This window comes from Salvelinus alpinus, chromosome 2 (genome assembly GCF_045679555.1).
Source record: "Salvelinus alpinus chromosome 2, SLU_Salpinus.1, whole genome shotgun sequence".
Classification (NCBI taxonomy): domain Eukaryota; kingdom Metazoa; phylum Chordata; class Actinopteri; order Salmoniformes; family Salmonidae; genus Salvelinus; species Salvelinus alpinus.
The window spans coordinates 53,608,544-53,680,632 of record NC_092087.1 but is presented as its reverse complement, the minus strand read 5'-3'; the positions used below and the strand labels follow the sequence as shown (position 1 = coordinate 53,680,632).

The window sequence follows — 72,089 nt, the reverse complement described above, 5'->3', positions numbered from 1 at the left end:
TCCCTGGTGAGTGAACAATGAAACCGAGTAGGTCTCGTCAACAACACTTCACACTCACGAAGCAGCATTCTAACCAATGGCTCTACTAAAACCAGGGTATAAGAGACACTACTTCAAGTCTTAGGCAGGGTGATATTACCACAAGATGCTCGCTCTGGTGTTCGGCTTACCAGCCAGAGATACTAAATCTAGTACTCACAGAATTCTGACCTTCTACGCAGCAACCTCAGAGGACAGGCAGAGTCCAATTGTGTGATTCATGTCACGAAAGGATGACTTCACAACAATGGTCTGGATGTATCAGAGTATCTATACTGAACAAAATTATAAACACAACAGCTAGTGTTGGTCCCATGTTTCATGAGCTGAAATAAAAGATCCCAGAAATGTTCCATACGCACAAAAAGCGTATTTTTCTCAAATGTTGTGTTGACATTTGTTTACATCCCTGTTAGTAAGTATTTCTAATTCGCCAAGATAATCCATCCACCTGACAGGTGTGGCATATCAAGAAGCTGATTAAACAGCATGACCAATATACAGGTGCACCTTGTTCTGGGGACAATAAAAGGCCACTCTAAAATGTGCAGTTTTGTCACACAACACCATGCCACAGATGACTCAAGTTTTGAGAGAGCTGTTGCCAGAGAATTTAATGTTCATGTCTCTACCATAATCCACCTCCAACATCGTTTTAGAGAATTTTGCAGTACGTCCAACCGGCCTCACAACCACAGACCATGTGTAACCAAGCCAGCCCAGGACCTCCACATCCGGCTTCTTCACCTACGGGATTGTCTGAGTGTTAGGGTGTGTTGAGGATTATTTCTGTCTGTAATAAAAAACCTTTTGTGGGGACAAACTCTTTCTGATTTGCTTGGCCTTGGCTCCCCAGTGGTCGTGAAATCCATAAATTAGGGCCTAATGAATTAATTTCAATTGACTGATTTCCTTCTATGAACTGTAACTCCGTAAAATCTTTGCAATTCTTGCATGTTTCATTTATATTTTTGTTCAGTATATTTTTTGTTGGCATAATTAGAAAAATAAGAAATAACAAGCTTTCAGTTCAAGGTGTCTCAATTTCCTTTGCAAAAGGTACCATACTTGCATAGTTCTAGAAACCTTAAACAACAGGCTTTCAGTTCAAGGTATCTGCATGTGTCAGTTAGTAAAGCAAGCTAACCCTCCCTGCCTGACCAGTGAGAATTTTTACGCTTACTCGTTTTAACCAATGACAATAACGGCATTGCTAAGATGCTAACATGCTAAGCTGCACAGCTAGCAAATGCTAAAACCAACATGGAGAGCTAGCAGCTCGTGCTCAACACAAAATGTGAACATTCCATTGTAGAAAGATAACATTCTTAACGAACAGAATTTCGACTCAAAGTTTCAATTAAGTTCACAGGAAACATATTTGACTACTTTTTTACTAGACAGCGATATTTACACACTATCAATCAACAAATTTGAAGAGCAGAAATTCACCTACCTCTACCAATGCGAGCAGAAGGACAGAAAAAGTAGCCCACAACTGGTGAGGCAACAGGTTCATGGAGATGGAGTGAACCATTCCATAGTTTTAACTTATTTTCTAAATTGTCTTTTATTTTCTTATACCAACTCTGTTAAACTCAGATTACAGATACATATTTACATTGTGTTGATTATTTATTAATTCAATCTCACACAATTTTTTTTGTTGCATTTTGTGTGGCTTAATTCGTGTGAAAAGCCACATTTTTGTGCGGCTTAATTAATAGGAAAATATATTTTGGGGGGGCAAACTTCAGAACAATATTTTGAAAGTTATTAGAGCAATGCATGATGGGCAGTGGTGTTCTACACGGCCCTTATTTTGTGTCACACATTTACTTATATAATAATAAAAAAAACATGTTAAATAGTACCCGCAAAACACCAGTCTCAGCAAAACACCAGTTAACAACTAGACATTGTTAATGTTGTAAATGACTATTGTAGCTGGAAACGGCAGATTTTTTATGGAATATCTACAGAGGCCCATTATCAGCAACCAGCAAACACCAGTCTCAAGGTCAACAGTGAAAAGGCGACTCCGGGATGCTGGCCTTCTAGGCAGAGTTGCAAAGAAAAAGCCAAATCTCAGACTGGCCAATAAAATGAAAAGATTAAGATGGGCAAAAGAACACAGACACTGGACAGAGGAACTCCGCCTGGAAAGCCAGCATCCTGAAGTTTTCCCCCCAGAAATGTACTTAGCTATGAATGAAGTGGTACAAAAATGTGGGTCTTTCCAACGATTTAAGTAGCATTTTTTTTGTATTTTCACATGAATTAAGCCACACAAAAACACACAAAATCTGCTAAAATACTTTTTGTACATATCTGCACGAATTTAGTGTGAGATTGTGTTGAAATACTGCACAAATATAGTCGTGGTAAAATAATAACGCAATACCACAGCAGATAATTAATTCAAAACCAAAATCCATTCGAAATACCTAATTGGCCTAGTTCACTCTGCTGATTTATATATATATTTTTTAATTTACCTTTATGAAACTAGGAAAGAAAGTTAAGAACAAATTCTTATTTATAATGACTGACTACCCTGGCCAAAACCTTGCCTAAGCTGGGCGATGCTGGGCCAATTGTGTACCGCCCTATGGGACGCTGGTTGTGATACAGCCCAGGATCGAACCAAGGTCTATAGTGACACCTCTAGCACTGTGATGCAGTGCATTAGACTGCTGCGCCACTCGGGAGCCCTTCCACTGAATCAAGTGGAAGTATTCATACACCTGGTATATCAAAATAAAATCTCTCTTATTCATAACCTAGGGAAACATTACCTTGCTGTAAGTGTTAACAAAATGGCTGCCCACCAATATTCATTATCTTTCTATGATGATTAGGCTATTATAAAGATTATTGCCTTGTACGCCTTGTATATACAAATGTTCACCTTCATGTTTAGGTAATTCTCTGTTCACAAATACAAGCACAGTAAATACACACTAGTGGTCTTGAACAGAAGCCAGTTACATAATTCTCAAACGTTCACACAACCTTTTTGAATTTTTCTCCAACTATATTGTTCCAAAACAATATCAAGCTCCAAAGGTAGCTTTGTAGTTCAATAAAAATATAAAAGGTACATCTATTTGCATTTGTCTTTTATTTAAGAGTATCCTATTGGGACCATGGTCAGTGAATTGAAATTAACACAATAAAACTTTAAATTGAAGTCCTCTCCCTAACCTGCTCTAGCCTATGGTCCGAAAGTCTGAAGCTAGGCATTTTCTATAGAGCTTGTGTCTCCCATAAATGTTCTCTGTACTTACCCATTAGAGACTGTGTCCTGTGGTCTCACTGTGACTTGGAAGGCCACCACTAGAAATTGACTTTTTATTACACTCATACATCACAGGCCCATAGTTTAGAGTCAAGACAACAAAGGCGATTTCCCCCTTTGCTTTCCTCCAATGGTGAAGGAGGGAAAATAACAATTGATGGAAAGATGGCCATTGCCAAAAGTGCCGCTGCTGTTTTAGGCCAGTCGTATTCATGCTAGATGCCGGCTACGGTAGAAAATGTAAACAAGAGTCTTCCTTCATCTGAAGGTACCCTTGGACAATACTGTTTTGCATTTAGATTATTTCATGATGACATATTTGTTTGTGATAATATGTAACTTTCAAAATTAAACAACACAAATTAATTTGAAAACCTGTTTGTACCCTAAAGCTCCATCTCGCTACACGACCATCTAAGCTAATCAAAGGAAAATGTGCGTGGGGGAATTACTAGCACAATCTTCATTGTGTCTCATAGGAAGGTTACTGTGGGCCTTGCTGCTTTAAATTACAGGCTTCAGAGTGCCATGGCAACCGAGCACTTTGCGGCCAAGCATCAGTCCATGTTGAACGAACATAATGTTCATGGTTTTATTTCTACCCGGGTTCATGGAATTTGGTATACCTTTGTGCATTCTCTCATCCATCTTTCTAATGGTATTCTATTTCGTTCTCAAGCAGGTCCCACGTGGGCTCTTCGTTTTATTTTTACTAAAGTCTTTGAAATGAACTATTAGTTGTTCTTGCGAGTCCTTGGTAGCTTTTAATAAAATAGCATTGAACATGTAGAGAACATACTGTCTTGTTTTGCTGTAGGGCACCCCAATTAAATCAAATCAATGTTTATTGGTCACGTACACAGTTTTGCACGTTATCGCATGTGCAGGGAAATACTTGTTTATAGCTCCAATGCAGCAATTGTAACGGCTGTTGGTGGAAGAAGGAGTGGACCAAAACGCCCCGTGGTAAGTGTCCATGTTAATATTTATTTTAACTCCGAACACTAAAACAAAATAACAAACATAGCCCAACACGAAACAGTTCTGTCTGGTGCAGACACAGAGACAGAAAACACTACCCACAAACACAGGTGGGAATAGGCTACCTAAGTATGGTTCTCAATCAGAGACAACGATTGACAGCTGCCTCTGATTGGGAACCATACCAGGCCAAACACAGAAATACAAAACATAGAACAAAACATAGAATGCCCACCCCAACTCACGCCCTGACCAAACCAAAATAGAGACAGAAAAAAGGAACTAAGGTCAGAACGTGACAGCAATATCTAGCAATACATTAACAATGCACACATAATCCAAAAGTTTTTAAAAAAGAACAAGAAATTAAGACATATTAGATTGAGCAATATCAGAACAAGCAATGTCAGAGCCCAGAATATAAATATATATGGGCAGTATATGAATAGAAAAGATGAGTACAGCAGAAGCTATATAGGATGATCCATGACTAGAATACAGTATATGGAGTGCTGTCGGAAAGTAATCAGACCCCTTGACTTTTTCCACATATTTATTCTAAAATTGATGAGGATTTGTATTTATTTATTCAATCTACAAACAATACTCCATAATGACAAAAACAGGTTTTTATACACTGTTGCAAATGTATTCAAAATAAAAAATGGACCTTATTTACATAAATATTCAGACCCTTTGCTATGAGACTTGAAATTGAGCTCAGCTACATCTTGCTTCCATTGATCATCCTTGATGTTTCTACAACTTGATTGGAATCCACCTGTGGTAAATTCAATTAATTGGACATGATTTTGAAAGGCTAAGGTCCCACAGTTGACAGTGCTTGTCAGAGCAAAAACCATGCCATGAGGTCGAAGGAATTGTCCGTAGAGCTCCGAGACAGGATTGTGTCGAGGCACAGATCTGGAGAAGGGTACCAAAAAATGTCTGCACCATTGAAGGTCCCAAAAACACAGTGGTCTCCATCAATCTAAAACGGAAGAAGTTTGGAACCACCAAGACTCTTCCTAGAGCTGACCGCCTGGCCAAACTGAGCAATCGGGGTAGAAGGGCTGTGGTCAATCTGACAGAGCTCCAGAGTTCCTCTGTGGAGATGGGAGAACCTTCCAGAAGGACAACCATCTCTGCAGCACTCCACCAATCAGGCCATGAGAAACAAGATTCTCTGATCTTATGAAACAAAGATTGAACTCTTTGACCTGAATGCCAAGCGTCACATTTGGAGGAAACCTGGCACCATTCCTACGGTGAAGCATGGTGGTGGCAGCCTCATGCTGTGGGGAGGTTTTTCAGCGGCCGGGACTGAGAGACTAGTCAGGATCGAGGGAAAGATGAACGGAGCAAAGTACAGAGAGATCTTTGATGAAAATCTGCTCCAGAGTGCTCAGGCCCTCAGACTGGAGTGAGGTTCACCTTCTAACAGGACAACGACCCTAAGCCCACAGCCAAGACAACGCAGGAGAGGCTTTGGGACAAGTCTCTGAAAGTCCTTGAGTGGCCCAGCCAGAGCCCATACTTGAACTCGATCTAACATCTCTGGAGAGACCTGAAAATAGCTGTGCAGCAACATCCTCATCCAACCTGACAGAGCTTGAGAGGATCTGTAGAGAATGGTAGAAGCTCCCAAAGTACAGGTGTGCCAAGCTTGTAATGTCATACCCAAGAAGACTCAAGGCTGTAATCTCTTCCAAAGGTGCTTCAACAGAGTACTGAGTTAAGGGTCTGAATACTTATGTAAATGTGATATTTCCGTTAATTTAAAATAAATGTTTTTGCTTTGTTATTATGGGGTATTGTGTGTAGATTGATGAGGAGGGAAAAAACTATTTAATCCATTTTAGAATAAGGCTGTAATGTAACAAAATATGGGTCTGAATACTTTCCAAATGCACTGTACATATGAAGTGGGTAAAACAATATGTAAACATTGTTAAAGTGACCAGTGTTCAATGACTATGTACGTAGGGCAGCAGTGTCTAAAGTGCAGGGTAGAGTACTGGGTGGTAGCCGGCTAGTGACTGTGTCTAAAGTTCAAGGCAGGGTACTATGCGGAGGCCGGCTAGTGATGACTGTTTAACATTCTGATGGCCTGGAGATAGAAGCTGTTTATCAGTCTTTCAGTCCCAGCTTTGATGCCCCTGTACTCTCTCTGCCTTCTACATGGCTGTGGGGAGAACAGGCCGTGACTTGGGTGACTGAGGTCCTTTATGATCTTCTTGGCCTTCCTGTAGATGTCCTGGAGGTTAGGCAGTGTGCCACCGATGATGCGTTGGGCTGACCGCACCACCCTCTGGAGAGCCCTACGGTCACGGGTGGTGCTGTTGCCGTCCGTACCAGGTGGTGATACAGCCAGACAGAATGCTCTCGATGGTGCATCTGTAGACGTTTGTGACGGTCTTAGAGCCAAGCTCTAAATTTCTTTAGCTTCCAGATGTATTTCTCCTTTAAAAGGCAGAGTGCTTGCTTGATTGATTCAAAGCTGTCCTGCTTTTTCTTTTCTTCTCTGCAAGTTGGTCCCCTGTTGTTTCCTTGAGTGTTGCTGTGCTGAGGCTTGTGTTGTGACTCGTCTACAGTAGCCAAGCAGAGCTCATTTGGAGGCGGCTACTCTAACTTCAATGCAAAATGACCAGTGTTTTCATTCCCCTTACAGTAGTGTGAGGAAGAGCTAGCGTAATGAGCTATTGATTCCGTTGGGCTGTGAGAAAATCCTTTGTAGTGATTGAAAAAACTGACCTTACACTTAACCTGAGCCACCACTCCCGATCAATAGACATTACACCTTCCACAAACCCTGACACACAAATCGATAGTGGTGTATTATCAGGCCGTTGGCGAACACAGGAGATGCATGGGGAATAGGGAGGGACCCCATCACTTAGTGCCTGTGTTAGATGGTAATGAGGATGCCTCAATTTAGGTTGGATGGAGAGGGGGAGGTAGTGTCACCTCTCTTCAAAGCCAGCTGATGGAAGGTTTGGGTGACACCAACCACATTTCCAGTTTTTATGCAAGTAAAGTCATACCATATACAAATAATTACGACAGCTGTGGTGGAAACAGGATGTTTCGGTACAATTTTATAAATGCCAACAGGTAATTTGTTCGTTCGACATGGTGGGATCTTTATGTGTCTGTAAAATGTATTATGCAAGAAATGGCGGTGGAAACGCCTTTATGTGCAAATTTTGGTGTGTGGTCCTCCCACTATGACTCGGGAAACCATACATTTTAAATTAGGCTACAGATGAAATAAGTTATGGTGAACTTCACAGGCTGGTGAAAGTGATGCTTGATGCTCCTTTCCAATAAATGTTGAGGGTCTTATTCTGGTGAAATGACGATCGATGCTTGTTTGGCATTTTGACAAATAAAAACATTCACATTCCCCTTCATAATCTCATCATGTGGACTAGCCTTCCCACAGAGCCTAACCACACGGTATCTGTGAGCTATTGGCTACAGCATGTGTCTAGACCAGAGCAGGCACATTTGTTAACGCAACATCAGCAGAGTTAAAAATGCGACGGAAACACATTCAACAATTGATTTTTATTCGGTACATGAAAACTTAAACAAAAAAGTACATTTTGAGTGCACTTTGTCATCACACGCTGATTTTTCTCTGCAACAAGTCCGTTTGGTGGAAACACCACTGGTGGGACAATGCACATATATTTCTTTATGAGGATTTCAGAAAGTTTGCATGAATTGGATGGAAACCCAATTTCTGTCATAGAAATGATGCTATGTTGATCTTTACTGATCATGACAAGCATCCAACTTGTAACGTCTGAATTTAGACTGAACTTTTGACTATTATGTTTGTCATAACAGGGTTACATGTATTTCAGTCCGCATTGGGTTATGTCTGGGGGCTTGAAGTGACATATTTTCTAAATTCAGCAGCGGTGGAGATGAGGATTAGTTCAGTTTCATTTTTCATTATTAGGCCCTGAATCAATTTTGACTGGCCCTACTTGGGAAACAATAAATGGCACATTATACAGTATATACAGCAAAAAGTGACATAGATGACCTTGCATGATAGAAATAAGTAAAAGCAATACAATCGACACTTGATTAGTTTACCATCCCTATGAATGTGCTGGTCCTTTCCCAAACAGGCATTTTCCTAGACACCTACGGAATCCCTAAACTGAGAGCATGACAGATGAATCTCCCCACCAGTTTAGGCCCTCAAAGACAGGTCTGATAAAAACCAGGGATGGCACACTTACATGGTTATCACAGGCCTGTTGCCTTATCATGACAGGTGACAGAGTGGGGACGATCACCTGGATGTCCGCTCTCATCCCCCCTACGTACGTTTTCAGGAAGTTACGGTTTTATCCAGGTGTTACTTTGTTGTTTTAGGTCTATTAGGTTGTTATAGGGATGTTAACAGTGAACTGTTAATCGATTTGACCGGTCATACTTATTGGTTTACAGGTTAATTTGCATAATTTTGTGGAATTAAATTGTCCCGTGTTTTTCATTAGATCATCATGTATCTTATTTATCAAATGTGCATAGCATTGAGAGCCTAGTTTGAGTGGAATAATATCACTAGTCTGGCAGAGAGTTGCAGCTCCTTGAACAATGCTCCTTGACCTGAATAATATCACCTGTCTGACAGCAAACGTTGCAGGTACTTGAACAACACTCCTTGAGCTTTGGGCCAGTAACCTAACGGTTTCTGGTTTGAATACCCGAGCCTACAAGGGGAAAAATCTGCCGAGGAAGGCACTTGAACCCCGATTTGCTCCAGGCATCGTTCTACTCTGACTGACCCTGCTATAAGCCCAATCAATGCGCAACAATTATAAATGCAATGCATGTTGAAAACAGAGTTTTTATGGCCACAATTAAATGGAGGAAAATCCCTGCTTTCTATTGCTACAATTTCTATTTCTCACCTCCTAGTTGAAGTGCGTCCTCTATTCGAATGCATACAGTAGGCAACTGTAGGCAGGCTATCAGCACGTCGCCCATCACTTTGCAATATGAGCTGGAAGTAGTGTGCATTTTGAGAACATATACTTAATTATTTGAAACTTGAACGTTTTACTTCATATTATGAGGCATGTCTTACCTTGCTTCAAAGTAGCCTAGACAAAATCCGACCATAGAAACATTGAGGAAATTATTTTATAGGCCGTGGCTGTGAATACGGAGTTTTCGCCGCCACCCCGCCCCTCCGGAAAATGATTTCACAAAGCTAAGGATCTTTACACACACATGATAAAACGGTCGGTGAACGTCTCTGGAATCGCTGAGCCGGAGGAGTGGTATTAATCCTACTGTATTGGGTCATAAATATACCTCAGTGGCTGTATTCCTTGCGGCCAGCAGGTCAAACGAACAACTAACATGAAATTCACAGATTGGGGTCATGACTCTCGAGTTGTTCAAAAAATTAAATCGCTGTTTTGACTGCCTCAAATCAAATCACATTTTATTTGTCACATGCTTCCTAAACAACAGGTGTAGACTAACAGTGAAATGCTTATTTAAGTGCCATTAACAACAATGCAGTGTCTTGCTTGTGTTTAATATGCTTGCCTAAATAGCTGCATGTAACTCAGCAGGTAAGAAGAACATGAAATCGCAAGACTGCCTGTTTGTGTCGTGCTTATGTTTGCAATACTGTTATAACAGACAACAACGTTTGTACAGACATGTCAATCATGTCTTGTGTACAACATTTAAATAGCTGCATGTAGACTTTGCCTCCGGCCAAACACTACGCCACACCCACAGACGTTAGTTTCTTTCTCCACAATTGATCTGGATCTGAGTACCTCCCCAACTATTTATAGAATGCATACATATTCTAACAGTTCTGATTGGTCCCAGAAACCGATGGGTTGGGCCAGAGCCAAAAGACACGTGAGTAAAGTGGCATCTTGAAAACTTGTCATTGACTTTGATACTCTGATTTGTTGGAGATAATCCAATAGCTAATGACTTTTTTTGTACCACACCCCTCATTTTTGCATCACCACAAACAACTTCAAATATGGCAGTCTCAGACTGAAGTATGTAACAAAAATTGCATGTTACATTATCAGTTGGCCATACAGCAAAAATACATTTAACCTCTTTGGCACTGTTCATGTTTGACATTTAATGTCCACCGTTTCGGACGTTGAATATGAAAAAAAACACATTGTTGTCAAAAAAAGGCACTCACACATCTGAGCTATCTTTGTTGCAGGTGCATGGTAACAGTTGGATAAGATTAGAAAAAATGTAAAAACCCACTCGCTGCTCTTGCTAGTATCCCTGCTCTTTATTAAACTTCAATAAAGAGCCGTGATTTAGCTTAGTTAAATTGAAAATTATCAAATGAGGTAAAAGGTCAGAAAGAACCAGAAATATAATATACAATCTATAACTAAATATAAAATTATTTTAGAATATGTATGTTATTTCCTCCTATCTATTATCTATGTTTAGATAATTTAACATGCGTAACAGATGCATTTAAGAACCTGTGTTTTTCACAACTAACCAACTGGGGATGCAAATTTCAGTCAATTTTGCTGTCGACTCTAGGGACCTCATTAACCGGTTAACAAACTGTAATTTGGTTTCCAAAGAGTAAAAAGACGTGACCAACATAAAATGCTATAAATCCATACAAGGAACATACATTTGAAACATGAAACAATAGCAAGAATATCTTCTGACAGCCAAAGGGGCTATATTGTTGAACATGCAACTGCCAATGTAAAACAGCATTCGCGGGAAAACACTGTTCTAAACAGCGCACCTGATGCGAGCGGTTCCATGTGTGACGTGTGACAGAGATTAGAATTTTTGTTATAAACTTTAAAAAAGGATAATCTAAAGATGGAACTACAAGGACAAGTTGCTAATATGACTAGGATTGTGCCTTTGGCTTCTGGACAATGAAAGAAAGTTGATATGAAAACCAATAGCACAGGAAAGAAATGCTGGTTTCAATGGCATACAAGGAAGTCTTGATAGTGGCTGCTGTTCTGGATTTTCTAGAACCCGATTTGACGTAGCTAAAGATACATAGATTTGTTGGAACTAGAAACAGTAGCATTTCACTGCACCTACGATAACATCTGCAAAAGTGTGTACACGACCAATAAACTTGGATTTGATATCTGCGCATGTGCAGGATTTTTTTTAAACATAGCTGCCTCCCAATGCCCACTCCTATACCTATTGCATTCCTCAGTTGGCAATTTGTAAGCACGATTTCATGTTATTGTTTCAGGAGGGGAGTTAGGCTACATTTTCCTGATTACTCAAACTAAATTATTCTGCTGCTCTTTGTTTGTGAAATCCACCGTAATGTTTGTGACTGGTTATGCAATGAAAGAAACGCTTATTGTTGAGTTCTGGTCGTCTTTCTTAGGTCAAAGTGGACAACTCTTGGAAGTTACAGCTACTGTACTATATCTTTCTGCGTAGAGCTGGGCACACCACATTTGTCATTATAGTGTATAATCAATCCACATCCACAACCATAGCTAAATAATAGCCTTGTCGGACAGTACTCCTGTGCAGCAGTTGTACTGTTTCTCTTCCCCTCTCAGACTATGACCCTTAAAATAGAGTGATTTATGGAGATGAAACATTGTCAACAGAAAGTATTTTTATGTTATTTATTTAACCCTTATTTTACCAGACAAGTTGCTGGGAACACATTCTCACTTACAGCAACGACCTGGGGAATAATGACGGGGGAGAGGAGGGGGGGATGAATGAGCCAATTGTAAGCTGGGGATGATTAGTTGACCATGATGGTATGAGAGCCAGATTGGGAATTTAGCCAGGACAACGCGGTTAACACCCCTACTCTTACAATAAGTGCCATGGGATCTTTAGTGACCACAGAGAGTCAGGACACCCGTTTAACGTAACATTCGAAAGACGGCACCCTATACAAGGCAATCATTGCCCTGGGGCATTGGGATATTTTTTTTAAACCAGAGCAAAGGGTGCCTCCTACTGGCCCTCCAACACCACTTCCAGCAACACCTGGTCTCAATAACAACTTTGAAACATTGTGATCAGAAAGTAGCAATAACAACTGATTTGAGGATTTTTGTCATAACAGAATAAAATACAAATATAAGAATAGGTAGCCCCTTAACTGACACACTATGCCAGCATTTTGAATGAGAAAATAGCTTGACAAATCAATTTATGACTATGTATTTAACAATTTCCTTAATGCTAGGATACATTTACCAATGGCGACAGTTGTTGTACCTCAAGTCAACAAATAAAATGCTCTCGTCCCTCACCTTCTCTTTGTAAGGGACCCTTACAAAAAAATGCTCTCGTCCCTCTTTGTAAGGGAAAATATTCTTCCTACCGTACTTTAAGGAAACAGAAAGAGAGGCAAAGACTGCTTTAAACAGCTCAAGCCACGTGCAGTGACTAAACAACGACACGCCGTCGTTGTTGTTTATTCTTTACATTTCCCCACTGAGCGCTTGCGTGGATGTAACCCCCAAAGTGTTTGGTGCGTGTGTCCCGTGGCAATATTTCAGAGTGTTTGACTGATGGCGCATTGAGGCGGGACAGATGGACGTGCAGTGACAGATTGCCTGTGCCAGGGCCTGACACAAAGCCATTCAGCCCATGGAAATGATAGATGCTGAAGCTAATTTTAAACACCATTAACTAAATTAACGCCGTCAGAGCCGCCGTTTGCTAACTGGGACACAGTTGGTGGGTTAAGATAACACCTGCGGTCACCTCTGCCCGCCTGTGTCTCACAGCCCATCCACATACATTCAATAATGTTAGTATACCATGATCGGTATCCATCATTAAGCATATGTAGTGTTCCGAGACAGACGTTTAGGACGCATTAGGACATAATCGTTTTGGTGTTGGCGACACATTCTTTGTTTGGACAGCTAGCCTCCTATATACTGTATCAGGTTTAATTGCTCCAGCTCTAATGGTGCATGGTATAGAGCAGGTGTTTCTCAATCCCTTCCTGGGGCATAGGTCAGCCTACAGCTCTTCCTCTTACTGAAACAACACGTCTTCAAAATCAAAACTTTTCCATCCCATTCTCGCCACCACTGCAGGTTTGACAGAGTTGATGGTACGCCAACAGCAACCAACGATCTGGGTGCTTGATCCCACTTAACCATAAACGGAGTATGAATTGTTACAATGTCTCTGCACAAAAAAACGCACCCCTTCACGGGTCTATTATGGGCTAAATCTGAGAAGGAGACAGAGAGGGGAAGATACGTATCTTTCTGCTCGACTCTTTCATCACACCATGGATGATAAGAGTTTGAGCCTTTTCACACTATTGAGCAGAGCTAGGGCAAACCGACCAGAGCTGTACTGTGCTGGGCTGGCTGTTTTGACAATAGGTAGAATGTAAAACTATGAAACAGTTATAGCTAATGAATTGAAGTACCATTGATCCTGAGTTTCAGTCTGCTTTTCCAAAACTTTCTGAGTCGGGTATTGATGCTCTCTCTCTCTCTCTCTCTCTCTCTGCCTTGGGACTCTATGCAAACCAGTTATCCAATGCCTCATTATCCCACAAATCAATGGGCTCTCAGATGTTGATTGGTGTCTGTGACTTTGTTATCCATTCCATGAAAATCCCCATTGGCTTCTGAGGTTGGTCCATGCATGCTAATCTATGATAGAGGAATAGCAAACTGGATGGAAGTACATTGCAGACTATCAGCTTTGAACAGGACCTTATACTTTGCTACTTCTTGATAACATTTGATACAAAGCAGCTTGTATCAAACAAAACTGCAGATGGTGATTGAGTTAGTGTCTTTAGGATGTACTTTTTGACACAGCATATAAAGTCCTTATTAAAGGGTACTTATAGTCGAGTTGTTCAGTAGCATAACCTGGATATTACATTGACTTGGAAGTGTAACTACATTCAACCTTGTGTTAAGGTCACACACAGGCTGCTGATGTTTATTGATGTTGCTAATTTAGTTTCCGTGATGAAGGGACAACCTCCTGTGCTCTGTAGGCAGCTGACAGAGAGGCGGCACTGCATGACAAATGACTGAGACAAAATGTCTGGCAGCTCTGTAATTACTCTCATCTTCCGCTGATTAAAAACAAATATGGCTACTTTAAAGCTAACTTGGGGGCTGATGTTACTCATACGCTTGAGTAAATATTATTACAACCCTGGGTAACCTTAAAGATGCACTCCGGGATCTTAAGCACAATCGATTTTTTAACATAGTGCACACATTGCCAAATTCATATATTCTAGGAATTGCAAAATTCGTAACATATCACACGAATTGGTTGACTTAGTACACAACTTGAGAGTGCATCTGTAAAATGAAATGATAAAAACACAATGGTTTTAAATGGGCATAGCAATAATATACAATATACACCATCACCATAAAGCATAATAATGTACACCATCACCACAACGCATGATAATATACACTATCACCATAAAGAATAATAATATACACCATCACCATAAAGCATAATAATATACACCATCACCATAAAGCATAATAATATACACCATCACCATAAAACATAATAATATACACCATCACCATAAAACATAGTAATATACACCATCACCATAAAACATAATAATATACACCATCTCCATAAAGCATAATAATATACACCATCACCATAAAACATAATAATATACACCATCTCCATAAAGCATAATAATATACACCATCACCATAAAACATAGTAATATACACCATCACCATAAAACATAATAATATACACCATCACCATAAAACATAGTAATATACACCATCACCATAAAACATAATAATATACACCATCTCCATAAAGCATAATACTATACACCATCACCATAAAACATAATAATATACACCATCTCCATAAAGCATAATAATATACACCATCACCATAAAGCATAATAATGTCACGACTTCGACCGAGGCAGGCTCTCCTTCCCGTGCGGGTGGCGTTCGGCGGTCGTCGTCACCGGCCTATTAGCTGCCACTGATCTTTTTCTCCCCCTCCCTATGTGGTTATTGGGTGCACCTGTGGTGTATTAGGGTTAATTAGTTGGGCTTATTAGTCAGCCGGCCCGCACGTTTCTTTGTGCGGGATTGTTTGCTTGTAAGTAGTGGTGTTGATTGTGTGCTACGTGTTTTCTGGACTATGTTCCTTTTCCCCGTGTCTGGGGTTGGTTAGATAGTACACCCAGTGTGTTAACAGGGTGGACTAGATGGTCCGTGTTCATTAAAGAACATTTTGTATTTGGCACCTGCTGTTTCCTGCGTGTTGACTCCACACTCCGACACCCAGGCCTTACAAATAATATACACCATCACCATAAATCATAATAATATACACCATCACCACAAAACATAATAATGTACACCATCACCACAAAGCATAATAATATACACCATCACCATAAAACATAATAATATACACCATCACCACAAAGCATAGTAATATACACCATCACCATAAAACATAATAATATACACCATCTCCATAAAGCATAATAATATACACCATCACCATAAAGCATAATAATATACACCATCACCATAAAGCATAATAATATACACCATCACCACAAAACATAATAATGTACACCATCACCACAAAGCATAATAATATACACCATCACCACAAAGCATAATAATATACACCATCACCATAAAGCATAATAATATACACCATCACCATAAAGCATAGTAATATACACCATCACCATAAAGCATAATAATATACACCATCACCATAAAACATAATAATATACACCATCACCATAAAACATAATAATATACACCATCACCATAAAACATAATAATATACACCATCACCATAAAACATAATAATATACACCATCACCATAAAGCATAATAATATACACCATCACCACAAAGCATAATAATATACACCATCACCATAAAACATAGTAAAATACACCATCACCATAAAACATAGTAAAATACACCATCTCCATAAAGCATAGTAATATACACCATCACCATAAAACATAATAATATACACCATCACAATAAAACATAATACTATACACCATCACCATAAAGCATAATACTATACACCATCACCATAAAACATAATAATATACACCATCTCCATAAAACATAATAATATACACCATCACCATTAAGCATAATACTATACACCATCTCCATAAAGCATAGTAATATACACCATCTCCATAAAGCATAGTAATATACACCATCACCATAAAACATAATAATATACACCATCACCATAAAACATAGTAATATACACCATCACCATAAAACATAATAATATACACCATCACCATAAAGCATAATACTATACACCATCACCATAAAACATAATAATATACACCATCACCATAAAGCATAGTAATATACACCATCACCATAAAACATAATAATATACACCATCACCATAAAGCATAATACTATACACCATCTCCATAAAGCATAGTAATATACACCATCACCATAAAACATAATAATATACACCATCACCATAAAGCATAGTAATATACACCATCACCATAAAACATAATAATATACACCATCACCATAAAGCATAATACTATACACCATCTCCATAAAGCATAGTAATATACACCATCACCATAAAACATAATAATATACACCATCACCATAAAGCATAATACTATACACCATCACCATAAAGCATAGTAATATACACCATCAACATAAAGCATAGACTCAAAATGTTACTGAGGCATTACCACCTACATGAGTATGCCCATGTATTTTATTGTACAAACAATTTTGTGTACATGACTTTGAGGGAGGTCACAGAACAATAACAAGGAGAAATGCATTCAGGAAATCAATGGCTCCATTGACACCGGCAGTATTATGCTACTGTGAATCTGTGGCATTTCATACATCACAGCAATCGATCATGCTGTCTCGAAATAGTGGTGGGTGGCTCGGTGGATGTTGAAGGAGCTCTCACTTCCTCCATAACCAATACATTTTCTATTGCAAAACAGCACTTTCAATGTATTTGTTTGAACTGTGTTTAAATACAGCCCCTGGGACAAAAAAGTAATTTATGATTGAATGTGATATTGCCTCCTCATATATTTTTACGATCAATAGCCAAGTCGTATCAAGTGCTTTGCTATTTGTTTGCAGGTTGGCATTTATTGGGATGAATCACGTACTGGAGGCAGATCTGCAGGGTGATCACTAGCTGGCAAAGCCAATAAGTCACAAAATCTGATTTTTAACCTAACCATAACCTTAAATAAAACGCTAATCACACTGCTAACCTTATGCCTAACTCTAACCCAAAATGAAGACCAGACAGCTAATTATTGTTTATCTTATTTTTTTTTATATACAGTAACAGTTAAAAGTTTGGACATACCTACTCATTCAAGGGTTCTTTATTTTTATATTTCCTACATCAAATCAAATCAAATGTATTTATAAAGCCCTTCTTACATCAGCTGATATCTCAAAGTGCTGTACAGAATCCCAGCCTAAAACCCCAAACAGCAAGCAATGCAGGTGTAGAAGCACGGTGGCTAGGAAAAACTCCCTAGAAAGGCCAAAACCTAGGAAGAAACCTAGAGAAGAACCAGATTAAGAGGGGTGGCCAGTCTTCTTCTGGCTGTGCCGGGTGGAGATTATAACAGAACATGGCCAAGATGTTCAAATGTTCATAGATGACCAGCAGGGTCAAATAATAATAATCACAGTAATTGTCGAGGGTGCAACAGGTCAGCACCTCAGGAGTAAATGTCAGTTGGCTTTTCATAGCCGATCATTGAGAGTATCTCTACCGCTCCTGCTGTCTCTAGAGAGTTGAAAACAGCAGGTCTGGGACAGGTAGCACGTCCGGTAAACAGGTCAGGGTTCCATAGCCGCAGGCAGAACAGTTGAAACTGGAGCAGCAGCACGGCCAGGTGGACTGGGGACAGCAAGGAGTCGTCATGCCAGGTAGTCTTGAGGCATGGTCCTAGGGCTCAGGTCCTCCGAGAGAGAGAAAGAAAGAGAGAGAGAGAATTAGAGAGAGCATACTTAAATTCACACAGGACACCGGATAAGACAGGAGAAATACTCCAGATATAACAGACTGACCCTAGCCCCCCGACACATAAACTACTGCAGCATAAATACTGAAGGCTGAGACAGGAGGGGTCAGGAGACACTGTGGTCCCATCCGATGATACCCCCGGACAGGTCCAAACAGGCAGGATATAACCCAACCCACTTTGCCAAAGCACAGCCCCCACACCACTAGAGATATATCTTCAACCACCAACTTACCATCCTGAGACAAGGTCGAGTATAGCACACAAAGATCTCCGCCACGGCACAACCCAAGGGGGGCGCCAAACCAGACAGGAAGACCACGTCAGTAACTCAACCCACTCAAGTGACGCACCCCTCCTAGGGACGGCATGGAAGAACACCAGTAAGCCAGTGACTCAGCCCCTGTAATAGGGTTAGAGGCAGAGAATCCCAGTGGAGAGAAGGGAACCGGCCAGGCAAAGACAGCAAGGGCGGTTCGTTGCTCCAGTGCCTTTCCGTTGACCTTTACACTCCTGGGCCAGACTACACTCAATCATAGGACCTACTGAAGAGATGAGTCTTCAATAAAGACTTAACTTCTTATGGCTGCAGGGCAGTATTGAGTAGCTTGGATGAAAGGTGCACAGAGGTTCCCATAGTAAACTGCCTGCTCTTCAGTCCCAGTTGCTAATATATGCATATTATTATTCATATTGGATAGAAAACACTCTGAAGTTTCTAAAACTGTTTGAATTATGTCTGTGAGTATAACAGAACTCATATGGCAGGCAGAAACCTGAGAAGTTCCACTTTCTGTTTGAATTTTTTCTGAAGTGGCAGATATTCCCAACTAGTGAATGTAACGCGCCAATGTAAACTCAGATTTTTTGTTATAAATATGAACTTTATCAAACAAAACATGCATGTATTGTGTAACATGAAGTCCTATGAGTGTCATCTGATGAAGATAATCAAAGGTTAGTTATTCATTTTATCTCTATTTCTGCTTTCTGTGAAAGCTATCTTTCGCTGGAAAAATGGCTGTGCTTATTGTGGTTTGGTGGTGACCTAACATAATCGTTTGTAGTGCTTTCGCTTAAAAGCATATTTGAAATCGGACACTTTGGTGGGATTAACAACAAGATTACCTTTAAAATGATATAAAACACATGTATGTTTGAGTAATTTTAATTATGAGATTTCTGTTGTTTGAATTTGGCACCCTGCACTTTCACTGGCTGTTGTCATATCGATCCCGGTAGCGGGATACAGCCATAAGAATTAAAGGTTGAGACCGAGTCTGCGTCTCTCACATGGGTAGGCAGAGTATTCCATAAAATTCTAGGGACAATTAGGAGGCCTGCGTCTTGTTACCGTAGCGCACGTGTAGGTATGTATGTCAGGACCAAATCGTAAAGATAGGTAGGAGCAAGCTCATGTAATGCTTTGTAGGTTAGCAGTAAAACCTTGAAATCAGCCCTTGCCTTAACAGGAAGCCAGTATAGGGAGGCTAGCACTGGAGTAATATGATCAAATGTTTTGGTTCTAGTCAGGATTCTAGCAGCCGTATTTAGCACTAACTGAAGTTTATTTAGTGCTTTATCCGGGTGGCCGGAAAGTAGAGCATTGCAGTAGTCTAACCTACAAATAACAAAAGCATGGATTCATTTTTCTGCATAATTTTTGGACAGAAAATTTCGGATTTTTGCAATGTTATGTAGATGGAAAAAAGCTGTCCTTGAAACAGTCTTGATATGTTCGTCAAAAGAGAGATCATGGTCAAGAATAACGCCGAACTTGTCACGCCCTGAACATAGTAAGCTGTTTTTTCTCTGTGTTGGTTGGGGCGTGATGGTGACTTGGGTGGGTTATCTAGGTGTATTTTTATGTCTATGGTGGCCTGATATGGTTCCCAATCAGAGGCAGCTGTTTATCGTTGTCTCTGATTGGGGATCATATTTAGGCAGCCATTTCCCTTTTGTGTTTGTGGGATCTTGTCAATGTTTAGTTGCCTGTCTGCACTATTTGTATAGCCTCTCGTTTCGTCCGTTGATTTTGTTGTTTTTGTTAAGTGTTCATTCATTAAAAGAGAATGTACGTATACCACGCTGCGACTTGGTCTCTCTCATACGACGATCGTGACAGACGTCCTTCACAGGTTACTACATGATTCCATATGTGTTATTTCATAGTTTTGATGTCTTCACTATTATTCTACAATGTAGAAAATTGTAAAAAATAAAGAAAAACCATGCAATGAGTAAGTGTGTAAAAACTTTTGACTGGTTCTGTAGCTAATTTTACATTTACGGCTGGCCAATCTAGTTGAAACCACTCAGATCTGCCTCCAGGACAAGATTCATCCCAATAACCGTCAACCTGCTATTTGTGTAGCCACAGACTCACAATGAATACAAATTGATTTGTTTGGTAGACAGCAAACTATGTCTGTCTGCACTCCATTCAAACCACCACAAACTGCATTTTCCCATTCTCTAACTTCAGATGGGCTTCTAACATCCAGCCCGGTTTCAGTTCTGAAAACAGGTATGACAGAATATTAGTACTATGTAGCCTCCACGGTAATTACACTGTACCTGCTTATGTCACTAACTTAAGTAAACACATAGGTATTAGTGACACCTTGGAAAGTGGGATGTTCGGGTTTCTTTGAGTTTGCTTACTCTTTCTTGTAGTTATTTGGATCAAAGTTTAAAAATAAATAAATATAAACTCAGCAAAAAAAGAAATGTCCCTTTTTCAGGATCCTGTCTTTCAAAGATAATTAATAAAAATCCAAATAACTTCACAGATCTTCATTGTAAAGGGTTTAAACACTGTTTCCCATGCTTGTTCAATGAACCATAAACAATTAATGAACACGCACCTGTGGAACGATCGTTAAGACGGTCGTTAACAGCTTACAGACGGTAGGCCATTAAGGTCACAGTTAAGAAAACGTAGGACACTAAAGAGGCCTTTCTACTGACTCTGAAAAACACCAAAAGAAAGATGCCCAGGGTCCCTGCTCATCTGTGTGAATGTGCCTTAGGCATGCTGCAAGGAGGCATGAAGACTGCAGATGTGGCCAGGGCAATAAATTGCAATGTCCGTACTGTGAGATGCCTAATAGGCTGACCACACCTCTCACTTCGCGTGCGCGAGCGTTGCAAAATAAATGTAGAAATCTAGGTTATTCAATTATTGCACCCACACTGCTCGCGCACGTCAACGAGCGTCTGCGTTCGCTACATTTTCAGATATTACACATTTCTAATTTTGGCAGAAAGTCGGTACCATTTGAAGTTAGTGTACTGTTAGCTAGCTAGCAACAGCAAGCTAGATAAATAGGACAAATTAGCTAGCAAGCTAACTAGCTAAATTTCCATAAATGTTTAATACTTTTCGACCTGTTTCCAAATGAATGTAATTGGTTCAGAGTTTGTTTTGATCTTTTAATCTGCGTGTCGTGATCACGTTTGGTGTAAAATACAAAATACATTTATGGGACAAAATACATTTATGCACGATGGCGCACGATGGCACACACTCGCAGCCGGTTTGGGTTCCGTGTAAGACAGTGCTACAGGGAGACAGGACGGACAGCTGATCGTCCTCGCAGTGGCAGACCACATGTAACAACCCCTCCACAGGATAGGTACATCCGAACATCACACCTGCGGGACAGGTACAGATGGCAACAACAACTGCCTGAGTTACACCAGGAACGCACAATTCCTCCATCAGTGCTCCGACTGTCTGCGATAGGCTGAGAGATGCTGGACTGAGGACTTGTAGGCCTGTTGTAAGGCAGGTCCTCACTGGACATCACTGGCAACAACGTCGCCAGACAGGACTGGCAGAAAGTGCTCTTCACTGACGAGTCATGGTTTTGTCTCACCAGGGGTGATGGTCAAATTTGCATTTATCGTCAAAGGAATGAGCGTTACACCGAGGCCTGTACTCTGAAGTGGGATCGATTTGGAGGTGGAGGGTCCGTCATGGTCTGGGGCGGTATGTCACAGCATCATCGGACTGAGCTTGTTGTCATTGCAGACAATCTCAATGCTGTGCGTTACAGGGAAGACATCCTCCTCCCTCATGTGGTACCCTTCCTGTAGGCTCATCGTGAAATGACCCTCTAGCATGACAATGCCACCAGCCATACTGCTCGTTATGTGCGTGATTTGCTGCAAGACAGGAATGTCAGTGTTCTGCTATGGCCAGCGGAGAGCCCAGATCTCAATCCCATTGAGCACGTCTGGGACCTGTTGGATCGGAGGGTGAAGGCTATTCCCCCCATAAATGTCCGGGAACTTGCAGGTGCATTGGTAGAAGAGTGGGGTAACATCTCACAGCAAGAACTGGCAAATCTGGTGCAGTCCATGAGGAGGAGATGCACTGTAGTACTTATCGCAGCTGGTGGCCACACCAGATACTGACTGTTACTTTAGATTTTGACCCCCCCCCTTTGTTCAGGGACACATTATTCAATTTCTGTTAGTCACATGTCTGTGGAACTTCTTCAGTTTATGTCTCAGTTGTTGAATCTTGTTATGTTCATACAAATATTTACACATATTAATTTTGCTGAAAATAAATGCAGTAGACAATGAGAGGGCATTTCTTTTTTTGCTGAGTCTCCAGATTACATCTTTAAACTAAGGGCAACCATGGCATCCAAGACAGAGAGATGCGTCCATCCATGATGTATATGGGTAAGATAGTCTAGCTAGCTACATTTTCAGATATTACACATTTCTAATTTTGGCAGAAAGTCGGTATCATTTCAAGTTAGTGTACTGTTAGCTAGCTAACTAACATTAGCTGGCTGGCTCGCTAGCTAACGTTACGTGTATGATCTTATTATTCGTATCTCAGAGCCATTTGCTTTGCTAGTTATAGCATAATGTTAGCTAGCTTACATTGCACCTGTTTGGTTAGCTACCTGCAGATTCATGCAGGGTAGTAATGTCATGAGTTGAGATTATGTTTCATTGTTTACCTAGCTAGGTAGCTACATGTCTTAACAAAAGACTCCACTATGCAAGTAAACATTTCAATAGAATGTCACTGCGACAACTGTTGATAGACATAGCTGGTAAATTCGCTGTGGCTATCTACTCAGATTTCAGAGTACTCTCGTCTGAGTGTGCCAGAGCGCAGGATAACTGACAAATTTAGAAACGCTCAACACCCGTTGAATATGGCAGGTGTCAGTAAACGTTGCCAAACAGGCGTAACTTGTTGCCAGAAGCACAGTTGCAGTCACCAACGCTCTGGATAACATAAAAACAGCATAACCAGCTCTGCTAGGTCAAGTAAAATGGTCAGTGAGCTGTTCTCTCGTTTGTGTCTGGAAGTAGCTAGCAAGCTAGCCAATGTTAGCCAGTTACAGTGGCTTGCGAAAGTATTCACCCCCTTGGCATTTTTCCTATTTTGTTGCCTTACAACCTGGAATTAAAATAGATTATTTTGGGGGGGTTTGTATCATTTGATTTACACAACAGCAATTACAAATGCAAGTCTATTGGGGTATGTCTCTATAAGCTTGGTACATCTAGCCATTGGGATTTTTTCCCATTCTTCAAGGCAAAACTGCACCAGCTCCTTCAAGTTGGATGGGTTCTGCTGGTGTACAGCAATCTGTAAGTCATACCACAGATTCTCAATTGGATTGAGGTCTGGGCTTTGACTAGGCCATTCCATGTTTCCCCTTAAACCACGTGAGTTTTGCTTTAGCAGTATGCTTAGGGTCATTGTCCTGCTGGAAGGTTAACCTCCGTCCCAGTCTCAAATCTCTGGAAGACTGAAACAGATTTCCCTCAAGAATTTCCCTGTATTTAGCGCCATCCGTCATTCCTTCAATTCTGATCAGTTTCCCAGTCCCTGCCGATGATAAACATCCCCACAGCATGATGCTGCCACCACCATGCTTCACTGTGGGGATGGTGTTCTCAGCGTGATGAGAGGTGTTGGGTTTGCACCAGACGTAGCGTTTTCCTTGATGACCAAAAAGCTACATTTTTATCTCATCTGACCAGAGTACCTTCTTCCATATGTTTGGAGAGTCTGCCATATGCCTTTTGGCAAACACCAAACGTGTTTGCTTAATTTTCTCTTTAAGCACTGGGTTTTTTCTGGCCACTCTGTGGACTGTATGCCTTAAAGTGGTCCTATGGACAGATACTCCAATCTCCGCTGTGGAGCTTTGCAGCTCCTTCAGGGTTATCTTTGGTCTCTTTTGTTGTGGTGCCGTATTCTTTCCATTTTTTAATCATGGATTTACTGGTGCTCTGTGGGATGTTCAAAGTTTAGGATATGTTTTTATAACCCAACCCTGATCTGTACTTCTCCACAACTTTGTTCCTGACCTGTTTGGAGAGCTTCTTGGTCTTAATGGTGCCACTTGCTTGGTGGTGCCCCTTGCTTAGTGGTGTTGCAGACTCTGGGGCCTTTTCAGAACAGGTGTGCATTTTTAAATTATATTTGGTCTCTCTGTTATTTAACTAGGCAAGTCATGGGAGCCAGTTTCATCATAGCACTTGATGATTTTTGTGACTGCACTTGAAGAAACTTTTAAAGTTCTTTAAATGTTCAGCATTGACTGACCTTCATGTCTTAAAGTAATGATGTATTGTTGTTTTTCTTTGCTTATATGAGCTGTTCTTGCAATAATATGGACTTGGTCTTTTACCAAATAGGGCAATATTCTGTATACAACCCCTACCATTTGAGCCAATCAGCACAACTGATTGGCTCAAATGAACTTTTAACAATGCACACCTGTCACATATACTCCCTCTCCGGCCTCTAGGTCATCAGGCTGCTGATTATCCCGCACACCTGTCACCATCGTCTCGCGCACCTGCACCTCTTGACAATCACTTGGACTCCTTCATCTCCTTGATTATCTTCCCTGTATCTGTCACTCCCCTTGGTTATTTCCTCATGTGTTCTTGATTCTGTTTTCATGTCGGTGCATTATTTGTGTTTCGTGTTTATTTTCTTTATTAAAACACTCACTCCCTGAACTTGCTTCCCGACTCTCAGCACACATCGTTACAACACCTGTTAATTGATATGCATTCCAGGTGACTACATCATGAAGCTGGTTGAGAGAATGCCAAGAGTGTGCATAGCTGTCATCTAGTCAAAGGGTGGCTACTTTGAAGAATCTCAAATATATAATATATTTAGATTTGTTCAACACTTTTTTGGTTACTACATGTTTCCATATGTGTTATCTTCACACCCTGATATATTTCACGTGTCTTTTTGCTTGTCTCCACCCCCTCCAGGTGTTGCCCATCTTCCCATTATCCCCTGTGTATTTATACCTGTGTTCTCTGTTTGTCTGTTGCCAGTTCATCTTGTCTTGTCAGTTCTTACCAGCGTTCTTTCCTGCCTTCCTGTTTCTCTAGTTCTGTTTCCTAGTTTTACCCGGTTCTGACCATTCTGCCTGCCCTGACCCCGAGCCTGCCTGCCTCTGACCTGATCATGAATCTCTGCCTGCCCTCGACCTGCCCTTTGCCTGCCCCGTGTTTCTAATAAATCATCTGAGAACTGTACTATCCGCCTCCCGTGTCTAAATCTGGGTCAAATCCTGAGTCGTGATAGTTATTTCATAGTTTTGATGTTTTCGCTATTATTGTAAAGATAAAGAAATGTTTGACTGGAACTGTATGTATTCATGTTCACTTACAATCCAGATTTTTCAGGGGGTGCCGCAGCACCCTCAGCACCCCTACTTCCTGCGGCTATACTGCTCCTAGAACAGCAACATCAAGATAGTATAGTTATGCTCTTAGAGCAGCAGAATAACCAGTTGACTCCAACGTGTCTTAGACCAGTATAATCAAGTTGAAACAGTTATGTTTTAAGAGCATCCATGCTCCGCTTTTCCTCGTGCTGCTCCTAAAACAGGAACATCAGGATAACATCGTACAGACTGATGTCTCCCCTGTTTAAATAAAGGTGAAATAAAATAAAGCATTAGTGGTACACTAAATAAATGTTAAATAAAAACATCATGGAGTGACACATTATTGAGTTCTTCCTCTATACACAAATTCAGTGTTGTAAGGCCATAAGGATGTAGTGACATTACAATGAGATGAACATGACGACACAAAGTATTCACAAATCACCAAACATTTATTTCACAAAGGTACAGTATGTGAAAACTTATGTTAACCAAAAACATGTGCCTTAAAGGCCATGTTAGTCCACTGTATTTAAAGTTGCTCTGACAGCATTTTCAGACCACTACAATGATGCTCTGAGGACAGTATGACTACAGTCTATAATCCTGCCCTGAGGATAGTGGTTTAAGGCTACCTTTCATGGGTGTCGGATTTACTTTGATGTCTTCTCTATTATTCTACAATGTAGAGAATAATAAAAATAAAGAAAATGGATGGTCCGGATGGTGGTCCTGGGTGATTTAGTGGTCCTCGTGGGGGTAGCCCCTCACACCCTTGTTTCCCCTCTGTTGCTCCTGCCCCAAGTCGCTGTTGTGGGGGTAGCCCTTCACCCCCTTGTTGCCACTGTCACGTCCATTCCTACTCCCCCTCTCAACGTCGCCTGTCTACTAACCACCTGTCCTGGCAACACATCCTTACACATAACAGGCAACCTTCATCACGCACACCTGCGCCTCATTAGGCACACCTGGACTTCATTACCTCCCTGATTACTTGCCCTTTATATAGCACTATGTAGTTATCACCCACAAGGCAATATTGGTTATGTTCCCTGGTTTAGACGCTTTTCTTGTTTTGTATTGTTCTATGTTCTTTGTCATTAAACTCACTAACTGCACGTGTTTCCTGCCTCCCTGCATCTACGTTACAGCCCCTCTGTTCCTCCTGCCCCCGACTGAGTTTACTGCTGTGTCTCTTTTTTAAGTTATGCTGCAAATGTTGTTGAAATGCTGGGGGGTCGTCGTTCCCTTTCTATTGGTCGCTGCAGCTATTTGATCCTGTGTCCCTCTCTTTTCCCATGGTACCACCTGGACACCTCTACTCCTGCGTGGATACCGTGTCTGTCTCCCCTTATCTATCCTTGTCTCTCTAAGTAAAATGTTCTGGTAATTGATGACAGAGTGACAATTTTCAGATGAATCACATGAATCATGCCAAAGTGTCCTGCATGATTATGGCAAAGGGAGTTTTAATGTTGCTGTTTTCCTGGGTGATAGACAACACCTTCCCCCTAACCCTCCCACGTACGCTAGCACACCACAAGCAGAGAGCAGCGCCTCATTTTATTAATCTTTGAATCATACCTTGCAGAAAAGTCTGCTATGGGCTCGGGGTGTCCCATCCAAAATCTTGCTCATTGTCTGGGATGTCATCGCCAACACGTTATGCTAATGCTTAATAAGAGACATGAATGACATTTGAGAGCAAAGCCGTTTTGCATACATACCGGACCCTCTAGGGCAAAGAAGGCATCCTTGACCTATAAAGTCAAATATAATTATGTTAATAGGTTTGATATAAGGTTACAGGAGACCTGTGGCATTTCAAAACACCAATAGCATTTTTGTGCAGGTCTGCTCAATAGTTTAGTCATAGAAGTTGCGTGGCCATAATTTCCCGATGAGGGTGCCAGGCACAGACACCCTCATGATCTGCAGGAATTCTGTTTGAAAACGGTATACAGTAGTTAGTTCCCACAGCAGAACATCAGCATTAGATTACGCTTGGTCTCTCTCTACATTACCCGATGATACAAAATCAGAGGCCGGCAAAAAGTAGTCATTGTCATTCAATAATAAGAGCGGACATGAAAAAAGGGAATGGACATTATCTCTGCCCCAACTATACTGTTTGTCCAGTGCACATCCACTCCTCACCCGTTACACCTATTTAGGGCGACAGGTAGCCTAGCAGTTAGAGCATTGGGCCAACAAGGTGAAAAATCTGTCAATGTGCTCTTGAGCAACGCACTTCACCCTAATTGCTCCAGGGTTGCCGTTGATAATAGCAGACCCCGGCCGGCAGTGACTCCACTCTCCGAGGGTGTCCTCTCCGAGGGTGTCTCAGGGAGAGTGGGATATACAAAAACCACATTTCTAATTCGCACATGCGTAATAATACACACTTGTACATGTCTGAAATAGGACAAATATAAGCACCCACAAAATGATTGTTATTATTACAACACCAAACAGAATACATATCTAACCATCAGAAACAAACAGCTGTCTAATGGCTAATGATTAAAAAAGGCTGCACATTGGTTGTATTTTATCATGCAGAACCATCCATAATCTGTTGTTTGGCAATGGACAAATACATAATGAATACATAAGGAGAATTGTCATTCTACACTACTAAATGAGTATTTCTCTGCAATTTGACATGCATTGTGCAAATTATAGATATTATAATGCAAGGTTTCCCAACTGGCTGCCCGTGGGCTGAATTTGGCACCCGGGTAATTTATTTGGACCCCCAAGTTTTCTGAGCAAAAAATAGAAAATATGTATTTTTTATTGTTGGACATAAAAGACTGTAAAAACAACAACAAATCACACATAATAGAGATATGTGATCGTACACAAACGCAAGCAAGGTTTGAAATGATTGTTTTAGTCAAATATTATATCTGTTTGGGCTTCTGGCAGTCAATTCGCAGTCTACAAATTATTTGAAATTACGTTCCAGCTCCCTGACCATCCGCTCAAGAAAAAATTGTCCCGTGGCTGAATCTAGTTGATGATCCCTGTTATAATACATGTGATAGGCCAGAGTAACAGGCTATAATCAATGTGCGATTTGTGAAAGATACTGTACAGAGGGGGGATCAATTAATAGGCCCTATGTGGTAGGTTATACAGCTGTAAGCAATGATCGGAAGCTTTATCTGCGGATTATATGTATAATTAACAGAAATCCCACACCATCTGCCACAGCTATAGTAGGCAGTAGTTCTTATGTTTTAAATTTATGCTAGTAAGAAATGTATATTGGCCAACAAAATCTCCCACCCACCATTTAAGCAGATACAATTATTATCTCTTGTAATACCAGCAGACATCTGGATGGTGAACTACAAAAAAAGACCATGTGTTAATTAGGGAAAGGGAAGGGAAAGGGGAATAACTAGACAGTTGTACAACTGAATGTATTCAACTGGAATTGCATTTGTCCAAAATATTTAGCTGTGTTCCCCTTGTCAAAAAATCGGAACAGTCAGAATGTCAGTTACTTGAAATGCACGGGCAGGGATGAATTTAATTGTATGGGATTAATTGAATTACAAGTAACATCTACTGACTTGAGGCAGAATAGCGGTTGTCCTGAGGGAACTCTTGGCTCCAGCAAAGCAGTCAGTCTAAATGTAAATAGCTAGCTAATACTTTTGTGCAGTGGTCTGTGACACAGAACTCGATGTCTAGTAACTCACTATCTAGCTGCTAAAAATAACAATTCGTTTTAGAATCAGGTTCACAGAACATGCTACTTCTAGGTAGTTTATTCAATCTAGATTAAGTTATAGCTTGCTAGCTGGCCAGTTAACAAGTTTCTAATGCCGCTAGCATCACCATTATCCTTGTCTACTATATATTCATGTGACTGGTAAACATGCTTCTCGGACAAAACTTGCTATCTTGTTACATCGCTAGCTAAGCTAACATTAGCTAGCTAGATTCCCAATGTAGCCTAGCCATACCCCCCCATCCAAAAACAATTAGTTAAATATGCTTCTTCAAAGTAAATCTAGCGAGTTAGCAAGCTCGCAATCAAGAGGAATTGTTTTAATTTATTTATAGAAAAATTCTCATCTGCTCATTGTGATGACGGTCAGACTTGTGAAAAAAACCTAGCGTAAAACATGCCTCTTGACCTTTTCGCAACAACCAATGATAACGCTTCTGCCCTAAGAATAGAGTTCGCTACACTTTATGTCAATCTGCGTTTTGCGAGTGACCAGCATATGCTGGTATGCTGGTGACCAATTTATGCTGGTCACCAGTGTCCAGAACACAGCAAAAGCCTTTGTTGTGTTTTTGCTGGTGACCAGCCTTCGCTGTGTTTTCGTTGGACACCAGCAAGAACACAGCGAAGGCTGGTGTCCAACAAAAACACAGCGAAGGCTGGTGTCCAATGAAAACACAGCGAAGGCTGGTCACCAGCGAAAACACAACAAAGTCTGGTCACCAGCGAAAACACAACGAGGGCTGGCCACCATCCTATGTTGGTCAATTCTGTTTTTTTTTCAGCAGGGGTTATGCGTGCATTTGTAGCCGGTGTGAAACGGCTAACTAGTTAAATCGGTGACGTCACTCGCTCTGAAACCTTGAAGTGGTTGTTTCCCTTGTTCTGTAAGGGCCACAGCTTTTGTGAACTAACAGGTAACAATGTTTTGTGAGAGACTTGTCGTTGTGTTCAGAGGAACCCTGGTTCAAGCCCAGGTTGGGGCAAGGAGAAGCAATACGTTTGCACATACATTTTTACGTATGGGTGGTCCCGGGAATCGAACCTACTATCCTGGCATTGCAATGCTCTACCAACATGCATGATAAGGTTATACGTGTTTTGTGAAGCCTAAATTTAATATGATTTATGAAGCCTATTAAGCAGTGCTTATGACACCCTTTATAAAGCACATGTTTATGGCACATTTGACATGGGTGTTTATGTTACACAGTTATGCCACATTTATAAACGCTTTATAGAGCATGAAATACAGTTATAGATGATTTGTGCCACATTTGTGTAGTGCTTATGAAGTCTTTATGATGCCTTTATAAGCTGCATTTCATTTAAAGCGGGACCGTAATTTCTTCTGGATTGTCTCTGCAGGGTAGTCCATGGGGACCTGGACCAGCAGTTAAAAGTCTATTCACGCTATTAGCACATGCAGTGTGAACACACCATCATTAGAGCAAGCGTTTTGCACAGGAGGTCTTCAACTGCATCCCCGCTTTTAGCAGCCTGTGGCATTTCCACACAGTGGGTGATGATTGCAGCAGACTGCTTTTTAATCTACAACCACTTTTAATCAGTCTCTCACCTTCTTCTCTTTCTCCTTTCCACTTCTTACTTTTTTTCAACCTCACGCTAGTCACTTCCTTGTAGTGGCCAGCCTTCTGCAACAAAAAAAACAACATTCAGTGGCAGTTCGTGGTAAACTTGGCCATTTACGTTGTAGACAGCAACAGGGGGAAGTATACTCTATAATAAGGGAAAACATCACCTCATCTAATACCTTCTTCTTGCCATTTCACCTTCCTAGACTGCCTCAGTCTCCGTTATGCATTTCTCTGCAGTTCATTACTCCTCACTTGACTTCAGAATCCTTACGGTTCAACCAAGGGAATGACACATACTCTTTCAAAGACATTCCCCTGTTCATTTCCCCCTCTTCCCTTTGATCTAGAACAGACCTCAATCCAGGAATGCAATGACAAATCAACGCAAGTCGTGGTAACACCATTCAATACCTTGAAAAGTATGCAAATTGAAATTCAAAGTTATTCAAATCGCTTTTACAGGTAGAGAAGCAGACCCTCTCCGAAAGAGGTGTAGCCTACTGTGGAATAATGAATGGAGAAATGAGAGGAAAAGAGAGAGATGGAATATCTGTGCACACGGCCACATGAAAAGCACCATCATCCTTACTGAAAGATAATGAGATTTTAAAATGACCTAGAATCATGCATTTCTACCTGAAGTTTCATGCCTGTTCTCCAGCATCCCTAAATGGGAGATCCAACACAGTGTTTCTAAAAGTAGGAATGTCGAGACAAACAATTCGGATTGTGTTTTACAGCTTGCTGAAATTTTCAAGCCTAGTGAATGGTGTCGTGACATCATGTAATGATCATGGCTAGTGAGGATCTCAAAATGATGCGTAAGTATCAACGTGCGTAAGTATCAAAATGAGAATACTAGAAGCGATGGTGTAAAGTGCAGAGAAGTTCAGAAATGAAAGGTGAAAAAACAAAAGACCAATGTGTTTTAGGCCCCAATCCTGCCATTCCATAAATGCAGTTGCGTGGTTACACACAAATACATACACACACAAGCACGCAATCAGATACAATTGTATTTGTCACATGCTTCATAAACAACAGGTGTAGACTAAAAGTGAAATGCTTACTTATGGGCAATGCAGAGAGAAATAATAGAAAAATAACACGAGTAATAAATACACAATGAGTAATGATAACTTGGCTGTTGTATACACGGGGTACCAGAACCAAGTCAATGTACAGGCGTATGAGGTAATTGAGGTAGATATGTACATATAGGTAGGGGTAAAGTGACTAAGCAACAGGGTATACTGTATGATAAACAGTAGCAGCAGCATATGTGATGAGTCAAAAAAGTTCAATGCAGATAAAAAGAAAGTGTCAATGCAGATAGTCCAGGTAGCTATTTGGTTAACTATTTAGCAGTCTTATGCCTTGGGTGTAGAAGCAGTTCAGGTTCCTGGTTTCAGAGTTATTGCACCGGTACCGCTTGACCATTTTTAGGGCCTTCCTCTGGAACTGCCTGGTATAGACGTCCACGCAGGGTGGAAGTAACAAATTACAAATACTCTCCTTACTTTCATTGAGTAGCTTTTCTGAGTACTTGTACTTCGAGTATTTTTCAAAGTCAGTCATTTTACTCTTAGGTATGTTTTGAATAAAGTACTGTACTTTGCTACCTTTTTAAAACCATCCGTTACAGAGTACAATTTTGTAGGATATCTATAAGAATACATCATGTGGGCATGGAAAGTTTGCGAGAGCTCATCGGAGACAGACAAAAATTGCTCATCGTTGTTTAGTCAGTGACCAATTCAATCAAATTTCACGCATCGAGCCAACACAGCCCAATCAAATCAAGCTGTGTATACAAACTGAACGATTATGGTCGGAATATAAAAATAAATAAAAATAAAATAAAAAAAAGTTTAGTTCGAGACATAGTGAAAGAGAGAAAAGGTTTCTAAGCGATGTGTGAAAACAATGGAGACGGAGGAGACTGTGACCTGTTCTCCTTCAAGCACAGGAGAGGCAACGCAATGCAAGCTTTGCTTACCCAGGATGGCAGAGGTGGCAGCTTACACTAACTCTGCCTCAAACTTGAGGAAACATTGTAGAGGTAAGATAACTAGCTAGCTATAAATGCTAAAACATTTAACCATGGATGGCTTTAGCAGCTAGTATAGCTAGCTATCTAAAAGTATAATTTACGTTAGGTACGTTAGCATTAGCCTAGTTGTCCAGTGTGCTAACATTATCAGCTATCCTTGCAGCTAAGTTATCTATCTAGTTAGCTACATGGCTAACCCCCACCCGATGATGATAGTTGTTATGGCTAGCACGCCAATGTCGCTATGTGTGGTGGTGGCTAGCTAACTAGCCATGTAAGTTATCTGAGCTAGCTAACAACATTAGGCTAACATCACAGATAAAACAGATATTTCACCCAATGTAAAAATGTGAAGCATCCGGTTTGCGTTCCATTCACTACCAAATATAGTGATGAGAGGAAGCCTAGTGCCTGGCAGTGGGAGAAGATGGAACGAGATGGATTTTGGCCGACATTCTGCATATTTTCTCATCAATGAAACATTTGATCTCCATACAGTTTTCTGTTTCCAAAACTAAAATCTGTAACAATCAGAGTGGACTGAGTTTTGTAGACTACCCTTTGCCAAAATCACTAAAAATGTAGTTGTTTAGAAGGAGTGCAAGGGTGAATGGAGTAATTGCACACGCGCACTTCACAGAGTAGGCACACTCTAACGGAAATATGCAAATAAATGCTAGAAGGCACCAATAGAAACTCACTAGCTCGTGCTTGGCTCTGCCCACCTTGCTTGTTCTGCCCACTATGATTAATTTTATCCCATTGGAAACGACAGGCTATTGTCTACCTTGGGTTAGTTATACAAATCTTTGCTAACATCAACAAGTGAGCTAGAGTGAATTAGCTAGCTAGCTCACGTTAGCGTGCTTGGTGATGACAATATTTAACTTGGGAAAGGCGTGCCGCTAGCGGGACACCTCGACAACATCCGGTGAAATTGCAGAGCGTGAAATTCAAACTACAGTATTATAAATATCTAACTTTCATAAAATCACAAGTGTAACACATCAAAATAAAACTTCACTTCTTGTTAATCCAGCCGCTGTGTCAGATTTCAAAAAGGCTTGACGGTGAAAGCACACCATGCAACTATCTGAGGACAGCGCCCCGTATACAAAACCATGAAAAACACATTTCAACCAGGCAGGTGCGACATGAAAGTCAGAACTAGCGATATAGTAAATGCCTTACCTTTGATGATCTTCTTCTGTTGGCACTCCAAAAGGTCCCAGTTACATCACAAATGGTCCTTTTGTTCGATAATGTCCTTCTTTATATCCATAAAAAGTCAGTTTAGCTGGCGCGCTTCAGTCAATAATCCATCCAGTTTCCCTCCATCAAAATGCATACAAAATGAATCCCAAACGTTACTAATAAACTTTTCCAAACAAGTCAAACAACGTTTATAATCAAACCTTAGGTACCCTAATACGTAAATAAACTATAAATTTAAGACGGAGAATTGTTATTGTCTTTACCGGAGAAAAATACCAAAGAACGCGCTCTCATTCACGCGCTTGGAAACACTACAACAAAAATGGGAGCCACCTAGAAAAACAACAATTTCTGGCTCCTTTTTCCAAAAACCAGCCTGAAACTCTTTCTAAAGACTGTTGACATCTAGTGGAAGCCATAGGAACTGCAATCTGGGAGGACTTCGCCTTATAATAAAAGTAACAGCCATTGAAAATAGTGATAGGCTGAAAAAAAAACATTTTTAATTTTGGGATGGTTTGTCCTCAGTTCTGTTATACTCACAGACATTATTTTAACAGTTTTAGAAACTGTAGAGTGTTTTCTATCCAAATCTATGCATATTATATGCATATCCTAGCTTCTGGGCCTGAGTAACAAGCAGTTTACTTTGGGCACGTTTTTCATCCGCACGTCAAAATACTGCCTCCTATCTCAAACAAGTTTTAAAGAGAAATAGGATTTTAAGCTATGTATTGTACTTTGTATGTGTAAATTACAATAACATCAATCTAAAAGCCAGAGACTCTGTAAGTCTAACTGTGCATATAACTGCGTGAGTCTACACAATAGGTACAGCTAGACATCGACTAAATTCAACATTAGACAACTTTTCAGGTCTGACAACATCTGACAATCTCACTTCAGTCTCAGAAGCTGAGTATGGAAAATGTGTTTTTGGGCTCAAGTAATGTTAATGATATGATTAACTAAGTTGCCACATAAAGCAGAATTTGCAGAAATATTCAATATGTGTATGTTGTGAATTTGCCACTATACAGGTTTGGTCTACCTGAAGCATCATCTTGACATAATGGCAGAGAATGAGACAGAGTAACAGAGGCAGCATTCATCTGAATGCAGAATTCATATTTTCTTCTCATCACTGATGCGCAAAAACGTCACAAGGCACAGGGGAGCTGGATGGGTACCTTGCTTGTGAGTCAGACAAGATGGACTTGCTTCATTCCTTTTCATACATGGACACTGTCCTTCAAATTGAACACAGGCCTGTCTGCCTCTGCCGCCTGTGAGCGTCATTTTAGCTAGGTTGGAATGCTCTTCACTGCAAAGCGAGCCAGGATAGACTCGATTCCTTTTAAAATCAGCTCCTACTAAAATTGAACAGCACGTTCAGAGAGAAGTGAAGGCTTTAGAACAGAACTCATTGGTTTTTGCTCAAGGAACACCACAATACCTAATGTACTCTGTTGTTGCCTCCACAGCTAATTTGACATCAAATAACTTTGTTTCCTACAGAGCTAATTTGATATCAAATCCTTTAGTTATTTCCAGTGTTCCCTGGCACTCCCCATTTGTGACTGAAGAGCTCAAATTGGTCTTATGTCGCAAGATTTGAAATTGTGTTTTTTTTTTTTTTACAATGGATAAAAGTAGAGACTCAAAGCTACACAATGTTATATCATATACTACAGTTGAGGAATAATGGGGAAGTAATTCTGCTTTCAAAGTTGATAAACTTGTAAACTCACTTTTGAGAAAAAGGCCTTTGAATAATTTGGTACTACTACTGGAGAGCCCCTCGTTGTCTACACCCATTCAGCATCATTCACACCCTTTTAAGCTTTAGCCCCTCCCATCTCTTTAAGGGTTGATCCGAGCATTCTGTACTAACAACACCGTCAAGCACCCAAGCTAACTTGCTAGCTACTTCCAGACAAAAATTTGAGAACAGCTCACTGAACATTACTCACCCTAGCAGAGCTGGTTAGGCTGTTATGTTATCCAGAGCGTTGGTGACTGCAACTGTGCTGTCATATTGTCTGCTCGTAAATTCAGAGCATTTCACTCTCAGAGCGTTCTGAGCACACACTGGGCGCTCTGGATGATGAGTAGGGTTGATCCGAATGTTCTGACCTCACAACGGCTGTCAAGCACCCAAGCTAACTGGCTAACATTGGCTAGCTTGCTAGCTACATCCAGACACAAATGAGAGAACACCCCACTCTGACCATTTTACTCGCCCTAGCAGAGCTAGTTAGGCTGTGTTCATGTCATCCAGAGCGTTGGTGACTTTAACTGTGCTGCTGGCAAAAATGTTATTACGCTTTTCTGCCGACGTTTACTGACACCGGCCATATTCAACTGACACCGGCCATATTCAACGGGTGTTGAGCATTCGTAAATTCAGCAGTTATTCTGTGCTCTGGTGTACTCAGACGAGAGTGATCATTGGAGTAGATGGCCAGACTGAATTTACGAACGCAACTGAAATGGTTACGTGCATAGTGGAGTCTTTTGTTAAGACATGTAGCTAGCTAGGTAGGTAAACAATTAACTACAATCCCTACTCATGATGTTACTACCCTGCATGAATCTGCATCTGCAGGTATCTAACCAACCAGGTTCAATGTTAGCTAGCTAACATTAGGCTATAACTAGCTAAGCAATGGCTCTGAGATACGAATAATAAGATCATACACATAACTAGCTAGCTAACAGTACACGTTAACTTAAAATCAAAAGATATTTTGCCAAAATTTGAAATGTGAAATATCTGAAAATGTAGCTAGCTAGACTATCTTACCCCTCAAAAGATAGTCATCATGGATGGACGTGTCTCCTGTCGGATGCCATGGTTGCCCTTAGTTTGAAGATGTAATCCGGAGACAGGTGTTTTCTCCGTCTCCTTAGCTATCATACTCGAATTCCACTGATTTCAAAACTCGGTTCTCTAGAAAGTGGAGAGCAACACTTATGGAGTTTACATTTTTTTTAAAAGTCGCGTTAGACAGGATTACCTAGACCTACTGACCAGCTGAAATAGACAGAAGTGTGCTATATGGCAGACCAATCCAAAATCATCTCTCGCCATGTCCAGCCTACTCATTATCTCAACCATTCATGGCTAGCGGGATGGTTGCTGACTTTTTGGCTAAACCAACTAGGCTCGTAATTTAACAATTTTATTCTTATTTACAGATGGCATGCACGTTTGTTATTCAGGCACATGAAAGTTCACATGTTTGGGAAGGCATTTCTGGCAAAAAACGCATTTTGATTTAAAAGAAAAGTTTACGTTCAAACGGCTCTCCAGTGAGGTAGTGACCCGTGAGATAGGCCTAGTTTCCTGAAACGGGTCACATTTGTCCTTGTATGGGTGACTGAGTGAATGAGTGAGGGAATAAGGGAAAGAGATGGTTTGTGAGTTTATGTGCTTTATTATGTATTTCTTATAATTCATCAATACATTTTAACTGCTTTGAATGTTTAATCTATTTTCAAAAATTAATAGTATTGACAAATCTTTCTTTTTTTATATACAGATGTGCCTTGCTGCAACTCAAACAATAAATTAACTTAGCAATTAACTTGCTGTACATTAATTTCCTCTCTACCTTTATCAATGTATTGCATGGAATAGATCATGTGTACCAACGTTCAGGTAACCTTAAGGTCAATGTTTTTATTTTAAAAAGTAACTAAATAACTGAGTACTTTTTAAATGAGCTACATTTAACTTTTACTTGAGTCCTTTTTTACACCTGTATTTTTACTTCCACTTGAGTAAAATGTCATTAAAGTACCAGTACTTCTACTTCAGTAACATATTTCAGTACTCTTTCCACCCCTGCTCACACGCATGCACTCACACACACACACACACTCTCTCTATATTTTTTATCCCTCTCCTAAAATCCCCTAAAAGAAAACTAAAAGTTGCCACACTTGGATAGTAGAGAGGATGGAAAGAGGGTAAAAGTGGAGTCTTTATTCCGCAGTCAGCCAAAACCTCAAGCACATAGGCTGTGTTCCGTTGGCTCAGCTTCAGTCTTCCAACAGATGGGTTTTTATTACACTGTTTCATGTTCAGCAGTGCCAGACTGGCCCAATGAACTGGCATCCTCTCCAACCCCTCTAGCCAAACCCTCTAGGGGATTAATGTGTCGTTTGAAAAACAAGGGCCTATGTGATGTGCCAAGCTCTAAAAATTAATCACGGGAAAGGAGATATGGTATGCTGCGGTATGGCCCAGCTTTCTAAAAAACATAAAAAAGGAACGGCAGTTACAGAGGCCAAAGTCTTGAAATCAAGAAATCAATAGTTTTTTCCACTCCAGGTGTAACTTTTTTTTCAGGAACACATGGCTCCAAACTCCAATGGTAGGCTATGAGTAGTTATTGCATGCAAGAAGTTCTGCTCTACTCTTGGGAATTAAGACGTTTATTTTTTGTTCTGCCGGCAGAATAGCTCTCTATTTTACCATGTTGAAGACTTTCTCAAAAATCTCTATTTGACCACGTGTGATTATATTATAGGATTTCTTTGTAGGATTTTATTTCTGTTATGTACTGTAAAACCTACAAGCTCTCACAGTCTCATGTCAGAGTTAGACATGTTTCTCAAAATTCTAATTTCAAATATCAAATTTCAAAGTGTTTAAGGTTAAGTTTAAGTATTAACTCCGAATTTTTAAGGTTAGGGCTAAGTTTAGGCATTAACTCCAAATCCTTAAGATGAGGTATTAACTACAAATGGTTAAAGTAAGGGTTAAGGTTCGGGATAGGCTTAAAACTAAAATATCACAAACAACTTTCTATCTCTAGATTCGAATATGCAACCTTTGGAATCAGAGGCAGATGCTTCTGATTACAAAGGTTGCCTTTTTGAATCCAGCGATAGAAAGTTGTTTTTGATAATTTTCGTTTTTAAGTCTATACCAAACCTTTACCCTTACCTTAACCAAAAATATCAAAAACATCTTTCTATCACTGGATTCAAACATGCAACCTTTGGAATCAGAGGCAGACGCTTAATCCGCCATCCACGTCTATTTGCATTTGAAACCTTTGGAGTCAGAGGCAGATGCTTACGCCCATCTGCCATCCTCGTCCACAACGCCCTAGCAAAACTGAAACCTACTTGAAGGTAACAGCGTTCACGGTTGCCCCTAGTGGTCGGTTTCCACATCATCTCCCAACGTACCTCAGACATGGATAGACGTCGAATACTGACTTATATCACGGGTGACCTGGCTGTGTTAATCAACAAATGATGAAGCCTGGCTGTGGCAAAGGTAATCTTTCCAGTGTCTGCTGTCAGCTGTATGTGGGCAGGCTTAATGAACACAACCATGGCTGAGGGCAAAAACAGGAGGTACAGAGACATGAGGCACCATTAGCATGGAGAGTCTTTGCTGTCCACCCACTCAAAGCCCTTCTGCTTCTGAGTCATACTTTCTGATCCAATAGCACTTTGATAGACACATTTCATGCAGATCGGTGGGGATTTGTGATTTCAGTATCTGGACGGCTACATTTGCACTTACACACTCACACACACACACATTCACACAACCACACGCGCAGCATTCATCAAGAGATTGTGCGTATACACGTGTCGCTGTCCAAGTGCTGAATGTATGTGTATCGTATGTGTATGTCACTGTCCAGCTGCTGAAATTACAGTCACTTCTCTCTTGGCTGGCTGTGTGATCTCATGCAGCTCCTCTCTGTTACAGAGTTGGCAGTGGTAGCCCCACTAGGGACAGTTTGTCCACATCTAACAGGGACATTGCACTTGGCATTTCTCAGGTCCCGTAATTCTGAGGTCCTGTAACAGTGGGACACAGTGCTTTCTCTTCAGGATGAAAGTAGTAGGTTGCTGAGCTCATTATGGGTGAAAGGCCCCAGGTTGGGAGTGGGAGGCCCCGGTGCACAACTGAGCAAGAGGACAAGTACATTAGAGTGTCTAGTTTGAGAAAGTCCTCAACTGGCAGCTTCATTAAATAGTACCCGCAAAACACCAGTCTCAACGTCAACAGTGGAGAGGCTACTCTGAGAAATGAAGGCAATTCTGTTAGTCTGCATAAATGCATGCAATGCTTTATTATAAAGGTGATTTTTTTCTGCCCTTCAATACTCCCTACTCAAAAAAACTTCCCACGGTTATGACGCTAACCACTGGCCAAACCATTTGACTAGAAATCTTGAATGTAGGGCAAACAGTTTACGACTATATAAATGCTTACACATCATGTTGTTTGCTTCAATGTGTCACTTTTTCTCAATGGGAGGAACTTTATGAAAGGCAATCTTCTAAATAAGGTTATTTCCATAGAGTGAGAGTGATGGAGGAAAGAGAAACGCTATACAGACAACCTGAAAACAATCCTCAAAAGATGCAACACACACTGAACTGGGAGTAACTAGGTAATGGAAATAACCATCTGTGTCATGCCCTGACCTTAGAGAGCTTTTTTATTTCTCTATTTGGTAAAGTCGGGGTGTGATTTGGGTGGGCATTCTAGTTTTTCTATTTCTTTGTTGGCTGGGTATTGTTCCCAATCAGAGGCAGCTGTCTATCGTTGTCTCTGATTGGGGATCATACTTAGACAGCCTTTTTTCCACCTTTAGTTTGTGGGATCTTGTTTGTGTGTAGTTGCTTTCTGCACTGCATGTAGCTTTACGTTCGTTTTTGTATTTTGTTGTTTTTTCGGTGTCATTTAATTTAGGAGAATAAGAACAATCCAAAATGTATTTTTGAAACTCTCGCTAAGCTAACTAAAAAGCAGTGATAAATTCATGAACTTCTTTGACGAAAAGATTATGATTATTAGAAAGCAAATTACGGATTCCTCTTTAAATCTGCGTATTTCTCCAAAACTCAGTTATCCTGAGTATGCACAACACTGCCAGGACCTAGGATCAAGGGAGACACTCAAGTTTTTTAGTACTATATCTCTTGACACATTGATGAAAATAGTAATGGCCTCTAAACTTTCAAGATGCATACTGGACCCTATTCCAACTAAACTACTGAAAGAGCTGCTTCCTGTACTTCGCCCTCCTATGTTGAACATAATAAACGGCTCCCTATCCACATGATGTGTACCAAACTCACTTAAAATGGCAGTAATAAAGCCTCTCTTGAAATAGCCAAACCTTGACCCAGAAAATGTAAAAAACTATCGGCCTATATCGAATCTCCCATTTCTCTCCCCAAAAAATGAAAAAGCTGTTGCGCAGCAACTCATTGCCTTCCTGAAGACAAACAATGTATATGAAATGCTTCAGTCTGGTTTTAGACCCCATCATAGCACTGAGACTGCACTCGTGAAAGTGGTAAATTACCTTCTAATGGCGTCAGACCGAGGCTCTGCATCTGTCCTTGTGCTCCTAGACCTTAGCGCTGCTTTTGATACCGTCGATCACCACATTCTTTTGGAGAGATTGGAAACCCAAATTAGTCTACACGGACAAGTTCTGGCCTGGTTTAGATCTTATTTGACGGAAAGATATCAGTTTGTCTCTGTGGATGGTTTGTCCTCTGACAAATCAACTGTACATTTCGGTGTTCCTCAAGGTTCCATTTTAGGACCACTATTGTTTTCACTATAAATTTTACCTCTTGGTGATGTCATTCGGAAACACAATGTTAACTTTCACTGTTTTCCGGACGATACACAGCTGTACATTTCGATGAAACATGGTGAAGCCCCAAAATTGCCCTCCTTGGAAGCCTGTGGTTCAGACATAAGGAAGTGGATGGCGGAAAATGTTTTACTTTTAAACTCGGACAAAATAGAGATGCTAGTTCTAGGTCCCAAGAAACAAAGAGATCTTCTGTTGAATCTGACAATTAATCTTGATGGTTGTACAGTCATCTCAAATAAAATTGTGAAGGACCTTGGCGTTACTCTGAACCATGATCTCTCTTTTGACGAACATATCAAGACTGTTTCAAGGACAGCAGCTTTTTTCCATCTACGTAACATTGCAAAAATCAGACACCTTCTGTCCAAAAATTATGCAGAAAAATGTATCTATGCTTTTGTCACTTCTAGATTAGACTACTGCAATGCTCTACTTTCCGGCTTCCCGGATAAAGCACTAAATATACTTCAGTTATTGCTAAACACGGCTGCTAGAATCTTAACTATAACCCAAAATATGATCATATTACTCCAGTGCTAGCCTCTCTACACTGGCTTCCTGTTAAGGCTCGGGCTGATTTCAAGGTTTTACTGCTAACCTACAAAGCATTACATGGGCTTGCTCCTATCTTTGCGATTTGGTCCTGCCGTACATACCTACACGTATGCTATGGTCACAAGACGCAGGCCTCCTTATTGTCCCTAGAATTTCTAAGCAAACGGCTGGAGGCAGGGCTTTCTCCTATAGAGCTCCATTTTTATGGAATGGTCTGCCTATTCATGTGAGAGACACAGACACGGTCTCGACCTTTAAGTCTTTATTGAAGTCTCATCTCTTCAGTAGGTCCTATGATTGAGTGTAGTCTGGCCCAGGGGTATGAAGGTGAACGGAAAGGCACTGGAGCGACAAACCACCCTTGTTGTCTCTGCCTGGCCTTTTCCCCTCTCTCCACTGGGATTCTCTTCCTCTATCCCTATTACAGGGGCTGAGTCACTGGCTTACTGGTGCTCTTCCATGCCGTCCCTAGGAGGGGTGCGTCACTTGAGTGGGTTGAGTCACTGACGTGATCTTCCTGTCTGGGTTGGCGCCTCACCTTGGGTTCGTGCCGTGGGGGAGATGTTTGTGGACTATACTCGGCCATGTCTCAGGGTAGTAAGATGGTGATTGAAGATATCCCTCTAGTGGTGTGAGGGCTGTGCTTTGGCAAAGTGGGTGGGGTTATATCCTGCCTGGTTGGCCCTGACCGGGGGTATCGTCAGACGGGTCCACAGTGTCTCCCGACCCCTCCTGTCTCAGCATCCAGTAATTATGCTGCAATAGTTTGTGTTGGGGGGCTAGGGTCAGTCTGTTATATCTGGAGTATTTCTCCTGTCTTATCCGGTGTCCTGTGTGAATTGAAGTATGCTCCTTCTAATTCTCTCTCTCTCTCTCTCTCTCTCTCTCTCTCTCCCTCTCCCTCTCCCTCTCCCTCTCTCTCTCTCTCTCTCTTTCTTTCTCTCTCTCTCTCTCTCTCTCTCTCTCTCTCTCTCTCTCTCTCTCTCTCTCTCTCTCTCTCTCTCTCTCTCTCTCTCTCTCTCTCTCTCTCTCTCTCTCTCTCTCGCTCTCTCTCGCTCTCTCGCTCTCTCGCTCTCTCGCTCTCTCGCTCTCTCGCTCTCTCGCTCTCTCTCTTGCTCTCTCTTTCTTTCTTTCTCTCTTCGCTTGGAGAACCTGAGCCCTAGGACCATGCCTCAGGACTACATGGCCTGATGACTTCTTGCTGTCTTCAGTCCACCTGGTTGTGCTGATGCTCCAGTTTCAACTGTTCTACCTGTGGCTATGGAACCCTGACCTGTTCGCCGGATGTGCTACCTTGTCCCGGACCTGCTGTTTTCGACTCTCTCTACCGCACCTGCTGTCTCTAACTCTGAATGATCAGCTATGAAAAGCCAACTGACATTTTCTCCTGAGGTGCTGATCTGTTGCACCCTCTACAACCACTGTGATTATTATTATTATTTGACCCTGCTGAACGTTTGAACATCTTGGCCATGTACTGTTATAATCGCCAACCGGCACAGCCAGAAAAGGACTGGCCACCCCTCAGAGCCTGGTTCCTTTCTAGGTTTCTTCCTAGGTTCTCGCCTTCCTAGGGAGTTTTTCCTAGCCACCGTGCTTCTACATCTGCATTGCTTGCTGTTTGGGGTTTTAGGCTGGGTTTCTGTCTAGCTCTTTGTGACATCGGCTGATGTAAAAAGGGCTTTATAAATACATTTGATTAATTTGATTGATTGATCACACCTCCTCCTCCATGCTTCACGCTGGGAACCACACATGCAGAGATCATCTGTTCACCTACTCTGCGTCTCACAAAGTCACGGTGGTTGGAATCAAAAATCTCCAATTTGGACTCATCAGATCAAAGGACAGATTTCCACCTGTTTAATGTCCATTGCTTGTGTTTCTTGGCCGAAGCAAGTCTCTTCTTCTTATCGGTGTCTTTTAGTAGTTGTTTCTTTGCAGCAATTCAACCATGAAGGCCTGATTCACGTAGTCTCCTCTGAACAGTTGATGTTGAGAGGTGTCTGTTACTTGAACTGTATGCAAAGAAATTTTGGACTGCAATCTGAGGTGCAGTTAACTCTAATGTTCTTATCCTCTGCAGCAGAGGTAACTCTGAGTCTTCCTTTCCTATCCTCATGAGAGTCAATTTCCTCATAGCGCTTGATGTTTTTTGCGACTGCACTTGAATAAACTCTAAGTTCTTGAAATTTTCCAGATTGACTGACCTTCATATCTTAAAGTAATGATCTACTGTCATTTCTCTTTGCTTATTTGAGCTGCTCTTGCCATAAAATGGACTTGGTCTTTTACCAAATAGGGCTATCTTCTGTATACCACCCCTACTTTGTCACAACACAACTGATTGGCTCAAATGCATTTAGGAAAGAAATTCCACAAATTAACAATTAACAAGGCACACCTGTTAATTGAAATGCATTCCAGGTGACTACCTCATGAAACTGGTTGAGAGATTGCCTAGAGTGTGCAAAGCTGTCATCAAGGCAAAGGGTGGCTACTTTGAAGAATCTCAAATATAAAATATATTCTGTTTTGTTTAACACTTTTTTGGTTACTAAATTTGGTTACTAAATGTGTGTTATTTCATTTTTTTATATTTTTTATAGTAAAAATAAAGAAAAACCCTGAGTAGGTGTGTCCAAACTTTTGACTGGTACTGTATATATAAGGTGATTAAACTGAAAATACACTGCTCAAAAAAATAAAGGGAACACTTAAACAACACAATGTAACTCCAAGTCAATCACACTTCTGTGAAATCAAACTGTCCACTTAGGAAGCAACACTGATTGACAATAAATTTCACATGCTGTTGTGCAAATGGAATAGACAAAAGGTGGAAATTATAGGCAATTAGCAAGACACCCCCAAAAAAGGAGTGATTCTGCAGGTGGTGACCACAGACCACTTCTCAGTTCCTATGCTTCCTGGCTGATGTTTTGGTCACTTTTGAAAGCTGGCGGTGCTCTCACTCTAGTGGTAGCATGAGACGGAGTCTACAACCCACACAAGTGGCTCAGGTAGTGCAGTTCATCCAGGATGGCACATCAATGCGAGCTGTGGCAAAAAGGTTTGCTGTGTCTGTCAGCGTAGTGTCCAGAGCATGGAGGCGCTACCAGGAGACAGGCCAGTACATCAGGAGACGTGGAGGAGGCCGTAGTAGGGCAACAACCCAGCAGCAGGACCGCTACCTCCGCCTTTGTGCAAGGAGGTGCACTGCCAGCGCCCTGCAAAATGACCTCCAGCAGGCCACAAATGTGCATGTGTCTGCTCAAACGGTCAGAAACAGACTCCATGAGGGTGGTATGAGGGCCCGACGTCCACAGGTGGGGGTTGTGCTTACAGCCCAACACCGTGCAGGATGTTTGGCATTTGCCAGAGAACACCAAGATTGGCAAATTCGCCACTGGCGCCCTGTGCTCTTCACAGATGAAAGCAGGTTCACACTGAGCACATGAGCACGTGACAGACGTGACAGAGTCTGGAGACGCCGTGGAGAACGTTCTGCTGCCTGCAACATCCTCCAGCATGACCGGTTTGGCGATGGGTCAGTCATGGTGTGGGGTGGCATTTCTTTGTGGGGCCGCACAGCCCTCCATGTGCTCGCCAGAGGTAGCCTGACTGCCATTAGGTACCGAGATGAGATCCTCAGACCCCTTGTGAGACCATATGCTGACACATGCACATTTGTGGCCTGCTGGAGGTCATTTTGCAGGGCTCTGGCAGTGCACCTCCTTGCACAAAGGCGGAGGTAGCGGTCCTGCTGCTGGGTTGTTGCCCTCCTACGGCCTCCTCCACGTCTCCTGATGTACTGGCCTGTCTCCTGGTAGCGCCTCCATGCTCTGGACACTACGCTGACAGACACAGCAAACCTTTTTGCCACAGCTCGCATTGATGTGCCATCCTGGATGAACTGCACTACCTGAGCCACTTGTGTGGGTTGTAGACTCCGTCTCATGCTACCACTAGAGTGAGAGCACCGCCAGCATTCAAAAGTGACCAAAACATCAGCCAGGAAGCATAGGAACTGAGAAGTGGTCTGTGGTCACCACCTGCAGAATCACTCCTTTTTTGGGGGTGTCTTGCTAATTGCCTATAATTTCCACCTTTTGTCTATTCCATTTGCACAACAGCATGTGAAATTTATTGTCAATCAGTGTTGCTTCCTAAGTGGACAGTTTGATTTCACAGAAATGTGATTGACTTGGAGTTACATTGTGTTGTTTAAGTGTTCCCTTTATTTTTTTGAGCAGTGTATATAAGGTGAGGCTCTCCATACTTATTAGTTGGTAATTTAACATATTTGCTGCTACTTCACTCAATAGGTTTTCCAAGTGTCCCTTCCTAACTGTTTTCCATTCCCTGAGACCAACCAAGTATTCCCAGATTTTCATAAAACACATACTCATTTGGTCTCTTGTTTCTGCGATGCAAAGGAGTAGCCTATAGTCATGTTTGACAATTGACAATGTATTATTGACCCCCCCCCCCCCCCCCACCAATACACACTCACAATCCCTACCCTAACCCTATCTAATCAAACAAATGATTCACCTAAGATGCTGTTTACTTTCATTGTTAAGGGACAAAAGCCTTCAAGACATTTTCAACAATTGTTTTTATGATAAATATTTTATATTGTCACACCCTGATCTGCTTCACCTGTCTTGTGCTTGTCTCCACCCCCCTTCAGGTGTCACCCATTTTCCCCATTATCCCCTGTGTATTTATACCTGTGTTTTCTGTTTGTCTGTTGCCAGTTCATCTTGTCTTGTCAAGCCTACCAGAGTGTTTTTCCTGTACTCCTGTTTCTCTCTTGCCCCTGTTTTTCTAGTTTTTCCCGTTTTGACAACTCTGCCTGCCTTGACCCTGAGCCTGCCTGCCGTTCTGTACCTTACTGACTCTGCCCTGCATTATCGACCTCTGCCTGCCCTTGACCTGTTGTCTGCCTGCCCCCGGTTTTGTTAATAAACATCTATGATTCAAACTGTCTGCATCTGGGTCTTATCCTGAGTTCTGATAGTATAAACTGGCTATGACTGACCCAGCGGACTCGGACCAGCTCCGCAACGCCATCTCCTCCCAGAGATCCACAATTGGGAGTCACGAGGAGTTACTTCGAGGTCATATGGAAGGATTCAAGACCTTGGCGGATTGCCATGACCGTGCCTTGAATACATTGCTGGAGCAATTCCGCGGATTATCTGTTAGGCAGCCGGCCACAACAGTAACCTCCCAGCCCCTCAATAACCCTGCTGTCAGCACCACGTCTCAACAGGCCACCCCGGCTTCCCAAGAACACCGCTTACCACCTCCGGAATGCTTCTCTGGAGAGTCAGAAACCTGTCGGGTGTTTCTCTCTCAGTGTTCCTTCCTCTTCAAGCTACAGCCCTCGTCCTTCCCCTCTGACGGCTCGAAGATAGCGTATCTCACAACGCTGATGTCCAGGAGGGCTCTTGCCTGGGCTACGGAGGTGTGGGAACAACACTCTGCCATGTGCTCCAGTCTGGAGGAGTTCGTGGCTGAGGTGAAAAAGGTTTTCGATTTTCCGTTGTCTGGGAGAGAGGCTGCCCGGAAGTTACTCCAGCTTCGTCAAGACTCCCGGCGGACTATGCAGTTGCTTTCCTCACATTGGCTGCCGAGAGTGCCTGGAACCCGGAATCCCTGTTTGACACGTTCCTTCATGGATTATCGGAGGGGGTTAAAGGAAAGCTCGCTGCCCGGGAGCTACCTACGGATCTCAACTCGCTCATCGCCTTGACCATCCAGATCGATAAGCAGCTACGGGAATGTAGGAGGGAGAGGAAGTCTGATTCCGGTCCCACTCGCTCGTCCAAGGATCCCACCTTGCCTCTGAGGTTACCAGAGTCCCCCCGGGAGTTTCCAACGTCTGCCGACTCGCCTCTTCCAGAGCCGATGCAACTCAGAGCTTGGCTGTCTCCAGCCGAACTTGTAAGCAGACTTAACACCAAGAGTTGTCTGTATTGCAGGACTACCGGTCATGACATGTCTACCTGTCCATTTAAATACCAGGTTCATCAGTAGGTACGAGTACTCTGGTGGGCCATATCCAACAGGTCCTCCAGCGTCTCCTGGAGAACCAGGTTTTTGTCAAAGCAGAAAAATGTGAATTCTATTGCTCCATCATCTCCTTCCTTGGATACATCATCGCTGCTGGTAATGTGCAGATGGATCCCAGAAAGGTGAGAGCGGTGGTTGATTGGCCCCAACCCATGTCCAGAGTGCAGCTGAAGCGCTTCTTAAGATTTGCCCATTTCTATCACCATTTTATCCGGGGTTACAGCACCTTGGCTATCCACCTTTCAGCACCCCCCTATCCCAAGGTCCCGTTCATGTGGTCCCCAGCTGCTGACCGGGCGTCCCTAGACCTTAAACACCGCTTCACCACAGCTAACCGGATGTTTGTCCCAGACGCTGCCCGCTGCCTGGTCCTGGAATGGCCTCACTCCTCCAGAGAGTTCTGATATATATAACACTTAACAATCAGTTCTATTTTGCATTATTGTAACTTGTGGCCCCACCCTCCCAAAAAAATGATGAACAAAAATAGTTATCTAATAAAACACACAGAATGACAACTGCAGGCTCTTTTTCTCACTCTGGAATTTCTTTGCCTCCAAGGATTATAGTGTCCATTTTAGGAAATTTCCTCACCTCACATGTTGAGCTTATTTATCCATTTCAGTGGCAATTCTAGCATTTGGGGCAAACTGAATCATTTTTTTAGATGCATGCCAGCGAAGCCACTACACAACACAACACTTAACAATACATTACATGCACTATGACGGTGTCAAACGGTGCCCACAAACTGTTAGGCACTACAGAAAGCTGTCCCGACAGCGGAGCTTTCCTTTCAGCACCCTGGAGTGAATCCTTACCACCGCTACACCTGGCTATCAGGGGAGCCTCGTCTGACAGTGATACAGTTCATTCAGACTAATTTACAAACCATAGCTGATATGGCTAACTTGCTTAAATAAATATGGCTTCTACTGACTCATTGTGGATTTGTGTAACTCGATAAGAACTGCATTCTCCTTCAATAATAACGAATGCCGACATGAGTTTTGACCTTTGAACCATACACAAACAGGATTACCATTTATGTTCAGTAAATTCATATTATTTGTTCTTATGTCATTAACACTTAGCTCTCAGTATAAGCAAGTGCACGCAAACGAGCAGCGACGAGGCAGGCCTATTTGTTTAGCACTTTAGAAATCGACAGCGACATCAATTCAGATAGATGTTGAGGCCTTAGCTTTACTCTTCTTTAAGTCACCACAGAGAGAGAGAGATATAGAGCAGACACAGCATTTAGCCTACCGTTTGATGTATTTAATTATGTCGTCTAAAAAGGAAGGACAGCGCATTGCGCAAACAAAACATCCCTCACAATATGAACTGGAAATATATGGATCTGTTACTGAGATGTTCTATTTCTAATTGTTCTTCATATCACAAGGATTGAAAATGATTTGCTAGCAGATTGTCGACGTGATTCATGACTTGACATGATCAGTCCAATCAAAGCTACGGGAGATATACTGAGGACAGTTTTTTATGTACTTTCTGGGGATTTATCAATGCTCAACCACAGATAGAACCTTACAAATGACATTGCTTCAGTATTTTAATGTTTGCTACTGATTATTTGCAAGGATTTGTACTGAGCCTGAACCCATAAGTGACCCATACAAATTAATGCATTCATCATGCGTATTTCATGTTGTTATTTGAAAATACTTGGAATAGTTTGGAACACTTTTTCTTAATCCAGAAGTCTGAGGATCAGTTTGCCTTCAAGGAATTTAATTCAGTGCTTGACGCAGATCCCGGGATTCTTAATCTGTATTGACAATGACGTCAATGCAAAAAAATAATCACTCAGACACTTGCCTGTTACTTTTTCCTCAACTAGGACAGAGTTTCTCTCTATTTGGGTGACTCCTTTTAGTGCTTAGCACTCTGTGTTTACACGACCCATCACATCTGTTTACTACTGAGACTTCAGTGGAGAGAGAAAACAGTTCCTCTGAAGGTATACAGCAAATGTGCTGAGAGGTGGAGGTTCGGGATTTAGCTGGGAGCTGAGATGTGAGAAACTCAACATATGTGAGTGGCATTTTAAGAGACGGCCACGCTAAGACGATCCAGAGGAAGGAATAAAGCACTTTCTTCCTTGTCAATCAATCAATCAATCAATCAATCAATCAATCAATAACACAGTCTTCTGAAAGGAGTATACAGTGGGGCAAAAAAGTATTTAGTCAGCCACCAATTGTGCAAGTTCTCCCACTTAAAAAGATGAGAGAGGCCTGTAATTTTCATCATAGGTAGACATCAACTATGACAGACAAAATGAGAAAAAAAAATCCAGAAAATCACATTATAGGATTTTTTATGAATTTATTTGCAAATTATGGTGGAAAAAAAGTATTTGGTCACCTACAAACAAGCAAGATTTCTGGCTCTGACAGACCTGTAACTTCTTCTTTAAGAGGCTCCTCTGTCCTCCACTCATTACCTGTATTAATGGCACCTGTTTGAACTTGTTATCAGTATAAAAGACACCTGTCCACAACCTCAAACAGTCACACTCCAAACTCCACTATGGCCAAGACCAAAGAGCTGTCAAAGGACACCAGAAACAAAATTGTAGACCTGCACCAGGCTGGGAAGACTGAATCTGCAATAGGTAAGCACGTTGGTTTGAAGAAATCAACTGTGGGAGCAATTATTAGTTTGCAACAATCCAAGATGGCGTAGCAGTCGGACGTGTGTTTGTCTTGTCCCGTGTAAATAGTCCTCGTATTTGTCGTATACATTTCGTATATATTTTAATTTCACTTTCCATCTAGGAACTGAATATACATTCCTACATTCCGCCTCACCCAATGTGGTACGGACCTGCTATTTTTTATACTTTAGAACCGTAACCCCAATCAGAAGCTAGCCAGATAACTAGCTAGTAGTCAGTTAGCCACTGCTGCGGTCTTCACCCTTAACTCGGACACAGCCAGCTTCAGCTCGGGCCAATACCTGCCAGTCTGCAAGCGCGATATCAACCCAGAGCATATAGGACTGCTTTTTCTCTACCACATCACCGGATTCCTGACGCAAGCTCTGGACAATTACACCGTATCATCACAGCTAGCTAGCTGCAACCGAGTGGCTACTACTGGCTAACACCTCTGTCCCGAAGCAAGCACCAGTTAGCCTTGAGCTAGCCTCGAGCTAGGCCCATCTGCCGGCTAGCTGAAGAGGTCTACCAGCGAATTCTTGGGCTACAATACCTCTTTTGCCAATTGGACTGGACCTTTTTTTGCCGACACAGAGCCCTGCCAATCCATCACAACTGGTCTAAATCAGCTACAGGCTAATTTAGCAATTTTTTGCCGCTGCTAGCAGCTTTTACCTTCTGCACAGACACCAGCCCTGTTATTAGCCTGGATATTACTCACCAATTTACCAGCATCGGACTGTCTCTCGACAACAACGCCGGATTCCTGCCGTAATCCCTGAGCCACTACTTCTGATCCTCACAGCTAGCTTGCAGCTAGCGCAGCTAGCGCCACTGCCACGAAGCTAGCACCAGTTAGCAAACACAATTCTACAATTCACAACCTCTCTTTCGCCATCGCCATCCGGCTTGGATTCTCTGTCGACACGACCACGTCTGAGCAGACCCCCTCCGTCTGAGCAGACCACCCCCCGGGCTACTAACTTTAAACGCCGCGTGCTAGCTTAGTGGAGGCCTCCCTGCTCCATCTACGGCTGCCCCCTGGACACTATGATCACTTGGCTACATAGCTGATGCCTGCTTGACTGTCCATTAATTCACGGTACTCCATTCTGTTTATTTGTGTTTTATCTGTCGGCTCTGTGCTTTAACTCAGGATCTGTGTGTAGTTAATCCGACCCTCTCTGCCTAGTCGTCGCCATTTTTACCTGTTGTTGCTGTGTTAGACTAGCACCCTGTTATTGCTGCTGTTATCTTACCTGTTGTTTTAGCTAGCTCTCCCAATCAAGACCTGCAATCACTTTATGCCTTATTGTATGTCTCTCTCAAATATCAATATGCCTTGCATACTGTTGTTCAGGCTAGTTATCATTATCATTGTTTTGGTTTGCAATGGACCCCGTAGTTCCACTCTCCGTACCTCTGATACCTCCTTTGTCCCACCCCCCACACATGCGGTGACCTCACCCATTGAGACCAGCATGTCCAGAGATACAACCTCTCTTATCATCACCCAGTGCCTGGGCTTGCCTCCGCTGTACCCGTGCCCCACCATACCCCTGTCTGCACATTATGCCCAGAATCTATTCTACCACGCCCATAAATCTGCTCCTTTTATTCTTTGTCCCCAACGCTCTAGGCGACCAGTTTTGATAGCCTTTAGCCGCACCCTCATCCTACTACTCCTCTGTTCCTCGGGTGATGTGGAGGTAAACCCAGGCCCTGCATGTCCCCAGTCACCCTCATTTGTTGACTTCTGTGATCGAAAAAGCCTTGGCCTCATGCATGTCAACATCAGAAGCCTCCTCCCTAAGTTTGCCTTACTCACCGCTTTAGCACACTCTGCCAACCCTGATGTCCTTGCCGTGTCCGAATCCTGGCTTAGGAAGGCCACCAAAAATTCTGGGATTTCCATACCCAACTATAACACTTTCCGTCAAGATAGAACTGCCAAAGGGGGAGGAGTTGCAATCTACTGCAGAGATAGCCTGCAAAGTTCTGTCATACTTTCCAGGTCTATGCCCAAACAGTTCGAACTTCTAATTTTAAAAATTAATCTCTCCAGAAATAAGTCTCTCACTGTTGCCGCCTGCTACCGACCCCCCTCAGCTCCCAGCTGTGCCCTGGACACCATCTGTGAATTGATCGCTCCCCATCTAGCTTCAGAGTTTGTTCTGTTAGGTGACCTAAACTGGGATATGCTTAACACCCCGGCAGTCCTACAATCCAAGCTTGATGCCCTCAATCTCACACAAATCATCAAGGAACCCACCAGGTACAACCCTAAATCCGTAAACATGGGCACCCTAATAGACATTATCCTGACCAACCTGCCCTCCAAATACACCTCTGCTGTCTTCAATCAAGATCTCAGCGATCACTGCCTCATTGCCTGTATCCGCCACGGGTCCGCGGTCAAACGACCACCCCTCATCACTGTCAAACGCTCCCTAAAACACTTCTGCGAGCAGGCCTTTCTAATCGACCTGGCCCGGGTACCCTGGAAGGATATTGACCTCATCCCGTCAGTTGAGGATGCCTGGTCATTCTTTAAAAGTTACTTCCTCACCATATTAGACAAGCATGCTCCGTTCAAAAAATGCAGAACCAAGAACAGATATAGCCCTTGGTTCACTCCAGACCTGACTGCCCTCGACCAGCACAAAAACATCCTGTGGCGAACTGCAATAGCATCGAAGAGCCCCCGCGATATGCAACTGTTCAGGGAAGTCAGGAACCAATACACGCAGTCAGTCAGGAAAGCAAAGGCCAGCTTTTTCAAGCAGAAATTTGCATCCTGTAGCTCTAACTCCAAAAAGTTCTGGGATACTGTAAAGTCCATGGAAAACAAGAGCACCTCCTCCCAGCTGCCCACTGCACTGAGGCTAGGTAACACGGTCACCACTGATAAGTCCGTGATAATCGAAAACTTCAACAAACATTTCTCAATGGCTGGCCATGCCTTCCTCCTGGCGACTCCAACCTTGGCCAACAGCCCCGCCCCCCCCGCTGCTACTCGCCCAAGCCTCCCCAGCTTCTCCTTTACCCATATCCAGATAGCAGATGTTCTGAAAGAGCTGGAAAACCTGGACCCATACAAATCAGCTGGGCTTGACAATCTGGACCCCCTATTTCTGAAACTGTCCGCCGCCATTGTCGCACCCCCTATTACCAGCCTGTTCAACCTCTCCTTCGTATCATCTGAGATCCCCAAGGATTGGAAAGCTGCCGCGGTCATCCCCCTCTTCAAAGGGGGAGACACCCTGGACCCAAACTGTTACAGACCTATATCCATCCTGCCCTGCCTATCTAAGGTCTTCGAAAGCCAAGTCAACAAACAGATCACTGACCATCTCGAATCCCACCGTACCTTCTCCGCTGTGCAATCCGGTTTCCGAGCCGGTCACGGGTGCACCTCAGCCACGCTCAAGGTACTAAACGATATCATAACCGCCATCGATAAAAGACATTACTGTGCAGCCGTCTTCATCGACCTGGCCAAGGCTTTCGACTCTGTCAATCACCATATTCTTATCGGCAGACTCAGTAGCCTCGGTTTTTCTAATGACTGCCTTGCCTGGTTCACCAACTACTTTGCAGACAGAGTTCAGTGTGTCAAATCGGAGGGCATGTTGTCCGGTCCTCTGGCAGTCTCTATGGGGGTACCACAGGGTTCAATTCTCGGGCCGACTCTTTTCTCTGTATACATCAATGATGTTGCTCTTGCTGCGGGCGATTCCCTGATCCACCTCTACGCAGACGACACCATTCTATATACTTCCGGCCCTTCCTTGGACACTGTGCTATCTAACCTCCAAACGAGCTTCAATGCCATACAACACTCCTTCCGTGGCCTCCAACTGCTCTTAAACGCTAGTAAAACCAAATGCATGCTTTTCAACCGTTCGCTGCCTGCACCCGCACGCCCGACTAGCATCACCACCCTGGACGGTTCCGACCTAGAATATGTGGACATCTATAAGTACCTAGGTGTCTGGCTAGACTGCAAACTCTCCTTCCAGACTCATATCAAACATCTCCAATCCAAAATCAAATCAAGAATCGGCTTTCTATTCCGCAACAAAGCCTCCTTCACTCACGCCGCCAAACTTACCCTAGTAAAACTGACTATCCTACCGATCCTCGACTTCGGCGATGTCATCTACAAAATAGCTTCCGATACTCTACTCAGCAAACTGGATGCAGTTTATCACAGTGCCATTCGTTTTGTTACTAAAGCACCTTATACGACCCACCACTGCGACCTGTATGCCCTAGTCGGCTGGCCCTCGCTACATGTTCGTCGTCAGACCCACTGGCTCCAGGTCATCTACAAGGCTATGCTAGGTAAAGTGCCGCCTTATCTCAGTTCACTGGTCACGATGGCTACACCCACCCGCAGCACGCGCTCCAGCAGGTGTATCTCACTGATCATCCCTAAAGCCAAAACCTAATTTGGACGCCTTTCCTTCCAGTTCTCTGCTGCCTGCGACTGGAACGAATTGCAAAAATCTCTGAAGTTGGAGACTTTTATCTCCCTCAACAACTTTAAAAATCTGCTATCCGAGCAGCTAACCGATCGCTGCAGCTGTACATAGTCCATCTGTAAACTACCCACCCAATTTACCTACCTCACCCCCCATACTGCTTTTATTTATTTACTTTTCTGCTCTTTTGCACACCAGTATCTCTTCTTGCACATGATCATCTGATGATTTATCACTCCAGTGTTAATCTGCTAAATTGTAATTATTCGATTTATTGCCTACCTCATGCCTTTTGCACACATTGTATATAGATTCTCTTTTTTTTCTACCATGTTATTGACTTGTTTATTGTTTACTCCATGTGTAACTCTGTGTTGTCTGTTCACACTGCTATGCTTTATCTTGGCCAGGTCGCAGTTGCAAATGAGAACTTGTTCTCAACTAGCCTACCTGGTTAAATAAAGGTGAAATAAAAAAAAATAAAAAAAAAAATTAGGAAATGGAAGACATACAAGACCACTGACAATCTCCCTCGGTCTGGGGCTCCACGCAAGATTTCACCCCGTGGGGTCAAAATGATCACAAGAACGGTGAGCAAAAATCCCAGAACCACACGGGGGACCTAGTGAATGACCTGCAGAGAGCTGGGACCAAAGTAACAAAGCCTACCATCAGTAACACACTACGCCGCCAGGGACTCAAATCCTGCAGTGCCAGACGTGTCCCCCTGCTTAAGCCAGTACATGTCCAGGCCCGTCTGAAGTTTGCTAGAGAGCATTTGGATGATCCAGAAGAAGATTGGGAGAATGTCATATGGTCAGATGAAACCAAAATATAACATTTTGGTAAAAACTCAACTCGTCGTGTTTGGAGGACAAAGAATGCTGAGTTGCATCCAAAGAACACCATACCTACTGTGAAGCATGGGGGTGGAAACATCATGCTTTGGGGCTGTTTTTCTGCAAAGGGACCAGGACGACTGATCCGTGTAAAGGAAATAATGAATGGGGCCATGTATCGTGAGATTTTGAGTGAAAACCTCCTTCCATCAGCAAGGGCATTGAAGATGAAACGTGGCTGGGTCTTTCAGCATGACAATGATCCCAAACACACAGCCCGGGCAACGAAGGAGTGGCTTCGTAAGAAGCATTTCAAGGTCCTGGAGTGGCCTAGCCAGTCTCCAGATCTCAACCCCATAGAAAATCTTTGGAGGGAGTTGAAAGTCCGTGTTGCCCAGCAACAGCCCCAAAACATCACTGCTCTAGAGGAGATCTGCATGGAGGAATGGGCCAAAATACCAGCAACAGTGTGTGAAAACCTTGTGAAGACTTACAGAAAACATTTGACCTCTGTCATTGCCAACAAAGGGTATATAACAAAGTAAACTTTTGTTATTGACCAAATACTTATTTTCCACCATAATTTGCAAATAAATTCATAAAAAATCATACAATGTGATTTTCTGGATTTTTTTTCTTCTCATTTTGTCTGTCATAGTTGAAGTGTACCTATGATGAAAATTACAGGCCTCTCTCATCTTTTTAAGTGGGAGAACTTGCACAATTGGTGGCTGACTAAATACTTTTTTGCCCCACTGTATATCTACCCTTACCACTGTCAATTGATTACAGTTGATTGGGCTTGAGGTCAATTCCTTAACTCTGACAGTTCAGAATTTGATTTATGCATTAGGAAATGCTTAGGCCAATTATTTTCAATGAGGGCTGCTTCAATTCAGCATCTCAGTCCATTTACTGTGATCATGTAAGTCATATCAATGGTCACAGGGGACATACTGTATCTAATAATGTTGTTAATGATTCGCTGACAGGGGATACCAGTAATAGTTAAACACCACAGCTTTACTTTTAAGCTATGGCAAATCAGAAAGGATGAAGGATGGCGATATCCCTGGTTAGCTTTTCATCCCTGGTTTCCACAGAAACGGAACACTCCTTCAGCACACAATGAGCTAACCCTCAGGTACACAGAGGGCCTAATAGAGGACTGAACAATAGGCTCACTTTGGTAATTATGCCTTGGACCTCTAGCAGGAGCTCCTGCCAGGTGGGAAGCCAGAGATATATCTCCATATTTTCTCAGTAATGAAATAAAGCTATTTCCTCACTGCATGAGGGCTCAGATAAACAAAAGCCAGTGGTCTGGAAGGGGTGAATGGGAGAAAGGGGTGACTAAATCAACGGGTGAAATACACTGAGTTTACAAAACATGCACCAGGTTCACCAGGTGAATCCAGGTGAAAGCTATGATCCCTTATTGATTTCACTTGTTAAATCTACTTCAATCAGTGTAGATGAAGGGGAGGAGACAGGTTAAATAAGGATTTTTAAGCCTTGAGACAATTGAGACATGGATTGTGTGTGTGTCATTCAGAGGGTGAATCGGCAAGAGAATATTTAAGTATTTAAGGGCCTTTGAACAGGGTTATGGTAGTAGGTGCCAGGCACACCGGTTAGTGTCGAGAACTGCAACGCTGCTGGGTTTTTCATGCTCAACAGTTTCCTGTAAAGAAAATACAGGCAACTTGACTTGATTGTGGGAAGCATTGGAGTCAACATGGGCCAGTATCCCTGTGGAACACTTTCGCAACCTTGTAGAATCCATGCCCTGACTAATTTAGGCTGTTCTGAGGGGGGTGAAAATCAATATTAGGAAGTTGTTCCTAATGTTTTGAAGATGGACATGATATCAGTTCTGCTGCCATGTACAAAGCTTTTCAGAAAGCTATCCCAAAAGATAGTGATAAAGGTCACAGAACTTATCATATGCGTGGATGAATATCATAATCTGCCCATTAGTATCCATATAAGCTCTAATGAACTACCAACAAGTGTCCTGATGATACCTGCATGCATCATAGCAGCATGTCCACATCATGTTTATGTATGCTGTCACGCCCTGGCCTTAGTTATCTTTGTTCTCTTTATTATTTTGGTTAGGTCAGGGTGTGACGAGGGTGGTTTGTGTGTTTTTGTCTCGTCTAGGGTGATTGTACTGTCTAGGTTTTTTTTGTAGATTTATGGGGTTGTGTTCATTCTAGGTGTTTAGGTAAGTCTATGGTTGCCTAGATTGGTTCTCAATTAGAGGCAGGTGTTTATCGTTGTCTCTGATTGGGAACCATATTTAGGCAGCCATGTTCTTTGGGTATTTTGTGGGTGATTGTTTCCTGTGTCAGTGCCACACGGGACTGTTTCGGTTTGTTCACGTTTATTGTTTTGTATTTGTGTTCATTGGTCCGATCCTTGCTACACCTCTTCAGAGGAAGAAGAGGATGACAGCCGTTACATATGCAAGCATTTAACAGGCAGAATGAAGATTTTATTTGATATGGCTCTCTGAAAGCCGGGATCCACTTCTTTGCTTTCCACGAAGTAAAAAATCCCTTTCTAAAGATATCAGCACTAGCTGTTTCCCTCCTTGTGAACTTAAATTCTGCCCTTTTTATGCAAGTATCGTAAAACTCTTGAATTATGGATGCCCCCGCACAGTGTTTGCATTGGAATTGCACACGGTGGCCATAAAAACGCCAGAGCTGTGACAACACCATTAGCACAGATGAGCGTCAGGAGGTAAAACACTTAGGTGATCCATCCCAAGGACCCACTGCCCTGTAGACAGCCAGATTAGCCTTAGCCACGTCGCAGCTATAATGACCTGCCAGGGGCACTAATTCATTTCACAGCGCATCAGCACTCTCCCTGGCACTGATACCATCTCGGCAGGGAAGCAGTCACAGGAAGAGACACTGAACTAGGGGTGACCCTAGCATGTTTTTATTTCAACTTTATTTTGACAGGGAGTCACGCTGAGTCATGCTGAGACCATGGTCTCCTTTACAGATGAGCCCACATCAATATACACTATACACATCAATTTACACATCTATACACATCAATGTTCACTGTACACATCAATATACACATCAATATTCCAAAGCAAAACACAATCATAGAAAACAAATACATTCTTCAGTTAAAGGTCCTCAATCAGCCTTTTGAATTGCTCTAGAGGTACCAATTCGTCCCAATTTTAGAGAGCCAAATGGGAGATTATTCCACAAGGAAGGCGCAACAAAACTAGCAGATTTACCCAACTCAGTGGAGATCGAAGGGATTTCCGAAGTTAGCTATTCCTGAGACCGGGTTTAGTATCTCGTACGTCTATAACTTAACAATGAAGTAAGGTACAACCTACTTTCTGATACATAATGCAGTGATGTGTACTGAACCTATCGCCTGCAGTGACGATTTTAGTATGTAAATCTTGGTGGGGCAAACTCCCATTTTTTGGGGGGGATGTATGCCAGAAAAGCCACTACACAACACAACACTAAACAATATATTAATTGTACTATAACGACGACAAACGGTGCCCACTAACTGTTAGGGCCTATATAAAGCTCACCCAACAGCAGAGCTTTGTTTTCAGCACCATGGAGAGAATCCTTACCACCGCTACACCTGGCTTTCAGCGGAGCCTTGTCTGGCAGCGACACAATTCATTCAGCCTCATTTACTGCCTTTAAAAAAACATACCTGATATGGCTGACTTGCTTAAACAAATGTGGTTTCTACTGACAATTGAGATGTTCAAACTATGGCATAAAGGGACGACGAGCGAATAAACTCAATCTGAAATTTCGATTAAGACATTAATGAGCGAGCTAGGACGGATGTAGTCCACATAACTATTTTTTTAACACCCTCGAAATCTACAGCGACAGAATTCAGAACATAGGCCGTTCTTACAGTGTTCTCCCTGTACACCAAGTCAGAACCGTAGGATAAATAAAGGGGACATAGAAGCAGACAATGAAAGCTCTTACAATATTCAATGATTACATTTCTCTAAAACAGGTCATAGGCTACATGTGCACCACCAAGTCAGAACAGTAGGTGAAATTAAGGCTTTCTACACAGCATACACTTAGTATTACTTTCTTAGCTCCAGTATACATAATTCATGCAGCAGCATACAATACATTTCTGGACTGTTGTGCTGTGCTCACTTGAGCAGAAAGGTGGCGCAGCGGTCCTTCGTGGGAACATTTTGTTATCAAAAGTTATGGCATTCTCTGGATTTATGGTGCTTTCAAGACAACTGGGAACTCTGGAGAAAAAAAACAAGGTCAAATCATGATGACGTCAGGGATCTTCAGGTCGTAACTCTAGAAAGAGGCCCAAGTTCCCAACTTAGAATTCCGAGTTGGATGACCGTTCAAATAGTATTTTCCCAGTAGTTCCCAGTTGACTTGAACTCACTGAAGTCAGACTTCCCAGTTCAGAGTTAACAGTTGTTTTGAGTGCTACAGAAATCATGCTGGATTGACAGAATGGCCAATGTTGAATGTTTATCATTTTAAGCTTATCAAAAAGATCCTTAAACCCAGACTTGGGACCACACAGCCACCACTGAATAGCAGGTTAGTGATTGCTTTGCAATACTTACAGTTAGCCACTGATTCCTTCCAACCCACTCATTGTTGAATTTGCGATTTCCAACTTGTGTAATGTTTATGTCCAATGTCCGACGAGCACCAATAAGTTTTATCTATAATTTCTCTTCATATGACAAGGATTACAAATAATTTGCCAGTAGATTGTCGACTTGATTCATGATGACTGCTAGCTAGGATTTGGGAAGTATGATGTCCAATCAAAGCTACTGTAGATATATCGTGATTTTACATCATTTTATCTGTGGCCTTTTTGGATGGGCACTTCTAATGTAACTCTATGGCAGCACCCAAGGGTCTTGAGTTTTCGAGCTCTACCCTTAAATTTGGATGTGACGCAGTGTCCCCATGAGTGACAGAACACTGAGGACAATCACGGCGCAACTAGAGAACATTACCAACCTCTATTTTCTGTTGGCTGCCTCACCACCACAGAAAGCACTGAGCTAGGCTGAAACACCTGCATTTTGGAGCTGCCTTACTCAAGAAAGCAAAAAAGAGACCATGTTTGTACGTGGCTTTAGTAACTCAATTATTTAGTATTACATGTTTTACTTTGTTTGCAAACTGATGTGACACGTATTAATGCCTAAATGACATGCAAAAAAGGCAATCACCCCCCAAAAATGTGGGGCTCAAAACAGGTGGGGCAGGGTCGCCACTGTTGCAAGTCCTTTTCTTCTATAGTTTTACATTGGTCAATGTGGTGAGGTTGTCTTCAAAAACAGATGCTGCTTTGCGTGTTAGCTTCTGCCAGATTGTCACGTTCGTTTAGAGATGGATTGGACCAAGGTGCAGCGTTGTAGGCGTACATTTAACTTTTATTTAAGTTGGAAAATAGGATGATCGAGCAGCAGTAAGGGCTCTTCGATACTGCACGGTACTGTCTTTCCAAGCTATTCGGAAGACTTCCAGTTTAGTATAGCGCCACTTCCGTTCCAATTTTCTGGAAGCTTGCCTCAGGGCTCGGGTATTTTCTGTATACAAGGGAGCTAGTTTCTTATGACGAATGTTTTTTGTTTTTAGGGGTGCGACTGCATCTAGGGTAGTACGCAAGGTTAAATGCAATTCCTCAGTAAGGTTGTTAACCGATTTTTGTACTCTGTCCTTGGGTAGGTGGAGGGAGTCAGGAAGGGCATCTAGGAATCTTTAGGTTATCCAAGAATTTATAGCACGGCTTTTGATGATCCTTGATCAGGGTCTGAGCAGATTATTTGTTGCGATTACAAACGTAATAAAATGGTGGCCGATAGTCCAGGATTATGAGGAAAAACATTAAGATCCACAATATTTATTCCACGGGACAAAACTAGGTCCAGAGTATGACTGTGGTAGTGAGTAAGTCCGGAGACATGTTGGACAAAACCCACTGAGTCGATAATGGCTCCGAAAGCCTTTTGGAGTGGGTCTGTGGACTTTTCCATGTGAATATTAAAAGTCACCAAAAATGTGAATATTATCTGCCAAGGTCCGAAAGGAATACAGAGAACTCAGTGAGGAGTGCTGTATACGGCCCAGGAGGCCTGTAAACAGTAGCTGTAAAAAGTGATTGAGTAGGCTGCATCGATTTCATGACTAGAAGCTCAAAAGACGAAAACGCAGTCATTTCTTTTGTTGGTCATTTGAAATTTGCTATTGTAAATGTTAGCAACACCTCCGCCTTTGTGGGATGCGCGGGGGATATGGTCACTAGTGTAACCAGGAGGAGAGGCCTCATTTAACACAATATATTCAACAGGCTTAAGCCATGTTTCAGTCAGGCCAATCACATCAAGATTATGATCAGTGATTAGTTCATTGACTATGACTGCTTAGGAAGTGAGGGAGTATTCGTATTTTGAGATGTGAAATATCACAATCTCTTTCAATAATGACAGGAATGGAGGAGGTCTTTATTCTAGTGAGATTGCTAAGGCGAACACCGCCATGTTTAGTTTTGCCCAACCTAGATCGAGGCACAGACACGGTCTCAATGGGGATAGCTGTGCTGACTACACTGACTGTACTCGTGGCAGACTCCTCTAAGCTGGCAGGCTGGCTAACAGCCTGCTGCCTGGCCTGCACCCTATCTTATTGTGGAACTAGAGGAGTTAGAGCCCTGTCTATGTTCATAGATAAGATGAGAGCGAGTCCATCACTCCTCAGCAGGCCAGACTTGGTCCTGTTTGTGGGTGAGTCCCAGAAAGAGGGCCAGTTATCTACAAATTCTATCTTTTGGGAGGGGCAGAAAACATCTTTCAACCAGCGATTGAGTTGTGAGATTCTGCTGTAGAGCTCATCACTCCCCTTAACTGTGAGCAGGCCAGAGACAATTACTCGATGACGACACATCTTTCTAGCTGATTTACATGCTGAAGCTATGTTGCGCTTCGTGACCTTTGACTGTTTCATCCTAACATCATTGGTGCCGACGTGGATAACAATATCCCTATACTCTCTACACTCGCCAGTTTAAGCCTTAACGAGCACCATCTTCAGATTAGCCTTAACGTCGGTAGCCTTGCCCCCTGGGAAACGGTGTAGGATCGCTGGATGATTCTTTTTAAGTCTAATTCTGTGGTTAATGGAGTCGCCAATGACTAGGGTTTTCAATTTGTCAGAGCTAATGGTGGGAAGCTTTGGCGTCTCAGACCCCGTAACGGGTGGAGGAGAGACCAGAGAAGGCTCGGCCTCTGACTCCGACTCGTTGCTTAAATGGGGAGAACCGATTGAATGTTTCTGTCGGCTGAATGAGCGACACCAGTTGAGCATTCCTACAGCATTTCCTTTCAGAAGCCATGAGAAAATTGTCTGGCTGCGGGGACTATGAGAGGGGATTTATACTACTATCTGTACTTATTGGTGGCACAGACGCTGTTTCATCCTTTCCTACAATTAAATGACCCTTCCCTAACGATTCTGTCTGAAGCTGGGCTTGCAGCACGGCTATCCTCACCATAAGGCGATCGTTCTCCTGTATAGCGACTACAATTAGAAGGCATAATGTTAATGTTACTACTTAGCTTCAGCTGGTGGAGGTCCTGTAGAATCATGTCCAGATAAAGCGCCCGGGGTGAAAAAGGTGAATGAAAAAAGTTGAGCAAGGGAAAAAATAAAAATATAAAACGGTAATTAAAAAGTAAAAACCGTAGAAGTTGGCAGGTAACAAAGTAACATTAGCGACAAAGAGCACAGCAGCACGTAAACAAGTCCACAAGTTGTGACCGCAAATAATGTGCCACGTGATGGTGTGGGGGTGCTTGGCTGGGGATACTGTCAGTGATTTATTTAGAATTCAAGGCACACTTCACCAGCATGGCTACCACATCATTCTGCAGCGATACGCCATCCCATCTGGTTTGCGCTTAGTGGGACTATTATTTGTTTTTCAACAGGACAATGACCCAAAATGCACCTCCGGGCTGTGTAAGGGCTATTTGACCAACAAGGAGAATGATGGAGTGCTGCATCAGATGACCTGGCCTCCACAATCACCTGACCTCAACCCGATTGAGATGGTTTGGGATGAATTGGGACCACAGAGTGAAGGAAAAACGGCCAACAAGTGCTCAGCATATGTGGGAACTCCTTAAAGACTGTTGGAAAAGCATTCCTCATGAACCTGGTGGAGAGAATGCCAAGAGTGTGCAAAGCTGTCATCAATGCAAAGCGTGGCTACTTTCAAGAATCTCAAATATAAAATAGATTTTGCTTTGTTTAACACTTATTTGGTTACTACATGATTCCATATGTGTTAATTCATAGTTTTGATGTCTTCACTATTAGGGACGCGCTCCAGCAGGTATATCTCTCTGGTCACCCCCAAAGCCAATTCCTCCTTTGGCCACTTCTCTGCTGCCAATGACTGGAACGAACTACAAAAATCTCTGAAACTGGATACACTTATCTCCCTCACTAGCTTTAAGCACCAGCTGTCAGAGCAGCTCACAGATTACTGCACCTGTACATAGCCCATCTATAATTTAGCCCAAACAACTACCTCTTCCTCTACTGTATTTATTTATTTATTTTGCTCCTTTGCACCCCAGTATTTCTATTTCTACTTTGCACATTCTTCCACTGCAAATCTACCATTCCAGTGTTTTACTTGCTATATTGTATTTACTTCGCCACCATGGCCTTTTTTGCCTTTCCCTCCCTTATCTCACCTCATTTGCTCACATTGTATATAGACTTATTTTTCTACTGTATTATTGACTGTATGTTTGTTTTACTCCATGTGTAACTCTGTGTTGTTGTATGTGTCGAACTGCTTTGCTTTATCTTGGCCAGGTCACAATTGTAAATGAGAACTTGTTCTCAACTTGCCTACCTAGTTAAATAAAGGTGAAATAAAATAAAATAAATACAATTCTACAATGTAGAAAATAGTAAAAAGAAAGAAAAACCCTGGAATGAGTAGGTGTGTCCAAACATTTGACTGGTACTGTATATATTCAGTCTAATACGGCTATTTACTTACCTTCGTAGCTCTTTGTCAGAAGCTTTTTTAACTGTCCTCTCCAAGTTTAGCTGGAATTTAGACTGAAAGGATTTGACTAATGTGATTGGTTGACACTGGCCTACGTGCCTTGCCTTGCGTAGAATATCAGATCTCAACGATTGGATAAGTGTTTAACATCACCAGTGCAATGTGACCACAAACAGAGATCTAAATATAATGATGAGATGACAATTTTTCCGCCCTAACAATGGGAGTCGTTGTCCCAAAAGCTGGAAGGCAGGCGAAAAGCATAGGTCCAAAATATGCCCATGGAAATGCATTGGATTTTGGACAAGATGATGGCGAGTGAAACCTCTCGCGTTGCCTCTTCCTCTCTGCTGCAAAAGAGACAGGTCAGAATGCCTGACTGAAATACAGAACTAATATAATTTTTGGCTAAATTAGTGGTGTTAGAATTGTTTGATGAAATGCGGGACATGATTGTTTGGTTGCGGGACAAAGGGCCAAAATGCGGGACTGTTCCACACAATACAAGACATGTGGTCACCCTAACCATGTCCCTTATTTGATATGGTTCCCATATGCTTTTCCACCAAGTTTAGATTTGTAAACGAATAGAAAATAGAAGTGGGAGACTATTGCGAGCACTGCTCCAGATCACCTGATATCCTCCACAAGGGGTGAGAGAAGCATTTCGCTACACCTGCAATAACATCTGCTAAACATGTGTATGTGACCAATAACATTTGATTTGAAGGGGGAGAGAGAGACCTGACTCGAGTCAAACTAAACTGTCTATCGTACAGCAGAGCAGAGCATGTGTCTGACTCCAACCCCACACAACTGAATTGATAAAAACATAAATCATGAGCGCACCGCTTATGAAACAGAGCTGAGAGCTCTCCATGCCGAATCGGGCCGGTTCCACCCAAACTAAATCCAGCAAAGTCACATCACCAGAACCTCCAACCAGAGCATGGCACACAATCATTAGAAATAATTGCTCAAGAAACCACACCACTGCACAACAACTGCGTTCAAGAAGAGATAAAGCACATTTGACCAGTTTCAGTAGCCAATGCCATACTATCCACAAGCTATTGTGAATGGAGCACAAGAGTAGCCAACACATTAATATTGCAACATTATGACATTTTATAACACAGCAAAACCCAATTAAAGCATCCCCAAAAGGCATTTAATATAGAATATTAACTGCATGATGGTAGCTTATTAAACCATTGGTCTTACCTCACTGCTGGGCCAGGTGTGCCAGCAGTCATAAAACATCAATAGTGGCCTCGCGCTGTGGGGCTGACAAAGGCCCTCATTAGGGCTTGTGTCCAGAATTTTACAGTGAACATGTATAAGGGACATCTGTGTCAGCCTTTTCTCCTGCTCATTGTGCTGCATATCCATGTCTTTAGGTGGCGAAGGGTGAACGTCCTCTCCGTGGACCTGACGGAGATCAAAAGACAGAGGCACAGTTGGATTAGGGTTTCTACTTCTCTGAAGAGACCTCTCGTTTGTGGGTGAAGTTGGGCCAGAGTTGAATCAACACCTGGGACAGTGATGGATTGGGTATTTTTTCTCCCAACACGTGGAGTTGGGAGATGGTGGAGGTGAAGGGAGTCAAGCGACTGTGCATCCAGTTGAGTCATTTTGCTGCGTCAATGAGGGTTTTCTCACGTCTTGCTGACATTCCTAGCCCTTCCTGGTCAAGTCTTCTCTCTACTTCTGATTGCACCAGATCCACCGCTTCAAAGACCTCGCGTCTCGACCTGAGTTCCACTTTTTCTGGATCCACCATTTCGGTCTCCATTGCGTGGTGATAGCCGGCTGGGTTAACTCCTAGCCTACAGGAAGGAATGAACCGGAAACGTTCAATCTCGTGGAGGTGCATTGTCAATGATTGGTTGTAGCCTACAGTTTGAAGATTTTATTTTTGTAAATTTATTTTTGTAAATATCCCATGTTTTTTCTCTTTCCCCTACCCTATTTATATCAATAATGCAACGGAAATGTTAAAAAAAAATTATTGCAACAACACATTCTTACAGTTTTGCCACTTCACCACAAGCGGTGCTGCCACACCCCCAGGACCCCTACTTCCCGCAGCAACAGTATGGTTAGAATACAAAAAAACAAGTATTTCAAAGAACTCAATAGCATTTTCACTAGTTTAAGTTACTGTAGGCGGTCTGCTGCCATGTGCTCAGGTGTGGAGTGCAAAGGAACAGCGGTTATTCTTGGGAAAAGTGATATTTAGAAATAGAGCTCATCTCTTAGTTATTTGGCAAATGTAAGTGTTTTGTAAACCTCAGAATCCACTCTGATACTATATAGAGCAACTAAAATAATTAACTGCATGTGACTCTGTAGTAGGATTTGAAAAAGTAACTTTTTGGCATTTTGGCGAAACTGCTTATAACACAAATTATGTCCGCGATATCAAAATTCTAACAACACAAATGTGTTAAATAGACTTATTAAGGAAGGGTCAAGGATGGAGCGGGGCACAGATATGTCAATGTCAAATTCACATGCAGTCAAAATTACTGCCTCAGCACCGTTGGCTCCCTTAATTGTACACCTAGTCTCCATTTCCACACTGTACCACCTCCCCTTATGTGTCAGCCCAGCCAAGGTCAAAGGGAGATGGGAGAGTGCTGCCCAAATTGATAACGTTTGTCGCGTAGTGAGAGTTGAGTGGAGACGAACGGATTCGGCTCAGTCAGTTCATTTCAGTTCAGTCAGTCCTTCTGATGAGCCCTTCCCAGCTAGCTAGTTTATGCTTGTGGCTAAAACTTCTGCGAAAATTAGACACTTGTCTGCCGAAGTTGGAATTATTCCATTTTTATCTGAGTGATTATTCATATATTTTTTTACAGAAATATATTAAATATGCGAAGGACACGGTACCCTGTTGTTGTGTTTGTTGGCTTGCAGTGCAAACTCTCCCCATTGAGCAGTGTAGACTTTCTCACGGTGACATCCAGATGGTTACAACCAGGGACGTCGCTAGGCCTATTTTAGGACGGCTTTAGCATCTTAAAACCTCTTGAGAATACAGGGGGTAATATTTTCGCATTAGCATAATTTGCTCTACAGATTAAACTGCCTCTTATTCAATTATTGCTCTTACTATATGCATATGAATCATACCATTGGAAAGAAAACAATCCCTAGTTTCTAAATCCGTTTCAATTTTGTCTCTGAGTGATACAGAAGTCATTCAACAGCACTTTCCATGACCAAGAACATAAAATCAAGATGTGTTATGCTGGCTTCAAAGCTCTGCCTATATATGGTCGTGCCCCCTATGACCAGAAACACACCACATTCGCCTTCCTCTGGTTGTCAAGATGACGTCAGAGGAGAAATTCTTTGTTTATCTGGGACTGACGTGAAATAGGACCCATTTCTTTGGCGTGACCGACAACTTCCGGACATCTTAATTTTCCAATTTGAGCTGCGTTGGTGTACTGTTTTGCTGGCGTTATGTATGCAAACTATCTCCGTGTCGAATTTTGTTTGATACATGTGACCATATCATCGTAATGTATGTTTTTTCAATATAGTTTAATCAGATTATTTGAATTTTTCCGGGAGTTTTTCGGTGTACCGTTGTCGGATTGTATTTACGTTTGAGAAATTCGTGCCACTCGACCGGTACCTGTGCTAAATGGAGTGGGAAAGGAACATTTCTGAACGGAACCAACGACTCATCTTGACAAAGGACACTTTGATCAACATTCTGATGAAAGATCAGCCATAGTAAGACCCAATTTACGATTTTATATCATATCTGTTGTGCATGTGAACTGGACGTGGGCGCCTAGCCGAATCTGCCTGGTAAAAATATCGTGTCCTCCGCTAACGTGGTTAGCTAATAGATTTACATATTCTGTCTTCCCTGTAAAACATTTTAAAAATCTGAAATGGTGGCTTTATTCACAAGACCTGTATCTTTCATCTGGTGTCTTGGACTTGTGATTTAATGATATTTAGATGCTACAAGTTACTTGTGACGCTATGCTAGCTGTGCTAATCAGTGGGGTGAGTTGGGGGGTGCTACCGGATCAGGGTTGCTGACTCGTGAGAAGTTAACTTCTTTGGGGTAGGGGGCAGTATTTTCACGTCCGGATGAAAAGCGTGCCCAGAGTAAACGGCCTGCTACTCAGCCATAGAAGCTAGAATATGCATATTATTAGTAGATTTGGATAGAAAACACTCTGACGTTTCTAAAACTGTTTGAATGATGTCTGTGAGTATAACAGAACTCATATGGCAGGCAAAAACCTGAGAAAAAATCCAACCCGGAAGTGGGAAATCTGAGGTTGGTCGATTTTCAACTCAGCCCTTATTGAAGATACAGTGGGATATTGGTCATGTTGCACTTCCTAAGGCCTCTACTAGATGTCAACAGTCTTTAGAGCCTTGTCTGATGCTTCTACTGTGAAGTGGGGCCGAATGAGAGGGAATTGAGTAAGGGCTACCATGAGCTGAACATGCGCTGACCATGCGCGTTCATGTGAGAGTGAGCTCTGTTCCATCGCACTTCTGAAGACAAAGGAATTCTCCGGTTGGAACATTATTGAAGAATTATGTTAAAAACATCCTAAAGATTGATTCAATACTTCGTTTGTCATGTTTCTACTGACTGTATATAACTTTTTTAACTTTTTGTCTGTACTTTCCGCTGGACTTGCACCCGCGTTGTGAGTTTTGAAAGTGCACTGAACGCTAGAACAACAACAAGGAATTTGGACATAAATTATGGACATTATCGAACAAAACAAACATTTAACGTGGAACTGGGATTCCTGGGAGTGCATTCTGATGAAGATCATCAAAGGTAAGTGAATGTTTATAATGTTATTTCTGACTTCTGTTGACTGCACAATATGGCAGATATATTTTTGTCTTGATTGGGCTCTGAGCGCCGACCTCAGATTATTGCATGGTTTGCTTTTTCCGTAAAGCTTTTTTGAAATCTGACACAGCGGTTGCATTAAGGAGAAGTGTATCTAAAGTTCCATGCATAACACTTGTATTTTCATCAACATTTATAATGAGTATTTCTGTAAATTGATGTGGCTCTCTGCAAAATAACCGGATGTTTTGGAACTACTGAACGTAATGCACCAATGAATATAAATATGAACTTTACCGAACACAACATACATGTATTGTGTAACATGAAGTCCTATGAGTGTCATCTGATGAAGATCATCAAAGGTTAGTGATTCATTTTATCTATATTTCTGCTTTTTGTGAATCCTCTCTTTGTCTGGAAAAATGGCTGTGTTATTCTGTGAATAGGCACTCACCTAACATAATCGCTTGGTTTGCTTTCGTTGTAAAGCCTTTTTGAAATCGGACACTGTGGCTGGATTTACAACAAGTGTATCTTTAAAATGGTGTAAAATACATGTATGTTTGAGGAATTTTAATTATGGGATTTCTGTTGTTTTGAATTTGGCGCCCTGCAGTTTCACTGGCTGTTGACGAGGTGGGATGCTACCGTCCCACGTACCCGAGAGAGGTTAAACTGCTTACCGGGCAGGCACTAGGACTTGGGGGAGGCTGCTGCTGCAGAGGCTGCTGCACACGCTAGTGACAGTTAGGGCTACTTGTATCTAACATTTTGGTTAACGTTAGCTACTGCTGTGACTGCTAGCTAACAGTAAACTGACAGGAAAAGGCTCTGACAGTACGGATTCATGCAGATAGGCTACGATGTGAATTTGTGGTAAGTTAGAACAGAGAGAGAGAGACAGAGTATTCACTACTATAGACTTTGGTCATATTCAAAGCTTTGTTAACCAATACGTGTTTATGTGAGGCTGCCTTTAAGTTATAACGTAACAGATGTTTTTGCGAGCTAGCTAACGGTAACGGTGTTTTCTTTAAATTCAACATAAGTTATGTGGCGATGATATCTAGTTAACGTTGCATTTAATGTAGTTTTGCTATCTGTGCCAGGCTATAAA

General features: G+C 42.1%; 1 long non-coding RNA gene across 1 annotated transcript; it reads right to left on the bottom strand.

The window, feature by feature from the left end:
* Positions 1 to 31,435: 31,435 nt before the first annotated feature.
* Positions 31,436 to 67,935, bottom strand: LOC139564761 (uncharacterized). Its single transcript, XR_011672825.1, has 2 exons — positions 67,345 to 67,935; positions 31,436 to 31,495 (listed from the first exon to the last, which is right to left on the bottom strand). It is a non-coding gene; the product is annotated as an uncharacterized lncRNA (long non-coding RNA).
* Between the last annotated feature and the right edge of the window lie 4,154 nt (positions 67,936 to 72,089).